General features: G+C 35.3%; 1 protein-coding gene across 2 annotated transcripts; it reads left to right on the top strand.

Annotated features, from left to right (window-relative positions):
* The first annotated feature begins 35499 nt into the window (after positions 1-35499).
* Positions 35500-66950, top strand: LOC113236531 (elongation of very long chain fatty acids protein AAEL008004-like). Of its 2 annotated transcripts, XM_026472647.1 has the most exons (9): positions 35500-35644; positions 45462-45532; positions 51498-51579; positions 54815-55005; positions 58406-58486; positions 60961-61123; positions 63119-63255; positions 63685-63879; positions 65785-66950. In XM_026472647.1, exons 3-9 carry the CDS (start codon positions 51531-51533, stop codon positions 65908-65910), a joined length of 942 nt encoding a protein of 313 aa, XP_026328432.1. In that variant the 5' UTR covers positions 35500-35644; positions 45462-45532; positions 51498-51530; the 3' UTR covers positions 65911-66950. The 2 variants fall into 2 exon arrangements, with proteins under 2 accessions (XP_026328432.1, XP_026328433.1); XM_026472648.1 differs by lacking the exons at positions 35500-35644; positions 45462-45532 and adding an exon at positions 46145-46298.
* The last annotated feature ends 5139 nt before the right edge of the window (positions 66951-72089 follow it).

Raw genomic sequence — 72089 nt, 5'->3', positions numbered from 1 at the left:
TCTATTTATACAACAACAACAATTCATAAATTTTAGTAATAAAAATTTACAAGCCTGGCAAATTATCACTGATTTTGTTCTATTACCATGCTGTTACCATATCTTCTATGTTTATATTCTCTAACCTTTCGAATAAGGACTTGAAACCAACATCACGAAATAAATTAAAAATAATAATAATTACCCTTACAGACTAGACGAACATTATATTCAAAAACCGTGCCTGCAACACCATTCAACGTTAAAAAGTCATGTGTCAAATGCTGTGTTGTCATTTAAAAAACAAAATATAATTCGATATGAAACTGCTAAATTAATGTAAAGTTTTCTAATGAATGATATTTTTTTAAATTAAAATCGCTGTGGTACCTTTGGTTGATTACTCCACATTTTAACTAATTAAGTACAAAATACTCAAATACTTCTTGAACTGAAAATTTTATGAGCATCCCACTTGGTTGCTGCTTTGGATCACGTTCAAGAGTCTGCGCAAACCGGCGAAGGGAGGGGGAGAGCATCGAAAAGGATTTTTTGCCCGCCAGCGGACGCTGACGAGAGATATCTCAAACGATATCGCGAGCATCTGCCAGCGTACCGCCGAGTCCGCTAGAATGCAGCGGCATCGGTCAGATTTGAATCCCTTCTACTAGCGATGATGCAGTCAAAAAGTCCATGGCGCATTCAGGAAGACTCCGGCACACACCTGTGGATTCCGACGCATACCGGTGGATTCCGGTGCATACCAGTGGATTCCAGCGCATATCGGTGGATTCTAGCGCATATCGGTGGATTCTGGTTCATACCAGCGAATTTCGGTGCATGCCAGCGGATTCCGTCGCTTACAGGTGGCGCCACCCGCCGCTATATCCTCTAGCGTACTCTTCAATACCGTAGAGAGAATACATTGTTCCGAGGTTGATCTCAGAGCATTGCAATTTATACCTTATCTTAATTGTGATAGCATAAAATATAAACTTATAAATTACCAATTCTAATATCCAATATGTGACATTAACTGACCGCGATTGGAGTTCAAAGGACGTAAACAACACACAATATATTTTTAGGAAAATCGACGATCATTATTAAAGTCAAATTTTTTTATTTCCTGGCACACTCGACATCAAAATGGGAAATTATATATATATATATATTAATACATATACTCACATATACATATATATCATATATCCGAATAGGATCGGATTTGAAATATAAGTCTGTTTTTGGGTCTTTGTTTCATTTAATAATACCGTTTAGATACCACTTGGTACACAATAGGTACGATATGTAATTTAGCGTAATTTAAATGGATGAAATAATGTAGAGTTCCATTCTATTTCTGAAACATTGTAACTGTCCAAGAGGAGAGAACGAGTTTGTAAGTTAACTGAATAATGATTTCGTATATATAGGTACAGCTAATTCCTCTAGACTAAATAAAATGATGACCTTAAGTTTGCAGGTGCTGGGTACAAACTTGCACTCTGCATAAATGTGAATCGGACTCATTTAAGTACTACTACATACGAACTTCCTACGCATGTCCACTCCAAAAGGACTAGTACCGCCGTGACTCATCATTTCGGATGCTGGTACTAGTGGGAAAAACACAGTGGTACTTGTCGGTGGTACTAGTGGGAACGAAGGAATACGTCTCCAAATAATTTCCAGCTCAATAGTGCCGAACATCGTTTCCAAACTGATAACATATATATAATTTCATAGCGGATACGAAACCCAATGAAAAATTACAATCAAAGCAAAAGCGATACAAGTTTTTATGCAGAACACAGGCGTACGATGACCACATTCCACTGCAACGGTGGAAAATACCCGAGGGAAGCGGCTATTTGTTATTTTTAGCCCGGCTTTTGCGTCAGCAGTGCCTTTTAAGTTCATAAACAAGACTACAGACTTTTTAACTGTGTTTCATAATGGTAGGTCTGTTTCATACTTAAGTGTGTACTTTAAATAAAGAATAAAAATTTGCAGAAATCTGCAAGTCGGCGACGAATTGTTTGAAGTCTTTCACCCCAACCCCCATTCGCACGGACAACTTTTGATGTGTAGGATATTACTAATATAAGTTGATAATTGAATAGATTAACCGCTTTGAAACAATGGAACATCGCATAACATAGAGTTAACATAGAGTCGCATAACATGCCTTAGGTACCTACCTAGATATTATACTTACCATGTCTGTTTATTTATATTAATTGGAAAACAATATTTTTAATGTATTTTGTTTTATTGTACAAGTATGTTCATAATTATTATATTACAAAGTTGATATGTAAGTTATAATAGACATTTAAGCACACGTGTAAGGCTTAGTGCCATTTGTTATTATAATATCTATGCTTAAAGCACTTAGATTCCAATTAGGCCCGGGACAATTATTCAATACATCTTTGTAATATGTTAATAATCTAACGAGGTCATTGCACTACCCCAAGGAATTATATATCTTCCTCTTTGATTTGATTTACTCAATTTGTTGTATTTACCGTACATTCGCGATGTTTATAAAACGTCCGTTAAAAATATTACATATCCAGTAACATTAAGCAAAATAAGGGAAGATTGAAGAAAAAAGAGGTAAGGGAAGGCCGGGGCGAAGTTATTTTTTTTATTATAATATCAAGTGACGGGACAGACACGTCTGTCCATAACAGTTGCAGTGTCACTCAGAGCTTTAAGTCGCAAAGATCTGAGGGGCACCACCACTGCGCCCGTCACCCTGAGGCATAAATTGACAAGTCCCATGTGCCTGTAATTTCACCAGTACCCTTACCCTTCAAAACCGGAACACAGTAATGCTGACACTATTCGCAACAAAAATAGGTAAGGTGGCAGTACTTCCTTGGACGAACTCTTTCACAAGGAGCTTTACTGCTATTAAAAATTAAAATCAGATGAGGGAAAACGTTAATATGGTGTCGTGTCAGGAACCCAAACAGAGGTGGTTGTTGATTACATTACTGACAAGAATCTAGCTCTTAAACAAGAAGAAAACCACATTAAGTGTACAAATGTATCAAGTGTTAATATAAATAGTCAAAGTCAAACAATCATTTATTCCATAAGTAAAATTTTTACATTTGAAACCGCCATTTTTTTAAGCTACTGCTCGTTCACTTCGCTGCCCTCCCTAAGAAGAACGAGTAAGAAACTATAGGGATTGCTATTTTCAAATAAACTTAAATGCTATGGAATACACTTTGAATCATAATTGTGAATGTGGGAATCTAGACTCTTGTTGTCTTTCAATACTTTCTTATCTAACACATACTCTTCAATTTTATAATATGACTTTTCAACTAAAATACTTTTATTGTAAGTTTTAAACTTAGGAAATTATAATCATAATATATTCTCCGCAATCTTATTGTAAAAACGTATACAGTACCCCATAAAAGAATCGTTTACTCTAGTTAAACGAAGGCGTGGTACCATGAGTTTGGACATAGTTCTAAGTTTAATATTATGGATATCTGGTTTTTTAATGAAATTTAATGACTGTGGCATCGCAGTACATTTAGTAAATGTACTGCGATGCCACAGTCATGATACCAGTCTCCTTAAACTTTTCCCTGAGAGAAACCCGAGAACCTAAACGGTACACAGAACGAATCGCTCGTTTTTGCAACACAAATTTGGTTTGTATATCTCCCGCTTTACCCCACATGACAATCCCATTGGACATTATACTAAGGAAGTAACTAAAGTAAACTAGTCTAGCAGTAGCAACATCGGTAAGCTCACGTATTCTACGGACTGCGTATGCAGCAGAGCTTAATCTGCTGGCTAAGGAAAATATAAGTGGAAACCATCGATTGATATTGTAATAACCTGTAATCTTTTGCTTTTTTCTGTTATAAATGGAGTTTCGTGACTACTATCTACCACAATGCAACCGAGCTCACCGAGAAAATAATAATAATAAAGTAATTTCTCTAGTCTCATACTCACTCACATCTCATCACAATACCACAATAGAACCAGAATACTTGGCTTAAGCCCGTACCTAGTTCCAAACATCCGACCTTCAGTCGAGTACAAGAAAAAATCATAATAATAATTTATAGTAATGTATAGTAATACCATAGGTGACAAAAAACATACAATTTAGGTTGTACCTAAACTGACAGAAAACCAGTGAACAGGCCATCAATCAATTCCCAAACTAGGGTAACCTTGTACTGTAGGAGATGATCACGATCCTCTTCGAGTCCTCGGAAAATGCCTTTATTACATGACAATACTCCAGCATTATTGAATAATATCAGTAGGCATAAAGTAAAACAAATTTTATTCATAAATAGTAAAAAAGACCAAACAATTTGTTTTATTGAATATCGTGATGTTTTTACGGCCATGATACTTATATTGGCAAAATACTCCACTAGTTTAATATTATTATTATGGGGAATTCTTCGGTGCACTTTACTGGGTGATACTATCTGTGTATTATTTGCTAAACTAGCTTATTATGTTCTTCTTCATTTTTCTAAGCCTATTGGCTGGTTTGAACCACATTTACGAACCGAATTCAAGTAAATGCAGTATAGAGTGTACCTATGTGGAGGATGTGTAATAAGAGCCTACTTCGTCATCTTCCATCTGCACAAACTTTCTGACAATGCGGCATGTGTTTAAAACTACAGCTTATTGCTAGGTTATGTAGAGGTTTTCTTTATTGTTATTATTATAATTATTATTATTATGGATATCTATTTTACACTCTTGCCTCGCCCAGGGCCTAAATGATAAATTTTGTATTTATAAATCAGAGAGGCGTTGTTCATTATTGATACAAAGGTCGAACCTATACAAAGATAAATTCCATTGATCTGACTGGGCTCGAACCAGCATCTGTTTGCCAAACCGGGGCTACGGCTCTTACTAACTGAGCGGCAGTCGAGTTTACTTAAGTTAATTTCCTTGCGACTGTTTATTTTTAACCTTACGAATGTCGCAATGCATTTAGGGCAGACCCGTGACTGTCAACCCTTTCTAATATATACCAATGCTTTGTGCCAATTACGGCTTGACAGTGGTCACATACTGGCCTTGCTGATGACACGGCCCTCGTTTTCCATGTATCCTCCTGGGACTCAGTACAGACAGCCGCAGAAAAGGGGCTCAAGACTGTTACGAGCTGGTTAGAAGATTTCTTACTCACCATTAACGTACCAAAACCTAAATACATTTGCTTTGGTATTACTAGCGCGTCTAAACCCGTGTAAGTTTTAGTATACCTATTCATACTTACCCGTGCAACAGGTAAAAGAAAACTGTGGCCTCATGTAACAGCAACGGCCAATAGAATCAGAAAACTAATTCCGGTCTTCAGAAATTTGCTTGGCGTACATACCCGAGACTGCTAATTAGTATATACACAGCCTTATGCGAGTCGGTACTATTATACTGCATTTCAATCTGGGGAGGAGCAGTAGCTACTCATATGATGATCCTCGAGAGAGCGTAACATGCGATCATAAAAGTAATGCTGCACAAAAACCGACGATACTGTACAGAGATGTTGTACAATGAGTCTAATTTGCTTTCCATAAGACAGTTATACATATATAACATTACCAAAAATACCACAAATCTGCTCTCGTAACCTTACCGCCCAGTTCTGAATACAAGAGAAGACCATGTATTCGTGTTCCACAATTTAGAACAAATTTCGCGCAAAGACTTTAGAGGACTTTAGCTTTAGAGGTCCCGTCCTATATAGGAACCGTAACAAGAATGTAGACATCTAACTTTGAATAGATTCTCATTGAAAAGAACTGTAAACTTATGTTGTCGAAACTAAACTATGATTAAACTAAAAAACTTTTACATCCAATACAATGACAAATGCACAGGTAAACCATAATATACACACATAAACACGCGCATTCACACACAATCACACAGATACACACACACATGCAGACACGCGTGCGCGAGCGAATTTTTAAAGTTCTTGCTCTTGTATCAATAAATATTTCATATTTCATTTCATTTCATAGTCAGGGCGCGTTCAAATTAGCCGCTGTTACAAGCACTACGGCCGCTCGATTATCGCGCTGCTGAAGTGAGACCAAATTTTCGTCCATGTGACCAAATTTTCATCCATCGTGGTTAATTTGAAAAATTAACATGTACACCTCACTAACCGTGACTGCAACCGAGCGTGACTGCAGCGTGACAGTCGCACGGCCGCCGCGCGGCCGCTGCGCGGTTGCAGCGCTTCTAGAAATTGTATGAAAAATGATAGTCGTGCTGGCGCCGCGCGTCTAACTAATTTGAACGCGCCCTAAGAGTGGTTACATACGGCGACTTTTAGCAGCGATGCAAATGCACGTTCGCGAAACGCGCGATTGCATCGCTACACTTGCGATTGTTAGCCGATTGCATTGATGCAATCGCGCGTTTGTGTCGGTGCAATCGCGCGTTTATAGCGATGCAATCGCGCGTTTGTATCGATGTAGTCGCGCGCTTGCATCGCTGCTTAAGTTGACGATTAGCGACTGCATCGCGTTTGCTTCGCTGCTAAAACTCGCCGTGTATACCCGCTCTAATCCGTAGCCGTTATGTGATTTGGCTAAAATACTAAGAATAAATGCATAAACGAGACAGTAATTGGTATAGATTTAGCATATTTATGTATCTTACAAACAGGAATGGAGGCAGACAGATGAAACTATTATAAAGGTCCTAGTTTAATACGAAACTCGAAAAACAAGAATGCTGACAAATAATAATTAACAGGAAAACAAAGTTATATTTATGCGACAATATCGATATTTCGGTGCCATACTTTCTCAAACTCGTATCTTATAAAGTTTAATTATTCAGGAGATGACAAAACTTTCTATTTATTTTAAATTTCCTATTAAGTGTGTTAATTTGGATCCTTTACTTTTAGAATAGGTAAAAGCCAGTGTGTGAATATGACGGAAATGTGATGTGAAATCAGCCTGCAAAATTTGTATATAGAGTTTGAGAAAGTAAGGTGACGATTTGTTAATATTAGCTTAAAACGTAGTATCATATTATTATTGTTATTTAATACAATTTTGTGTACATATTAGGATACTCAGGAAAAAATATAAGGAAAAAATATAACTGGCATCATCTCTTATACATCAAAGACAACATATACTCAATTTGCATATAATCTTGAAGGCCAAGTGCAGCTCCCGTTAGAAATTCCTCACTTGTTAGTCAAGACCTTATTGTAGACTGAAAATAGTAATTTCAGTAAAAGATAGTGTAAAACTTGTTTTATGAACGCACTACACTTACCAATAATCAGAATCAAACTTTTTGCTTAAAGTGTTTTGTTCACGTCGTGTGTAAAATAAGTGTAATTAAGTAAAAAAAGGTAATCCTAAAACCAGTATTGATGTGTACGAGTATATCTCAGCCTTTAACGAACATTGTTTCGTTCTGGAATATTTCCATGAATCATTGTTTACGTGTAAAGGCACCTAATTGTTATGTCTTCCGTTTTTTGCTCCGGAAGACAGTAATTGTAGTACTACCAATCTATTTTTTTCTTTCATATTTTTAACCATTTTATGACTAATTTTTTTTTATTTGTAAAAGCACAGGTTGTATAGAAACAAAATAAGTACAGTTTCACTGTGTCCGGTCAAACATTAGGTATTCAAACATATCTAATGTATATTGTACATTTACTCACATACACTTTTTGGAACTTTAATCCAAAATACAATTACATACGTGCGAAAATTGTAAATCATTCGTTATAAACATTTTAGAGGCGTACAATTTTACGACAAATGTACATAAATTTACTACAATAACTTTTCAATTTCATTACATACGTAGATATAGCCCATGTGTACGTAAGAAACATTAAGAAAATAACAACACTAAATTGACCAGATTGCTTAAGACGGAAATAACTGGAACATAATAAGTGTATCTACGTAAGTATTGAGTATTTTTCCTTAAACAACTATATAAAGTAATGACACAAAAAATCTTTTAAAAAATCGGTCTTTCGCAAGTGAAGATGACGTTATGTTTTTTTTTCTCAATTCCTATTTTTGTGAAGGTAGTATTCAACAAGAGAATTGATCATTTCGTAATGAAAAATTAAGTACTCATCAAAATGGACACGTCACCTCGTAAGAGTCCTTTTTGTGTGCTTAAAAAAAAAACCGCAGCCGTCTCAGTAGCGGCTAACAGCAGTTTGCATGTTCGTGTCAACCAATGGTGTTTAAATAATAAAAGATTTTCACAAAAAAAGATCAACAAAACAAGGGCCGGGGCTAGGTACAATCTCCGTTTGCAAACAAAACTGTTTTGGGATTGGTAAGGCTTCTTTGACTACTGCGTTTATTCAATTTCACGCATCAACTTCTGATTTTTGTCTGTTTTACTTTTTATAATATTTATTGTTGATAATCTGTGATATGCTCTGTACACTGTTTTTGATATCCGGGGTCTTACGATTACTGAATAATTTAAATACCACGCATCTAATTAACGTTGTCGTAAACGCGTACGCTTGATATTAAGTAGCAAACATAACAGTTTTACACAATAGCGAAGTTACATCAATTTTAATACAAATTGTAGTTACTGTATACCCTGGCAACATTTAATTACAAAACTCTTCAAGTCACAGCATCAATAAATCAAAACAGTACATAAATCCTATTATATGCAATGTTCTAAATATTGCTGTACCAACGTTCGATTTCAATTAAACGATCAACATTCAAATTAGTGTAACTAAAATTAATTAGAAATAACTGTAGCCAGGTGCGATTTGATACAGAAGAGAAATAAAGGCTGTAACAAACGATGAAGATATTATAATATAGTATAGGTACTAACATAGGGAATTAATTCAGTAACAATATGTCTAAGACGTACTGTCTTCATCGCCTAAGACAGCGTTTAGGTTGTAGAACGGAATACAATTGCATAATAGAGCAGAGAAATTAAAAAAAGAGAACATACTCACTTGCATCGAAAATCCAAAATGGCGTCTTTTTACCGTTTTCAGAAAAAGGAGGAGGAGGTTTTCAATCGAGTGTACGTTTTTTTGTATGTATGTTACGCGATAACTCCGGATTTGTGAACCGATTTTGGTGATTTTTTTGTTGGAAGTAGGGTACTTCAGAAGTGGCTCCATTTTAAATTTGAAGAAAATATTCCACCTCTAAGGGCGGCGAAGTAGGGGATTAATGACTTTTGAGATTATTCTTGGATTGATTTTGTGCACGATGATATCGGTGTTTTCAATAAGGATATAACAGTTTTGTATTTCAATAAAACACAGAATTATTGAGATATCGAGCTGAAATGTATTCCACGTGCAGTACACATGTTACATTTGAGACTGGAATTCGATCTCGATCATATGACATTTTCAGTTAGTCAAACAATCGATCTATTGAAGAGGAAGTATGATGAATCGTGTAATCTCGCGAAATGGTCCGGTCGAATCGAATGGCCACCTCGCTCATGCGATCTAACCCCGTTGGATTACTTTTTAAGGCCTTACGTTTAGTCGTGTGTTTATGCCAATAAGCCAACGATGTTAAATGAGCTCAGGAACAATATCAAACGAGAAATTGCCAATATTTCATCCGATATGTGAGGAAGAGAAGTGGAAAATTGGCTACAAAGAATTGAACGCTGTAAATGTGCTCGCGGCAGTCATATGAAAGAGATCGAATTCTATTCTTAAATGTAACATATGCACTGTGCCAGGAATAAATTTCAGCTCGATATACATATTATTTCAATTATTGTTTGTTTTATTAAAGTACAAAATTATTGTGCCCTTATTGAAAAAACCCCGTATAAAATTTTCTTAAGATAAAACGGTTTCCCACGAAATAACGTCACAAAATAAAATGATTGAAGAAAAATTTAAATGTAAGATCTGGCACTATGGCTAAATAGACGCCTTAACCTGTCCTAAAGGATGAAATAATCTACTACTATCTCCTTGCATCATTTAAGTGTAGGTACGTAGGCAATCATTGAAAAAAATTTTCGAAAACAGAGGTAACTACTAATGTAAACTACTAATAATGTACACGTACTATGTACTAATTACAGCATATGTTTGTTTTGTTTCGTATACCTATATATGTATGTGTGTTATGTTATATTATAGCTCGCACGAGCACCAGTGTGCCATGATATATTATAGCTAGTAGGTTTGAATTGATTGACTATCTGTTTACTTATATTTTGTTTAAAGTGTATTCAGGAGACTGTAAAATATGAATTTTTTACTTATGTATGTATAATTGTTTTCAATAAAATAAAAAAATAAACAGAATACATATTACAGCAAAATATCGGAATTTCTGTTTCTTTATGCTATTATTACTGAAATATTTGTTTGCGGAGTGCAAGTATGTTTTTAGAGTTTTTTTGATAATTAAAATACTGTTTTTTTTTTATTTTAACATCAATTTTATTTTTTTACAAAGATTTCTATTTCTGATGACGAGCTTTGCACCAAAATAAATTGTATTACTTACACAAATGTAATTTAATTATTCTACAAATTGCAATTTATTAAAATGTATATTTTGTAATTTTATTTACATAATATGTATTTTTTTCCAACGTTGTCTAACTACCACTACTGGTATTTTCATAATTGCATTCTACGACATAATTTTATTTAGATATTATTATTTACTTATTTCCAAACTTTATCTACTATTACAGGTTATCCACCCAATGTAATAGACCAGCAAAATTATGATAATATAACACAAAACACTACAAACACTATCTTTGTGAATTCTCTCAGAGAGCAATCGATCCTATTCGATATTTCGTTCACGATATGCAATGTGCGCGTTAGAGGACATTTCGTCATCAGATTGGTTCTTCCACGCGACACCGCCAGTAACGGTGGAAGGCGACGTCGCCACACGTACTTATCAGGAACACATAAGCCTAATACCCCTAGTAGCATCCGATTGCGTAACATACCTCTGATTACCTTCAACATTTACACTGCTAACGCTAAGTTCCTGCGCACGTGTAGCTCGTTGCATCCCACCAAACCCAAAATGAACAGATTAGGATACATCAGAGGGTAAAAGGGTGTAAACCCCATATTGCCTTCAGTACAGATATCTCAGGAATTTGTTTTGAATGCGCTCCAGCGTAAGACTATACTGCGTTTGATGTGGAGTCTAGACTACCGCATTACACTCGAGGAGGCTTCTGACAAGGGCACTATACAATGCAATAATAGCACTAATACTCGTAAACCCGTGAACCTTACTAAGGATGAACCCCAAATTTCTGTATGCTTTTTTACATATAATTTCAATACGCTCGCGAAACGTTAATTCTGCTGTAAATAATACTCCTAGATCCTTTACCTCCTTCACGTTTATAAAAATATCACATGATGTGAGTCTAAGTATGGTAAATGTTACTTAAATCTATATACTGTGCATTTGGCATTGAAACTTACGATGATTATGCAAATTTAAAAAAAATGTTTCACAGACTGATGATAATCATGATAATGCTGAATCAATGTTTTGTGCGTCGCATTTCTTATGTCACTCGTATCTAAGTATGTACTCGTATTTACACATTAATGTGTAGATTTACCAAAAACAGTTTTTTAGTTACTAGAATAATCGTAAAAAATATGAAATGGTAAAATTTTATCAACTTTTTGTGACAGGATCGTAGAAAGTGCAGGTTTGTGGTCTCTGCCTAAAAGGGAATGAAACGGGTATGAAGTGTATTGTAGTTATGTGAATGTTAACTATGTAAAGCCATTGATGTAAAGCCACTGACGTCTGCCACACTGGCAGACGTCAGTGTAACAGGGTTCACATGAACTCGTACATTACAAAAATTCCCGCGCCCGGAGCGCTACCGCGGCTGCCTCAGGGTGGCCTGAGCATTAAGTGTTCGGTCTTTGTACAAGTATAATATCATTGGATAGTAGTATTAAGTATTAATTATAACAAACTAATGGAGTAATTTCGTAAAAAATATGTAGTGGTGAAACATCCTGACATTCAATAAAAACTTAATTGACCGAGAATTTTATACTAACAACGCATTTTATAATATATTTTTTAATCAAAATGCATAAGTTCTTTCTGCGTTTTAAATAAATAAAACCTTGACAACAATAATATTTCTACCGGTCAAGCCTCAAAATTCACTTCCTTAATACGTTATACAATTAATAAATACAAATGTAGAGCTTTGACGTAAGTATTACGGAAATTAGTGGGTTTTATGGATGAATCCTTTTATTAAGAAAACGTGGGTGTCATTACGATATACTACCAATATAGATAGATAATAATATTAAATTTATGTTTTAAGCCATAGGAGAGGCAAGAGTCTAAAATAAATAAATAATAATAATAATTATCATAGGAAATGAAACTATTTTTCCGGATTTAAATCGCGTATATTTGTTTTTTCAAACAAACCGACGTTTCGGGCCCTTTACAGGTCCCATGGTCACGGTTGACTGAGGTGGTACAGTCTTCAACCAGTTGTGTCTAATATTAATGCAAACCACCCTATTTTTTCACTATAGTTACAATAGTTATTAATTAAATACCTTATATTGGACAAACAAAGCGAAGTATTTGTACCCGCGTCAAAGAACATATAGCTGATGTCAAACACCGTCGCGTAAACAAGTCTGCAGTCTGCGAGCATGTCATGGATAAACCTACACATTCAATGAAGTGTGACAAACCCCAGGTCCTTGCAAAAGAAGTCCGTCATCTACCCAGGATGCTGCGAGAGGCCATTGAAATTAAAAAACATCCTAATTTCAACAGGGAAGATGGTTTCTCCGTACCACCAGTTTGGGATCCAGTATTTCCTCTAATGAAAAATCCCAAACAGACATAAGACTGCAGTACTAATTAATATGTTTTAGTTTATTCTAATTTCTATTAATAATTAATAATAAATTAAACTTAATAAAAATTCATTCAATAAAATAATTTGTAAAACTTAATGTAGCGTAAATTGGAATGTTTTCTTTGTAAAATTAAAAATAAGGTATTTAATTAATAACTATTGTAACTATAGTGAAAAAATAGGGTGGTTTGCATTAATATTAGACATAACTGGTTGAAGACTGTACCACCTCAGTCAACCGTGACCATGGGACCTGTAAAGGGCCCGAAACGTCGGTTTGTTTGAAAAAACAAATATACGCGATTTAAATCCGGAAAAATAGTTTCATTTCCTATGTGTAACAATCGCGAAAACCTAAGAACTCGATAATAATAATTATCCTTTACTTTCTCTATAAAATGGTTTATTATATGTATATATTTCATAATTCAAACTAATACATACTATACATTTGAAATTAACTCTGTCCCGTTACGTTTTCACGCCTAAACCTCTGAACCACTACCGATGAATTTTTGTGGATATAGATGGGACCTAGGAGTGAAATAGGGGATGAAAGTTTGTATGGAGAACCAATAAAGCTATGTAAATTAGTGTAGTACAGAAGGCTAATCGAAGTACCTATTCTACGTAGACTAAGTCACGGGCACTAGCTATTTATGATATAAATGGTATAGGTAACAAAGTGACTAATGAACTAGGTTAATTCAGCAGGTCAGGCCGCCAGGTGTCTACCTCCGTAGATAAAACAAACTTTGGGTCAACGTGGCGGACTAAAACTGAAGACTAAAACTCTCGCCTGAAAGGAGACCCATTACCCAGCAATGGGATGTATCAATGCGTTGATTATGATGTGTGACATAATAAGCATTTATACCTATAGTATTGATCCACGGCTTACTAAGTTCTCGGTCGAATCATTATCGAAATCTAACAAACATACCTATAAACAGTTTATTTTTAGGTTCTTATTTTTGCGTTAATGGAGCTTGTTACCTATTTTTGTACAAATATTTGGTAATAATGACTTACAGATATTATTTGTGCAGTATACAATGGAATGGCGGCGTAAGATGATTTAAAGCACAAAGATCTGTTTCACAATAAGAACTTTGCAATCCCAATATCAATGGGTCCTAACTATAAGGGCCAAACTAACAATTTGACCATTTTCACTATTTGGGGGAAATGCTTCATTTCATTATATGTATTGCTATATCAATGGTTAATAAAGTATAAGGGCCAAACTAACAATTTGATCATATTCACTTTTTGTGGGAAATACTTCATTTCATTATAAAATTAAGCACTCCCGCAAAAAAGTGAAAATGAATAAATTTTTAGTTTGGCTCTTATTGTCAATATATCATATATATAACTGGGTTGTAGGGTATTTAGACGGTCTGGACTGCATAAAATTCGATACAGTCCTTTGGTCTCAAATTTCAATAAAATATTACAGATTTGCGTGCGTGTTCGTCTACGAGTGCAAGTGCTTGTATCACACCAGTGTGGATTAGTACCTACTTAGTATACTATATAATACTAGAATAGACATGCTAAAATTAGCAACCATAAGCTGTACATATATTTTTTAATATCAATGAAAACGAAACATTTAAGTAAAAAATTTTTAGCGATTTTGAATTTAGGAAGCATTGTTTATCTTACTGTAAAATAAATAAATTCAAATTTGGTTTTTGTTTCAATGTCCACCATTTTTTTAAAAACATTACAACTAGTATTACGCAATAATGAAATAAAACATGAGGTTAATTTTTATTAAAATAAATTAATTTTAACGATAACAGTAATTCATATTTTACTCTGGTTTTGTAAAACAGTTTGTAACAATAACCCACACACTCATAGCCCCGCAATAGGGAAACCTCGTAACGCGGGTGTCGTGGACACACAAAGTAGATAACCACAAATTACACCCAAATATATTATTATTGTGATCATAACATAAGTGCATTTGAGCGGATACTAAATTAGAGTAATATTCTATTATAAAGTTTAAATGCGTCACGATACACGACTCGTGACCGCAACGCGGTAGTCGCTAAAAGCTATTTTGTGTGTAAATCCCGAATTCAATCATTTGATAAGTATTGATCAGAACAGGATATGTAATAAAATTTTGTTGACTGGTCACATTTCGAGCTTCAAATAGTGTTAATATTGTCTTTTTCATCAAAATTTATGTCGCATTTTTAAAAATTCCGTAGCATAAGGACGCTTTGATTTTATGGTTCCAGTAATTTTTTTACAAAATATTTTCACAGTGATGTGTTAAAACCATCTTAAAACACTCATATAGTAACTAGTGACGATTATATAAATCGTTATCAATTACAAAATCAAATATTTGTAACTATTATCAAAGAAATCAGTACGTGGTAGTGATGCTTTTTTGTATCTCCAATGCCCACGTTCGATAAGATTGGACGTGATGTCTTTCTTGAATGCACAATCACCGGACATCCAATTGTAAATATTATGTACACACTATTAGCCAAACTATCTATGAAGAGATCAAAGACTACTATGATGATAGAAGAAGTCCATCCAGAAACGCTAACGCATCTAACTTGCTTTAGGAAAATATCACAGGAAAGCGATTTAAAGTAGGTACTTAAAAAAAAATCACAACTTTTATTTTATTTCTTATATGGAAAAGCTGAAACTTTCTAGTTTTCCATATAACAAATAAGCAGTTGATCCGCCAATTAGAGTAGCTCGAAATGTTATGAAAACTCAATTAGTTTTATTTCAAGCCATTCTAAAAGTTGTACATGCTGCATTTTGACACAAAATCGCGTCCTCTGTAAAATTATAAAAATAGTACTTACAGTGTAATACTTCCCAGGTACGGAATTCAGCCACTTAAATTTCGATATTCTCGACACAGAAAAGATTAATCTCGAGTTTTGAAAATGACGAAAAATTATCAACCGACATTCCCGTAATTAAAGCCCTAATTTACATGCTCTTTTCAATATGCTAAGAGTTACAAAATCCTAGAAATGTGTAAAACAGGTGGAGTTTAGATATAGAGAATAAATAAAATAGTTTGTTATTAGACATTAGTATTATAATTGCCTGTGTTTATACATAATACCTTATTCACACTAGCTCCACGTATCAAAGCTACGTAATTTCCATACGTGTGTTAGATTTGACGAGAAATTGTGGTGTAGACTTTATAGGACTTATATTTTAGAAAGTGTAAGATCTAAAGTTGACGTACCCACTTTTTTTACATTGTATATTGTTACAACAAAACATTGTAGTAAAAATTTAGCAATAAAGGTAAATAAAGTACAATACATTCCATGGAAAAATACCTACTTAATTTACAAACAGTACACCCGTTTGCTAAAGTACATTAAAATTTCCGGCGGTTATTTTTATACGTTAGTTATATTTTCTAATATTGTTTTTAAAACGAAGGAAGGACAAGTATCTAACGGAAAGAACATTTTTACTGCAGTGTGAATCATAATTAGACGTCCAAAATATAGGCAAAAAATGTCATATAATGTCATAGTCAAACTGTGAATGCAGGTGCTAAACCTTGTTTTTTAATAGAATTGAAAAAGGTGGAGGTTCTCGTTTTCTACAATTTTAATTATTATTTATTATAAAATATGAACACTAACCAAAAACTTTAACAACAACACACAATAATTTATAAAAACGCACTACGAAGACAATAAAACATTCGAGTTCTATGGCACCACAAAATTGAGGTACAAACAATGTTTTTGATCCCGATTGTGTTACTACTGTCATAAAATTATTTACGAACTTAAACATAGTTTTCTATTGTAATTATTGTATTGAACAAAATGAAATAAAAATATACTATATTGCAAAATGTGAATTGTTCTAAATTTTATCAAATTACAGCTTAAAAACTGCTCTAAAAGTTTATTATCGTCCAAAATAGGAAACTACCATTTAAAATGTATTTTTGTTCCGTAATCCCCTTTGTTTACATTTTGAACTTCTAGTTATAAATCATACTCTATTGACAATATTGATGTATTTTGCATTATTCAAAACATGACATTTTAGTGGTACTAACCTTTTGCCTGAGTGTAACTGGTCTAGACTAGATAAGTTTTCTCAATAGGTACTGTCGATATTATACGCCATAATTTAAATGTGAAGAGAAAATAAATGTATCTCCTATTGTCCTACAACATATTCAATAGTGTCGTAATAATAATAACATTCCACAACGTCTATTTGAAAATGGATTTTAATGATTACATTATTATTAATAAATAAACTTAGGAAATCCACTAGGAATATAATATGTTTACAAATCTCGAACGCATGCCTATAAAAATGCCGAACTTAATTATATAAAACTATTCCAAGGGCAAATTCAGTTACATGAAACCACAACATTTGAGTTATTTAGAACTTTTCTCACGACGCGAAAAAGCAGCTGTTCCATGAATGAACCTTAGTCAAGGAGGTGTATAAGTGTATTTTTGCGCATTTAGTATAATAAAGTCAAATATGCCAATTGTTATAATCTCCTAACATTGGACTGTAGTAGGTCTGGTCTTTATACAAACAATTTTAATGAGATAAACTACTAATTCCGCAGTGACAAAATTATAACGTTTTTACTGTTGAATATAAAATATTGTCTCTGTCCTCGGGCTTGAAAAATACGTTGTTCTTTTTGTTATCACGTGGAGAAGATGGCGTTATTTGGTAAAATTATTCAACTACTAAATAAACTACTTATTATACGAAAAGATTTATTTCCTTTAAAAGAGCACCAAACATTTTTACTTTCGAGGAAAATCAGCGAACACAGTGACAAAAAACCATAGATTATAATAAATACTTTCGTTTCACCCACAGAACACATAAATACTAGTAATAGACTGGTTAGTGGCCGGAGTCCGTGTTACCTAGCTCATGAATCTTAGAGGATGGAAAAAAATTAGTCTACGTTATGAATCTTAGAGGATGGAAAAAAATAAGTTATGAATAGACGTTCATATGAGTGTCAACAGCGCGTCAGTCGTCGTTCAAATGTGATTCATGATTATTCTGAGGACAGGACATTGGCGCAATCGCCATATTTTTTGTATAATTTTTATAATAATATTAAACTACCGTACATAGTTGTTTTTACTTGACATTGGCAAAATCATTGATTATTTCGATGGAGCCATAACATTTAAAAGAAGAAGAAGATTATTCTGAGGAAGAATAGTGCCATTATATCAAGTCGCGTACGGAGCCAAAGTTTAAAAAATACTCCGGGAGTGATATCATTTCATCGGTAAGTACTAAATGTTTGTATTTTCTAATATTTTGAACAATACAATACTATAATTTCGAAACACAACTATTTTCTTGCAATCCGGTAATAACAATATACATTAATTGCTAGCCATCGCCGCCGTCAAAAGAACAATTCGAATGACGCTCAATGAATTGCTTGCGCTAGCGTCGTATTACACTTGGGACTGGGTCCACGTGTTGTAATCAAATTATCGATATGTAGCAACTCTGTATTTAGAAATCCGGTTTTGGTTTAATTCAACATTTTTTTATTATAGCTGTACCAATGTGTAAACATAAATTGTTTACAGGTATTTAAAAGCTAACAATTTTGATTACTTAAATGTTTGGTCCCAACCATTGACTTAGCCAATGGTCCCAACACTTGCAATAGTTCTTTTAAATTTTCAATTTAAGTAAAAACGACATATTAACGGAAAAAAAAGGAAATATAGATAGAAGAGGTACAGTATTGATAATTTTGCACGTAAGCTCGTGGAGTATCAAATGAAGACTTTAAGTGATTGGAGATTTTCTTTCCTTTATCCGCATGATTCCTATCTCCCTACTTGCTTATTATACGTCACCTTCATCCGCTTGAGTTCTTAGTTTTATCATGGGCATGATTTACATTTGCAGTTTTTGTGTTGATTTTTTAGTTTCCCGCCGGATCCTTTTTAAAGGAGAAATGGGCTGAAACAACAGGCAGTAAAAGCTGGGTACCTACTAAATGTAGCACCATTTGCTATAGGCACTTTATGACATCACATGAAATTATATACATATGAATAACAACCGAAAAATTCATTAAGAAATAAATTATTTGAAATTTTTATTGAATTGATATACAATTATTTTTTGTGAAATTACTCCACTAGTTTGTTATAATTATTAATACAAAGATCGAACACTCACGAAAAATTTCAACGACTAAAAAGTCGTTGTAAAACCATATACAAAGACACGACGCAAGCACATAGAAAAATTCGTGAGGTCCGCTGGTTCGTTCCGTGGCTTAGTTGGTATAGCGTCTGGCACGGTAAGCTAGAAGACGTCGGTTCGAATCCGGCCGGATCGAAGGAGTTTTTTCTGAGTTATCGATCTTTGTATTAATAATAATAAATTATTTGGTTAATCAGGTGGACATGAAACTCAGAGTCGCCTTCACAAATTATAAACCTTATTAGATCCAAATAACGAGTTCTTAGGTTTTCGCGATTGTTATACATAGGAATGAAACTATTTTTCCGGATTTAAATCGCGTATATTTGTTTTTTCAAACAAACCGACGTTTCGGGCCCTTTACAGGTCCCATGGTCACGGTTGACCACGGTTGGTCGGTTTGTTTGAAAAAACAAATATACGCGATTTAAATCCGGAAAAATAGTTTCATTCCTATAGATCCAAATAAGTTTAAATTTTTTTTAAAGTTTTTTGTTATTGTCTATTTTCGTTTGATAATTTTTAACCAATCAAAATGATGTTAGCTTAGTACTAATGTAAGATTACGTTTTCAAATGTGTGCGTGTGGGGCACCGGTTTTGATACAAATGTTGCTTGATGCCACTTCCATTCTTTTCTTTCTTCCGTGGTTTAACCATAAACATTTAAAGGTCAAAAGCAATTTTATCATATTAAAAGCATGAAAGTTATAAAAATACTACGAACTACATCTAAGAAATTATATATATGTGACATTTGATACCTTTCCTATTTATCCATCAAAAACTGATCGACTAATTTCGTTCATAGAATCTTCTCTCTTAAAAAGTTGTCATTTTGCAGATGTGGCCTTATTATATCAAGCATCAACTCATCATTACTCATCATCATCATTTCAGCCAAAAGACGTTCGCTGCTGAACATAGGCCTTCCCCAAAGAATGCCACAGATCTGTCCTACGCAGCTTGCATCCAGCGGATTCCCGCAGCCTTCACCAGATCATCAGTCCACCTTCTGGATGGTCTGTCCACGCCGCGTCTACACGGTCGCCATTCGAGAACTCTTCGACCCCATCGGCCATCTGTTCTGCGAGCAATGTGCCCTGTCCTTTGCCACTGTTTTGCAATTCTTAGCGCTATGTCGGTTACTCTGGTTCCCTTGCGGATATCCTCATTGCTGATTCGATCTCGCAACGAAACTACGAGCATAGCCCTTTCCAAGCATCAAGTATTGATGACACCAAGCTAATTTTAGCCAGTTTTGTTTGACCTTTTTTATTCGTTTGCTGTTTAGACAGACGACAATGAAGAAAACATATTAACAGCATTCACCATCATGGTAGCATGTACCTATTTCGAATGTTAGCAATTTATGAAAATTGAATTTATATTAAGCACAATAGTAATATTTTTATGAAAAATAGTGATAAGCATAGCATTAATAGAAAGAATAAAAATAAAATTCATTTATACAATGTAGTCTTCCATAATTAGATTCCTTCCACATTTTCATGGCGAACGTGGAATTTTCTGCCTCCAGACTTGTTCCCTAAACGGTATAACTTGAGCCTTTTCAAGGGGAGAGTTATTTAGGTGTGCATGATCCATCGTCGCCTTCATTGTCACTTTCCATCAGATGAGATGGAAGTCAAATGCGCTCTTAGTTTTTAAATAAAATAAAAATATCCTGTTGAAATTTGCCATTTACGAGGTTTAAAATTGTAGTGAAAACCATATAGCTTGCAGGTTGTTTTGGTCTATCATATTTGAAATAAACATTGTAAATGATAAATGTGTACAAATGTTTATTTACAGAGAGCTACCCCTAGAGTTTCTAATTCATTATACTCCAGGAAATCTGTGACGATTTAAGTGTAATTTGCTTACTCTGTAGGTCTTAGTTGATAACAAGAGGGTATTGACCCCTGCTCTTTACTGGGGCCGTATAATGACAATGGTAATTAGTACTTTTTTGCACCGTCCTTTGTGTAATACCAGCCCGACCACTGCCTATGCAGAATATAACATTGCATAAATCTAAACTGCCCTCGGAACGAAAAAGGGCACAACTAACATTTTTATTTTAGCCAATGGCCGTCAGTCTACTGGGGGCCCAAAATAGAGGTCTTCGCACAGAAGTTTGGAAGACTCTTCACACTGAGGAAGATGCGAACGGATAGATAGTCGTGTTCTCTTGATGACTCTTGATGACCCATCTGTGGAGAGTCTTCGGCCTTCAAATTGCCGGGCGCACCTCGGTCTTAGACAGGTTACGTTTAAGATCAAGGGGTGTCCGGAAGGTACGGTAAGTCAGCGGCGGCTCCGCGCGGGGTGTTTCGACTTCGAAACCAGAGTCGGTAACAAGTCCGCTCGAGGAATCGGGGCCTCAGCGCAGGAGTCTGCACCTGGTCCGTCTTCTACAGACTAGGGGAGAGGTGTTGGGGCCACCCCGACAGCGGTTCTGGGTCCGTTGGCCCAGAATCGTGGACGGGAGATTAGTTGCATCCGGACAGGACCCGCTGTCCTGGATGTGATCAAAACGGCGCAATCGGGAACGAGTGCCCAGACTGCGGCGGTTCGAGCAAAGCCTGCCACAGTCATGGCACTTAATGACGGCCTTGGGGGTCCAGGCCATGGTTTTCCGCACCCAACCCGCGTGGCGAGGTAAGGCACGTGCAAGTGTGCAGCAAGGGCGTGGTACTGCTAACCCGCGTAACGCACGAGGACGGCCACGTCCTCCTCGTAGCGGTCGGGGGCAGAATCGCGGCCGGGGCTTTAATCCCCGCTAAATGGCACCCAAGGGGGAAAGGGTGAGGGTTCTCAAAACAAACCTCCACCATGTCGTGGCTGCCACGGCTGTGGTGGAGTGTTGCTTTGCGAAAGGCACCGTGGATTTCACCCTCACCCAGAAACCCTGGGTTAAGCACACAAACATAACAGGACTCAATACCGCTGGTAAATTGATTTACAACACCTGTGGGAGTAGACCCAGAGCTTGCATTGTTTATAACAAAAACATTAACCTTATGCCTGTTCCAGAGTACTATACTGATAACTTTGTAGCGGCATATTTATTTCCCCGGGGTAGCACTCAAGCCAAGATAATAGTATGCTCAGCCTATCTACCTGGCGAAAAGAACAACCCCACGGAAGATCTGGCACGACAGACGGAATACGCTCGGCAACACAAGGCGGATCTTCTGGTGGGATGCGATGCCAACGCTCACCATACCGCCTGGGGGAGCTCCAACATCAACAATAGAGGTGACTTATTATATGATTTTACCCTATCGAATTGCCTGTATCTTAATAACGAAGGATGTACACCAACTTTTGTTACTAGGTCAAGACGATAAATTCTGAACAATACTTTCTCCACACCTAGACTAGCGGAATTTATAACCGGCTGGCATGTTAGTGAGGAAACTTCAATGTCATATCATAAACATATAAGATTTGATCTGGGGGCAGAAGGTGCCTGCCACCCCATCACATTTAGGAATCCGAAGGATACTGCCTGTGATGTCTACAGAGAAAGACTAGGGCAGTATCTGCAGGGGTGTCCTAAATCGATCAAAACCACTCAGAGTCTAGAGCTAGCTGTTGAGGTCACCTCCAGAGGCATTATCAGCGCTTTAGAGGAAAGCAGTTCGCCAAAAATTCGGAGCTCCAATAGGAAGGTTCCGTGGTGGAAGACCAAACTCAGGAAGCTAAGAGAAAAAACTCGAAAACTCTTTAATAGGGCCAAGCTAAAGAAGGAACGGGAGACTTACAGGAAGGCCCTAACCAATTATAATAAGGAGATAAGGAAAGCCAAGGCAGCGAGAGTCGTGGAGGCAGTTTTGTGAGGAAATCGCTGGTGCTTCTCAAGGAGCACGTCTCCATAGAGTGCTCGCCAAAGTCAATTTTCATCAACCAGGACTGTTAAAAAAGCCTGATGGGACCTACTCGACTTCTACGACAGAAACCCTTGAGCGTTTAATGTCAGCCCACTTTCCGGGGGCCTTGTATGATTTACCCACTAGCCCATCAATGACCGCTCTACATACACCTCGCAACAAGGATTGGAATAGAGCTGCTAACATAATAAGACCTCTAAATCGTATAAATCCCCAGGTGAGGACAGTATTACTCCCATTTTACTGCAGCAGGGCATACTCTTGCCTTACCTTGTTAAGATATACAGAGCCAATCTCGCTTGAGGTCACATACCGATACAATGGACAACAAGTAAAGTTGTATTCATACCGAAGGTAGACAGAAAGGACTACTCTCTAACAAAGTCTTTTAGACCCATCTGCCTTACCTCATTTAAGCTAAAAGCAATGGAGAAGGTACTTGATAATCACATTAGGGCTTCGTCCCTAATACGTAATTCTTTCTATCCATCACACTCAACACGCCTATCAAAGTGGGAAATCCACAGAGCCTGTCCTGCTCCACCTTGTGGACAGAGTTGAAAGAGCGTTTGAGGTCAAACAAATAGCATTGTGTGCCTTTCTAGATATTGAGGATGCTTTTGACAATACACCCATTCGTACTTTGGTCCAGGGACTAACCTGCAAAGGTGTAGACTATTCTACCACGCGATGGGTGCAAAACATGCTTTTAAGCCGCAGGACCAGTATCTCGTTACACGGGGACCGGCTTGTGGCTTCCACGGTCAGGGGCTGGCCGCAAGGTGGGGTAATTTCTCCTCTCCTGTGGACCCTTGCTGTGGATCAGCTCCTGTATTGGTTGGCCGAACTGAATATTGACGCTCAGGGATATGCGGATGACCTAGTGATCACAGGTCACACACTTATTCAAGGAGCTCTTGACACCATTTCCGCATGGTAAAGAATTATCTATTAACGCGGAAAAGACAACCATAGTCCTCTTCACTAGGAAGCGGAAACTAGATAAACTAGTTTAACGTATCCTTGGTGGCAGGATTGTAAGTTTTTCCACAGAAGTTAAATATCTTGGGATAACCCTAGATCAAACCCTAAGGTGGAACAGTACAGGACTCAATTCTGGAACATTCTTTTCTGGGAATGACTTCTGATGTCATGCTTCCCAAGCAAAATTTCAAAAAACTCTACCATGTGGAAATTCCACCCATTTCATATATCATTCATATTCCAGTTTTTTGAACTGGAAAACCAATAGTCTTATCTGGAATGACGGTAGCCTTCTTTGGTATACCGATGGGTCTAAGATGGGATCCAACGTAGGCTGTGGTATACACGGCGTGAGACCCAGGCTCAACTATAAGACGAATTTGGGACGACACTCCTCTATCTTTCAGGCCGAAATGTACGCCATAATTGCTTGTGCGGATTTGAACCTGAAAAGAGGCTTCGATAACAAGTATATTTACATAAACTCAGATAGTCAAGCCGCTCTACCTCTACCTCTGTCACCGAAACTTCGAGGATTGTAGAGAATTGTGTGACTATACTAAATTCTCTCGGGGAAAGGAATAAAGTGGTCCTGCGCTAGGTTCCAGGTCACTCTGACGTCGAGGGAAATGAGGTAGCAGACGAACTGGCAAAGGCTGGTGCTAGGGAAACCTTAATTGGACCCGAACTCTATATAGGGATAGCATACAGCCTAGCAAAGCTCACTGTAATGAATGAGAGCACACACGTCTCCCGAGAAGTGTGGCTACAGAGTAAGGGTGTTGAGCATTCAAAAGCCCTGATAGCTGCCTACAGTGCCAAACACTGTAGATAAGCTCTATCATTAGACAGGAATGGCATCGAAATGCTCACTAGAGTCGTAACAGGACATTATGGCTTGAACAAGCACATGTCAAATATTGAGCAGAGAGAGAACAGAGAGTGTAGATTCTGCCACAAGGCGGATTAAACTCCTGCTCATCTTCTCACCCAATGTTACCCCCTGATGGGGGCCTTCCCAGTATGGAGCTTCGAAGGCACATGCCACAACCAGAGGACATTAAATTTGTCGGAGACAGGAAAGTCCTTCAGTTCTTTAATGCTGTCGGCCTTGGCTCCGAACTGTAATTAGTGGTGATCACAATAGATCAACTGATGGTCGCAGTGATGAGGGGCTACATATGCCCCGAATGAAGCCACCCTAATAAGAATAATAATAACATTTTTATCAGAATCGATTTAAGTACATACATATCCGAGATTAGGAAATAAAAGCCAATCTAGCCATTATTTTGTGGAAATATATCACAATAATTGTTGAATATATAGCAAACTATATATATCAAAGGGCATAACTGACTTCAATAATCAGGTTTTTTACAATAAAAGGTCATAATTTGACGTTGATTATGTTTAAAACACCAAAATATCAAAAGATTTAAAATAATAAAGGATTTTACTAAGTAATGTATGGAACTGTGCCCTTATTATGTAGTTTAATTACATTACAGTATAATAGCACAAGAAAGTCACAACGGAAAACAATTGTAATAATAATAAATCTTTATTGAGTCAAGATAATTCAAAGATAATTGCATGGTATCTTAAAATTACGTGACATTATTAAATGAGGAACATTTTAAGATATGGTTGAACTTTAGAGCCCATGCTAGTTTTAAATAAAATTGTATGACTTCCATCGGATTTAATTTACAAATATTACAATAAATAATAAAGTATGACTGCGAAATAAGGAAAACAATTTGTACCCTTTAGTTCTATTCATTAGTCAAGTATTAAAAGTCAAATTTTGTAATACAGTTATGCCCTTTATATGCAGTTATAATATTTTCTACATTTTTTTCTACTAAGTTAAAAGTGAAAATTGAGGTATTTTTTAAAAACGAAACATTAAAATACAATTACAGTTTCTGTATAAAATATGTGGCATGTATTTATAATATAAATAAGCTACTTAATATCAAATGTATATTTAAACTATTATTTTTATTAGAAAAATCTGATAAATATTTTTATCTCCGAATCACATTTTATCTACGAATCTAGAATTTGCTGCTTGTGCCTTTCTTTCTTCCGAAGACAGTGCAATTTGCATTCTTTTTTTCAACTCAACATCCCTCAATACAGGTTTACGTTGTAGTACTTTAATATTATATAAGTACCTACTGAAACTAGACCGCTTAATCTAAATTCACGTTCTATTTTTTATTTTTAAGCCCGGAGCAAAATTAACCAGGCTCCTTATTAATTCACGGCAGACGCTGTTGCCCATGTACTTCCACTATACTCTTGGAGTGACGTGTGGCAGTGATGATGAAAATCATTTCGTAAACGAAAACTCCACGTATACACTTACAAAATAAGAAGTGATGAGACATAAATATGTTAATTAACGTCAAAAATCCACGTTGACTTTGGTACAAGTACTTTACACAAAACAGGAATTAACACATTTTGATTTTGAAGGCATCTCCGACTTTTATTGATATTAATGTTAACGAGAATCATTCTCAGATGCAAGAAGTCAACGTTCGCTAAATTCAATCGTTTCATATAAATATTTGTCCGGTTACTAAAATGATTAGGAATCCCTTTAAAATTTCTTAAATGACGATGATTATTTACAAATTAATTAAGCGGTTATGTTAGGTTAATATATAAGTATTAATTCCTTAAGAAAGGTTCATTTAATTGAACCATATTTCATATAACGTAACAGGCAATTCGTGAAATTCAGAAATTCTGCATTTTACAAAAAAAATATTGAGAATACGAGTCATGTTAGGTAATGTGTCATTCGTTGACTCTCTAATCTCTAATATACTTACCGATTGCCCAGAAAACCACCAAGTAAGACAAATCGTGAAATTAAAGACTAACTGATGTTCGATGGATCAAGTGAACGCTACCGGTAAGTTACTGTCCTTTGTTACTGTGGGTTTATGATAGTTTTTATTCGTTAGGTTTCTGATTAATATTACATGACGTAAAAGTACCTTGGCTCTGACATGACCCAGCTCACTTGACTTATGAAAATCTTTCTTGTAAGAATACATACATTACACATTTTATATTATACATTACAGAAGTAACTGATTTGACACATTATCTTCATTTGGAATCTACATTTGGAATCTTAAAGAGCCCAGGCGAAGTGCGAAAATTATCATCTTGGAGTGTTGTTACAGGTGAAAAGAATTAAGTTGCTAATTCTTTTCAATTTAATTATAAATTTCACAATAATGTATGCGTTGCAGCTATAATTTCAGTCGCCAATTTGAAGGATTGACTTTTGAAAATGCCTTCAAACAATAATGAATTATTAAAAATTGATGCATCATCGCAAATCGCAGTACGATGAAAATAGAACACAACATTTGAAAATAGAACTCTTTGGCAATAGAATACAGTTTGTTTCATCTGACTGCTACTTGTTTTTACATTGTGGCGTCATTTTAGAAATTGGTTCTCTATATCACCATGGATTTAACTCGTGAAAATTTGCGTAGTATGATTAACTATTACTTTAAGTATAATTTAACTGTTCAGCGGAACTTCGCTCGGCTTTAAACTGCTTTTGGCGATGAAGCACCATGCAAGACGACCATTTATAGCTGGTTTGCAGAATTCAAACGCGGTTGTGTGAATCTTAGTGACGAATTTCGTGATTTGGGTGTGAAAAAGCTGTGTTCTCGGTGGATCCCACACAATTTGACTAAGGCTCAAAAAACAGATCGCGTCACTTGGTGCAATGCCATGCTTACCAGATTCAACGAAGCCACGTCAAATATGGTGTGGAACATAGTAACAGGTGACGAAAGATGGATTTATAGTTACGATCCCAAAACAAATAAGCAGTCGAGCGTATGGGTCTTTCGAGATTAGCCGAAACCAACCTAAGTGGCGCGCGTGCAAAGTGCCTCTAAGCGGATGATTGCTTATTTTTTGAATAAAACTGGACACGTGGATACTGTTACTTTGGAGAATCGTTGTACCGTGAATAATGATTGGTACACGACCATTTGTTTGCCGGAAGTTTTTGACAAACTCCGTAAAAATAACCGTAAAAACCGTATCGTCTTGCACCACGATAATGCCAGTTCTCACACGGCCAGACAAACAAATTAATTTTTGACGGTGAACAACGTTGACGTTATGAGCCATCCCGCGTACAGTCCCGACCTGGCACCTGGTGACTTTTATTTATTTCCAAAAATTAAGAACCAGTTATGCGGCCAACGATTTTCATCACCTGAAGAGGCTGCCGAAGAGTACGAAAAAAATGTTTCAGAGATTGTCACGAAGGAGTGGCATAAATGTTTTCAAAATTAGTTCATTCGTATGAAAAAGTGCATTAACGCTAATAATAATATTTTGAGAAACAATAAATTCATTTCTGATCATTTGTTAACGCACGCGACAAAAAAGCGCAGCCCGCCCGCCTCTCGCACTTCTCCTCACATCGGAGCTGTAATTTTTTTTCTTACTCTGCGAGAATTAGCGCATCAGACGCATTGTTTTAAATATTCTTCTTTTTTGTATTCATTTCTAAGTACATTACATTCAGCATATTGAAAACGAACAGAAGATCTTTCTTTCACACCCTGCATTCCTGCAAAAACACCGTTCATAGTACACACATCAAAAGTGTCTAGGGATCAAGTACGTTTAAGAGTATTGCTGCAATTAGGGTTAATTATATTAACTTTTTTGTATCGCTATTGATACTTTTTAGTGAGTTTTAACATTTAAATAAGGAATATTGTTTAAAATTCGATAATAAGAAGAAAATCGATTGTCAATGTGGTTTTGTATAAAAATGAGTTATAGCGTATTGACAAAATCATTACAATATCTGCATCGGAACCGAAACAATTTACATTATTATGGAGAGACGACATCATTTAACCCGAGAAGTGATGATGCGAGCCGTCGGAATGTTGGAAGCTGGTTCCAGGCAACGTGCTGTGGCTTTCACTCTTAACACTACACAGAGCGTCATAAGTCGCCTCTGGACGCGCTATCGCATGACGGGCAGCGTGGCCGAGCGACATGGAGGACGATCTCGCATCACGACTCGCAGACAGGACCGGTATATCCAAAATACTGCTCGACGGAATCGTACCATGACCGCCATGATGTTGATTACGAGGCTCCACAGCTCCTCAGGCTTGCTAATAAGCGATCAAACAATCCGAAATCGTTTACGTGAAGTGGGTCTGCGATCCCGAAGGCCGCTCAGAGTTCCACCTATAGCACCCTGCAATCGCAGGACCCGTTTACGATGGGCTCGCGAACACAGAAACTGGGAGGAAGAAGACTGGCGCTATGTGTGCTTTTCGGATGAATCCCGCTTCGGTATGAGACCGGATACAAGACGTAGTCGAGTTTGGAGAACATCTGGACGTCATGAACGTTTGAGATATTGTCAGGAAGTTCATCCATATGGTGGGGGAACAATAATGATATGGGCCGGTATTTGGATCGGCGGAAGAACCGATCTCATTTGGATCAGGGGTAACCTCAATGTTCAAGTTTACGCAGAGAGGATTGTTTCAGATGTTATCATCCCTTTGCGAGGCCAGTTGGGTGATTCATTTCAACTAATGCATGACAACGCACGTCCACACACGGCTAGAGTCGTAACACGCATTCTTGCCGAAGCTCGTATCAACGTTCTGCCGTGGCCTGCTCAATCGCCAGACCTCAATCCAATTGTGCACGCATGGGATATGCTTCAAAGAAGAGCTGTGCCGAGTATGCATACCGTACATACTCTACAACAATATTTTGACTTGTTACAAAACACATGGGCGGCCATTCCACAAAGTGATTTTGATGAACTCATCTTAAGCATGCCAAATCGCTGTAATTGTGTGATTCGTGTTAATGGTGGAAATACAGATTATTAATTTTCTTATCTTTACAATAAAAATGAGCAAAATCATCATTTTCGTTTTTTTTCGTTTTTTTTTTTCACATTCATTTTTTTGTCATTTAATTGACGCCGTTAATTTGAGTTTTTTCCCACAATTTGCAAAAACATCAATTCTAGTTTATTTTAATTAAATATAGGGGTAAGCGGTTAAATAAAACATAAGCATTAAAGTAAGAAGTCGTCCTGGAAGACTGGATTTGGTAAATATTGCTTAAATAATTTTTATTTCAAAAATATTCACTTGATCCCTAGACACTTTTGATGTGTGTATTTTTTTTCTTATTCATTCCAGAAACTTATAGTGCCCCACTATGTATAGGCCCTCCGTAATAATATACAACATACCAGCTTCCCTTGCTATGAATATAGCTCAGGTCATCCGTCCAGCTATAAATGAGTGCAATGACCTGCACTGCTTCCTGAATATTGAGACATATCAAATATATATGCTGTTTACATTGAGAGTTCAAAAGTTGTTCACCTTTTTTCCCGTAGTAACACCGTATCACTACGTGACAACGGCGCAGATAAGCAATTTAAAAAAAAATTAACCCTATCACTATGACGACAATGACGTTTTTTCTAAGCGTTTTTTAAAATTGTTTATGCTTTAATGTTGTTTTGTTTCTATGTGAGATATCATTGAAATACTTCATGTCGGATAGAAACTAAAATCTATGTCATGTACTAGTCTTCAAAGTTAATTAATAATAATGATTTGGTACGCATGCTTGCAATCATTGAGCTACCACTTGCAATGGTTAATGAGATATTTTAATCATTTTATTCAAAGTTTCTTTTATAGATTTCTTGTGACTAGATGACAATTTTGCTAACAGTGAACTCTACACATGGGAGTTAAACGTTCTGCTTAATTTAAGTGACTCAAAAATTAATTAAAATTTAAATAATCCAATCCAAAGTAAAAATGAGAAATATGTGGTGTGCGGCTTTGGGACAGAGTGAAGAATGCTGTGATCCATAAAAAATATGGTATAATATTATATGGTAATATGGTATATAATATGTATGTATATAGTATAATATAATATGGTATGGTATAATATAGTATGCTGAGGTGGTGGGAGGAGTTTATAATTAACGAAAGAAATATATGGAGCTAACGTAGAAGGAATCTTTGGAAGACGACGACCACAAACAACATTCTCTGATCAAATTGAGAGTGCTCTTAAAAAGTCCGGAGTGGAGTGAGAAGAATAACAGGGCATGTATGAAAAGATTGATGAATGTAAGTGAAGCAAGAGAGGTTTGTAAGGATCGTGCTAAGTGGCGATCGAGAGTCTCTGCCTACCCCTATGGGAATTTAAGGGCGTAAGTATACAAATAAATTAAAAATAAAATGATAAATTTAAATATTGTATGCAATTTTAGTTTTATTCATTACAAAAGATAACAAATATTCAATTATTTTATGTAAAATTACTCCACTAGTTTGTTATAATATTAATAATTATAAGATGACAAATAATTTGGAAATTCGAAATATAATTTTGAGTTCAATATTGAGATCAAATGTAATTTAATTTTGAGTACAGTTAAACATTGTATCTTCGGTTTAACATTTCTGTATTTTATAAGATTCTTGAGGGTAGTATTTTTCATTTTGAGAAAAACAACTTATTGAAATAATAATGTTTTATGAGTGTAGATCTTGAATTGTGTCATTATGAGCATCGCATACATTTAGAACAGAACGTCGTCTCAGGTAAGTGTACATTGTTGTTATGTATATTGCAATATTTAGATTAGAATTTGTTTTCAGTAAATATCTCAATTTAGTACTTACCATTGCATAAAATCATATTTAGTGTAGAATTCAAATGTAAATATAAATATTAGAGAAAATATGTTCTTGCAAATAATTCTGTACTCGTCCGAGTACAGCGGGAACTAACATGCGCATTTTTTTTTTCTTTCCCTTTACTAACAATGACTTCAAAACGTTTTCAGGCTATTACCAACTATAAGGGATTAGAAGACGCCATTGAAGCCGTTTTAGATGAAAGCGATGATTAGGTTAAATATGATTTTGCAATTTTACGGATGAAGAAGAAAGAGACGATGAGAACATGGTTATTTCGTCATTGCCACGACACGTTCCCGGAAATATTGAAGTTTTTGTACATTCACTTGATAGTGATGAAGATAGTAGTGACGAAGTATCATTAGCTGCAAAGCGACATCGATGATATCAGCAGGAAAGAATACCAAATTGGTGTAAATGTGACCATATTTATTCGTCAAGGCTTAAAGAAGTTTGTGAGGCAAGTCAAAGAAAAGCGGCTGTCAAGGAGGCTGTCAAAGACCTGAATCCTACTCATATTTAAATACAGATTTATATGCAAGAGAGAACAACAGGCGCTCATTTCAGTTAGATTTAGATTACAAGATGACTTGGATACTACCCTCCAAAAATGGAGAAACAATTACGCTGTGCAGTTTGTCACGCACAAATTTTGCGTTGCCAGCGAACTGCTGGCAATGCAAAATTTGTTTATAAACACTGTGTATAGAAAGGGAGTGTCTTGAACTTTATTACCGCTAAGTAGCCGCTGTACTCGGACGAGTACACCCCTCTAAAATCATCCAAATAATAAAAAAGTTTCTTTTTTCTTTCTATTGTGCTTCTTTATGTTCCTAATGATTAGAAATTAAATTATTAATCGTTAAAATACTAGTAGTTTTATTTTGGCGCTTAATGGGTTAAGTTGAACGAAACCGTGTAACTAAGCGTGATCACAAAAACCCGCTATTTTTCCCTTTTCCAAGTTTTTACTTTAAAAATTCGATTATGTGTGAAAATACGTTCGAATTCTGTTCAATCAATCGAGAGAAGTCAAAATTACATGACATGAAGTTTTGCACTTCGACAAAGTATTGAAAAACATTGTGCCCCTTTCCGTATATTATCGGTAAACACTTATGGAACGATCTTAGGGTGTATTTAGCTTTACCACGTAAGCTAAATTGCGTGGAAACCTTCCATTAAAACGTCTAGAAAACCCATTAAATACCAGATTTAAGCTATATAAAATTGAGTAGTGTCATCGGCAGATAATCCGGCCAGGTGTACAAGAAAACTTTATTACACGTGTCACATTTACGTATTTATGGCTGATAGTAGAATGCCACGCAGTTGACCAAGGAGACAGTCGTAACCGTTATTATGGTTGCTTAATTGATTCGACGATCGCTATATCGCAACTTTACCAGATTATATATTCTATATTTGTTACTCATGGTAACAAGGTTTAAGATTTCTTTTCAATAATTTATAGGGAGTAACAAATTATGGAATTTAAGGTTAGATTTAGGTAGTAACACGTTTTTTTGTTGCAAAAACTTGACATTTTCTATTAGAAATTTCCTACAATACCGTACCTTGTCCCAGTGAACATTAGCATCAGTAAATTTTCCCTTAACAATCCTACATCTACTACCTATTTAGGTATTTATTTATATTACTTGAAGATTGGAATTGAATAGTGAATAGTCATGATTATCGCATTTTTTGCGGCAGTGGACTTTATACACTGATTTAAGTTTTGTTAAATAGTTTTATACATATCTGTAAGTTGTAGGTAGAGGCACTTGATAACACTATAACTTGATTGCATGTTTCCCAGTTCACCAGATGGGTTCATTGTAATGCTGGTACTACTTCCTTTGGCTAATACAATAATATTTTAGTATCTAGCTTTTGAAGTACCAATTCTAAAAATATCATAGTTAATAAATATGAAATAGAAAAATATTTGTGTTTTATTGTTTTTAGTTGCGAGGTGCTTTTTCACTCGGAATTACTGACGTACATGAGTAATGCCCAAGATACCATTAAATAATCTAGACGCTAGCTAAATCACATTCATCATAAAGTGTATCGCTCACACGTTTAATAATCGTGAAGCCATTGAGGCGCGCGTGCACAAGCGGCAAGCCGAATCTAGGTTTGCTTTAACCGGTTGCTTCTTTATAATATAGTTTGAAATAGTTTAATATATTTATGTTGACATTTTTGCCAAATTTGTTGTACCTAAACTTAATTGCAATACGTTCGCGTTTGGGAGCCTGGAAGCCTTATGACACTGATTCTTGATGACGAGTTTAGACTTTAGTCTCCAACAGACTTTCTCACTTAAACTCAAGTGAATGTAAGATCTGTTTTTGTTACAAATATTTTGTAACCAAAATTTGGCGAGAGAAATGAATGTACGATTATTATTAATTTAAGCTGCGAGTTCATGATTACATCTTTTCGCGTGATTCCGATCGTCTGCGGTAAAATGGACAGGTACCTATAATTTAGACCACTTACGGCTTCTCTCTAATGGCATTCAGTTCTCAATCACACATCCTACGTACAAAACATGGATATGAATTCGCAAATACCGCGGCGCAAGGATTTCACATTTATGGACAAATGGTATGACGTTAAATGGCGCGAGACTGTAGATTACGACGAGCACGGAAAATCCATGAGTTGTCATCGCGCCAAAATTGGTTGCAAGATTCAAGACTTACAATCTTACACATTTTGGCTGTTTACCACGCCGTCAAGGGTGCGGCGGGGTCGCAGCGGGAACATGAAGTGAGCCCCGCCATCATTATGTTATTGGGTTTTGGACGTGGATCTGCCACAAACATATTAATTAAACATTTATGTGACGACATTGATCCAATGTGAATTTCATTAAATTTGCCCGATTAAACATAATAGCAGGAAGAAACAAGAATGCAGAAAATTACACCACCTTTGAAGTTTAGCGCAATTTCAGAAATATTAAGGGTCTACCCAAAATCACCTTCTATTGAAACTAACTGGGTACTTTTCTCATCCTCTGACGATGACACGTTAATTGCACTTTAATGAGTGTAAAAAAGACATTCATTAGCACAATTGCCTCCACTTTGCGGTGGGCGCTAGGACTTGATCGTTCTCTGATGGCGCAGAAAGCCAAACTGTTAAAAGTCCTCCACAAAACAAACGATTTGTTTATTGAGACATTATTTTTGTATTTTTTGTGCATGTAGTGACATCTATCGTGAATTTTGTTTAATTTAAGAACTTACATATGGCTTCTTTTCTACTTGACACTAGATGGCGGAATTAACATAAAATTACGTTACTTCTTGAATTTAATAGATGGCGTTAATAAAGTATATGCTCGTTTCATTAACTTTAGATCTTGTACAGAATGGAAGTTGTTCACTCAAACAAACCATTCAGTCGTATTCCTATTCCTTCTGTCTTTTTTTATCTGTGACACCTGGTGTCACTTTCTTTTTTTCAAATGGGAGTGGATTGTATTTTATTTTATTTAGCAAATTGTTAAAATTACGTTTAGAATTAGTTAGTGTAAGGGTAAATTTAGTTCCTTCGGTTCAAAGTAATAATGCTACCAAAATATCAAGCTTTAAGAAGGTGATCCAATGAAGATTGACTCCGTAACAGCTATTTTTATAACCTAAATTAGTCACCTATCGTAGTTAAATGAAAAAGTAACCAGAGTTTGTTGGAAACTATTACAAAATTTGTTTTATGCAGACGTCCTTGAGAGTCTTTGCTACAGTCCAGTATTTGAGATAAGGTGAGTTGTATATTTGAGCCTGTTTTCACCAACTGTTCTAGTTAAAGAGTCGATTTACAATTCGTACACGCCCACTACATAAATAGATGCTTACTAACTTTCTTAGATAAAACGAAAGTAATAGTAAAAAATTTGTAGAATTCGATATTTCACTAAATTATTTATCGCGAGACAGTCAAGGCTGAATGGTAATAAAAATGTAGATAGCAAATAGGCTGAAAAAAGAAACAGGTTTTGGCATAGTGAGTAACTTATGCCTCTGGCAAAAAACATATTGTTTATTGAAACTCCCTGTTGTTACTCTATACACAACCAAAAAAATTCATGCAAGCAACATGACAACAGGGACTATTAATTCGGAAATAATTGATGTGGTATTTTACTCTCCTAAATAATAGGAGACTTTGGGCTATTTTGTAATCTTTTTAAATTTTTCTTATTTCAGTTACATACAATTTAGACCAAAAAGTATTACTCATGATCTGGGCCTGTGACATGATATTAATGTCTCAAAACTACTAAAGTTATGTAAAATATTTTTTATTATTTTACGTAATTTTAGTAACCTTTTCTTTATTTCTTACCATAAAAATGAATTTAAATCAATTAGATAATCGCTAATATTGTATTACGATAAAATAAAAGGTTGTGAAATACTGGTATAAAAAAAATATCTCTTTTTACCTAAGCTAAAAAATTTTATTGGAAATTGTCTGTGGTGTCATGTCATCTTTTTTCATGCCACGCCATGTTCAGTGATAAGCAATCAAGTGAAGTTTACATCAAAAACTTGAAGTACAATGAAGTACCATAATTATTGCTTTGTGTTGTTGCATCACTTACCTTGGATGCAAATGTCAGAGCTGCCATAAAAGACTGTTCACTGATGACTACTTATTTTTGGTACTTATATTTATAAATTTAATATAATTTTTTTTATTAACTCAGGTTTGGTTTTAACATATGTACCAACCAAATAAACTAATAAGAATTTATCCATCACACAAAGTATATAAAAAGTTAAGCTATATAATGCAATAAAATAAATAACTAACTCTAGCCCATAGGTTCCCAAACTTTTTAGCTCACCAGTTTTTTAGGGTACCTCGGCAAGATGGAAAATTTCAATGCCCACCATCACAAAAAGTAATTGAAAACACATTTTTTTTGTATTAACGTAACACAAAAAAAAAAAACAAGAAAAAAAATTATATACATATCGACGCCGGAAAGCAATCTTGTCGTATCTTGAAAAATAGGCCTTTACAACAGAGTCGAAAAAGGCCTCAAGCCAAATTCAATGTAGAATGTTTAATAACAAAACATTGCAAGGCAACCAATGGTGGCATAAAGTAATGAAATTTTTTAATTCTATTATATTATTGCTACTACTATTTAAGTAGGCAACAGTAGATGAAAAGAAACAAAGTTATAATATTTTGTGTTTTATTGATTTGCTACATATCTCATGAAGCATCAATTTCTGATTATGTTCTAGAATTACTACTCAAACTTGAATGTTTGCAATCTCTCCATTCAAATAAGAAAAATCTTTAAGGATGACACAGTTTTGCACATAATTAATTACTGGCAATTTGTATGTTATTTTTAGGTGATTTGAAACTTCTATTGAACAAAATTCATCACAGACATGACTTTAAATGTTAGTATTATCAATAGCTTAATCTAATTTCAGACAAAAATATTGAAATTGTGGCAACTAAAACAGTTGCAGGTGAAAACCCAACAAATCACAATTTTTCGTGGATTGACATTTTTTCTACATTGAATTTGGCTAGAATATAGATGTACAATGTTAAATAATTGAATCAAAGTAATAGATATTTCAATATTTATTTATTTCCTCCAGTATAAGTGGCGACAAAATATTAGGACTTCTTATCTCTACCACTTTGTTGTACAAGTTCTTTATGTAAGATTGTTAAAACGTGAGTAAGGAATATGAAAAAAGGTAGTATATTCAATGTTTTGCAAGTATTTGCATATGCATTATTTAGACACCTGTGTGTAGTGTACATCTTCTGTGTCTGTGCGTACAAATTCAAATTCAAATTCAAAATAATCTTTATTTCATAGGTAAGCATTATTACACTTGAAATCGTCACAATAGTTAAACTCTACCGCTCATTCGTAAGGCAGATTCCCCTGAGAAGAATGAGCAAGAAACTCTAGGGGTTGCTCTTTGTAAATAACATTTACAATATTTTTTTTTATTTGAAACATCAGAGATCGAGACTACCTCCATGAGCTAAACGGCTTACTACCACGGATTTTTGTCATCCAAGTACGCAGAAGTTGTATAATAACCTTTAGTATAAAGTTTTTGTTTCACTATAGTTTTAAACCTCGTGAAAGGCAAATTTTGTATATCAACCGGAATCTTGTTATAGAAGCGTATACATTGCCCCTTAAATGATTTTTTGACTTTGTGAAGACGACTATCAAGAAAAGCTAGTTTATTTCTATTCCTCGTATTAATGTTATGTCTGTCACTATTTCTCATAAATAAATTACTATTCCTTTTAACATAAATTACATTTTCATAAATGTACTGTGAGGCTAGTGTAAGAATGTTAATTTCCTTAAACTTATCTCTCAAAGATACTTTGGGGCCCAGATTGTAAATTGCCCTAACTGCACGTTTCTGCAGGACAAATATTCTATTGATAACGGCGGCATTACCCCAAAGCAAAATGCCGTATGTCATTAGACTGTGAAAGTAGCTGAAGTAAACCAATCTAGCGGTTTCGACGTCTGAAAGTTTCCTTATTTTTTTAATCGCGTACACTGCAGAGCCGAGCCGTTTTGATAACTTACTTATATGGGGACCCCATTGCAATTTAGCATCTAACGTTATACCTAGAAATACAACTGTATCCACAAGATTCAATTTTTCGTTTCTAACTACAATGTTTGTAACCGTCTCTCTAACATTGGGTAATGTAAATTTCACACAATTTGTTTTTTTCTCATTAAGAAGTAGGTTATTAACAGCAAACCAATCAACTACTTTAGATATAGCATTGTTCACATCGTCGTAGGAACATTGGTGCCTTTTAACTTTAAATAATAAGGAAGTATCATCAGCAAACAATAGTATCTCATGTTTTATACCCTCCATAAGGCTAGGTAAGTCATTAATATAAACTAAAAATAAAAATGGGCCTAGAATTGAACCTTGAGGGACACCCATGCTAATTGCAGATCCTGACGATCTCGTACCGTTAACATCGACCCTCTGTACCCTACCACGCAAATACGATTTTAGAAGGTCGAGATCACGTCCCGCCACACCATAATGGCGAAGTTTGCTGACCAGTGTATCATGGTGCACACAATCAAAAGCTTCGGAAAGGTCACAGAATACACCAATAGCGTCATGTGAGACTTCCCATGCATCAAATATATGATTAATCAACTCGACACCAGCATCGGTTGTAGAGCGACCCCAAGTGAAACCAAATTGTTTAGGAGACATTAAGTTATTACTATAAAAATGTGCACGCATCTGATTTAGAATAATTTTTTCAAATATTTTACTGAGAGTTGGTAGTATTGATATAGGTCTGAAATTGGTGGGATCAGAAATACTACCAGATTTGAAAAGTGGAATAACTTTACTTTGCTTCATGAGGTCAGGAAAGACACCATCATCAACACGTTTATTAAAGACACAGGCTAAATAAGGCGCAATACAATCAACTATAGAACTAATTACTCTGACTGAAAGACCATCAAGATCAGCAGATTTTTTATGTTTATAGACTTAAAGGCTTTAACAATATTGTTTGGAAATACATGACGGAACCTTAAATTAGTGATACTAACTGCATTATTTTCTTTTAATAAGGATTCAGCGGCGGTGGGAGATGAATTTAACGACTTAGTAGTCAAAATTGGAATGTCAGTAAAAAAATTTTCAAATATTTTAGCAACTTCTGCGTCTGTGTTTACAATTTTGTCATTAAATCTTAGTTGAAAATCTAAGTTACGAGGTTTGACCTTTCCAGTTTCGCTGTTTATAATATTCCAAGTCGCTTTTACTACATTCGCGCTGCTTTTTATTTTATTATTTATAAACATTGCTTTGGCTGCAACACAAACACGTTTAAACATTTTCGAATATTTCCTAACAAAATCATTAAAACTGTTACTAGTGTTATAAGTCCTTTCATCGTAAAGATCATATAGTCTTTGTCTACTTTTGTGAATTCCCACAGTCGCCCAATCACTAAATTTCAATGAATTATTAATAGTTATGATCTTGGACCTAAAAACGTTATCACGTTCACTTTTGACTATGTTGAAAACTGAATTATACAATTTATTGGGATCGTTAACGTACGGAAGTTCAGTTAGTTTAAGCATTACATTATTTCTATGAAGCTTTAAGTCGACCATTATTTATCGGAACACATGTGATATCCTTTTTTGGCATTTTGTCAACAGTTATGTTAAAAGTGGCCAATTGACCGCAGTGATCAGAAGTTAATTTATTTATAATAGATTTATTACTAGGTACGGCGTTAGTATAAATATTGTCTAAACAAGTGGCAGTAGTAGAAGTTATTCTAGTAGGCACCAAGAAAAGATTCACAAGATTATAACATTGGAAAAATGATATGAGCCTACTACTAGCACTGGAATCTTCTAATAAGTTAACATTGAAGTCACCACAAACAGCAATATATTTATTTGGATTATTTAATTTGCCTAAAACTTCATCTAATCTTTTTTCAAATAGTTCGTAAGATTAATGAGGGGGTCTGTACACGCTTAATATAACAAGCCGTTCAAGCTCTATGCAGGATATCTCTATAGTCCGCTCAATAGATAGGCTCACAATATCTGTACGTTCTTTAAATTTTAAATTATTTTTAATAAGAATTAAAGAGCCGCCATGAATAGCTTTTTCTCTGCTGAACGAACTAGCCACCTGGTGATTGTTGAAGCTAAACATGAACTGATGTTTTGATAGAAAGTGGTGTTCAGTAATACACAGAATATCAATATTATTACAGTTAATAAATAATTCTATTTCTAACTCTTTGCCTTTCATGCCTTGAATATTTTGATGCACCAGGTTTAATATACAATTTATTTTATTTCTGTGTGTTTTAGGTTGGTTTTTTATTGTCATTGTGTTGCAAGAGTATCTCTCCGTTGTCTTATTAATTAATTTAAATAATTAGAAGTTGAATTATTTTCAACAGAATGATTATTGTCAGTAAACTGACCAATGTCAACGGACTGCTCAATAGAAGCAGCCGGTCTGGTAGCCAATGATTTGGCTGAATTATTAATATAATATGATAGCAACTCTGCTATCTGTCTCCTAAAATAACTAGAAAGATAATACCTATCTTTAGTCAAATAAAAATATTTACTAATAAAATTATTAGTATCCATAAAATGAAATTTACTACAATGAAATGTCAAGCTGTGTAAAGTTCTATTTAAGTTATGTCTCAAATTATTTTCACTTGTTGTGAGGCTATTGCTGAAGGGAAAAGCTAACAAAATAATTTCTTTTATATTAATTAAATTATTTAATTGTGAAAAATATTGTATTAAATCTTTTTTGTTACATTTTCCTCTTCTGCCAATTAAAATTATTAATGAAGTGTCTTTGTCAAATTTAGTTGACAAAATACTATCTAATATTTTACAGTATGTTGCACCTGGCATGCAAATATTTGTTAATTTTATTCCTAGGTGGTTAAGTTGCAAACCTATATTTTTACCCATTTCATCACTATACATAACAATATTTTTTTGAATTTCATTTGACCTAGTTATTGACAAAGAGGTATTTTTTGATTCTAAAACAAAGAGGTATTTTTTGATTCTAAAACGTACGCATGTGCGTGTATACGCAGCTGTGCATAAATTTTGGCTCATTAAATTGTTTTCAATGAGAACACGATGTACAGATGGGCATTACAATCAAATAATGAAGCTGAACAGTGCTTACAGGGTATTGTTAATTTTCTTAGTAAAGTTTATTTTTGTCGTTGTTTCGCTAAGAGCAAAGGATATTGTTCTCTTTTGATCGTTAACAGTTAGTAGTTTAAGGTGTACAACCCGTGACACTCTATATATAGAAAGATCCAGTTATTTAAACATTTACAATTTGTCTATTTGATCGTCAACAAACCAACGGCTATAGGTGTATGAACTGTAACATACTGTTAGAAAAAAAATTCAACTTAAAAAACTATCAACATTAAATTAAATCACGCCAATAATGTATGTATGCACAATTTTATGTAACTGCTTATTTCCAGTATATATGAAATCCATTGTTTAGCCAATCCCTTATCAGATCAGTTATAAAAGGCCATTATCTAGACTTCAGTTTTCGCTGAATACAGTGTAAACCTATGGTCGTGTTGGTCTGACTATCTCATTATCATTATCTGACTTGATACCTAACGAGAAAATCTATAAAATAAAAATAACGAAATCGAGTTAAAGTTATGATATATTACAAGATGTTGCGGCATTGTACACTACCATTGTCCTCTAGCATTAGGTACAGACCTCAGAAATATACATAAGTCTAAAAAGACACCATTCATTAAGGGTTTAAGCAATTAAATGTATTATTTATAGCTATGTAACATGTGTTCCATTGACATGAAGTTTTTTTAAGACGCTGCCGTTAACTACAATACTATATATGTATTTAAATTCTGTGCAACCTTTTAGCAACATTCACTCTACTAATAAGAACTGTTCAATTTTATGAATATTTTTTTAATTTTTTTTCTAGGGGATCACATAAATAAAGTTGACATATGTGTTAAAAGAATGAAAATTATAAACTGTTATATACTCTACATTATTATATACTATGTCTATATAGGAGAAAAAAAGAAAGGTTAGTTGGAAGAAATCTCTTTATGGGATAAGCTCGCCTTTGTGCATAAATATTTAAATTGTTTCTGAAAATTTGTAAGTTACTTTGTGGTACAATAAAGTGTTTAAATAAATAAATAAAGCCGATATTCGAGCCGCATTGGAAAACATTTCAAGAAAACGATGTTTGTAACAGTAGAAATAGCAAGTTGCGTGCTTTTATGTTCCGGTACACTGTGTAATGTGACATATGAAACATACCTATTTGTCTGTCTTAATTCCAATCATTATTCTTAACCCGTCTTAGGTGTAATATATAATATTTTCGGAATCCTAAGTACAACTAAAATAACTCTACAGATAACACTGACTTGTTTTAGTAAACAATGTACACTTTCACCAATTTTGACAAATTAGACTGATTGCATGTTGGCGAAATAATTGAATATTATAAAAAAAAACTTGTTAAACCACCTGCGTAACAACAGCGAAAAAAATTCAAATGTAAAAAAATCAAGAACTGACCCAAACCTTTCGAACTTTACAAGGACAATTGTTATACGTAGTTGCAAGTAAGCTATCCAAAAATTTTAATTATAGCGATACGACCGAATAAAAAAATTCAAAGGATCAAGTTTAATTTGACATACGTTTCGTGGCATTACGAAGTTTATTTTGTACTTACTATATGATTGATATCCAGACACATTTTTTAAACAATTTTGTGGAACCGGAGATAGTTTGGTAACCAATAGAACTAAAGTTTTTTTCCTTGTATATTATGTAATGTGAGTATTTTAACTAACATTGTCGGCTATTAAATTAGATTTCTAATAATATACTAAAAAAGTATATGGAATTGCATGTAGTTCTAATTTGAAGAAAATAAAAATCGTTCGCATAAAAATCGCATGTTGTTCGTTGTTGTATGTTGCTTTTGTGACTTCCTGATTCTCAACTTTTTTCCACCCAGCTCATTGTTAGCTCTGGTAATCGACACCTTTGTACCGACTCAAAAAACGTATAATAATGTAACTTCAAAGAGTCTCGGAATCTTCGAAGTCATATGGGCGTCACAGTCATCATCATCATGGCTGCCGTTTTGTTATCCAATCTTGGGTGTAGGCCTCTTCCCTCTTCTTCCACTCTTGGCGATCTCCCCCACCAGTCCCAACCTCCGTGTCGTCGAATGACGTCCATCCAGCGCTGCGGTGGTCTGTGGCGCTCTGGGTCTCCACTCAAGTACTCGCCTTGTCGCTTCTCGTCCATACTCGCAATGTGCCCCGCCCACGCCCACCTTTTCTTCGCCACGACAATTACGACATCTTTAACTTTGGTCTTATTTCGGATCCAAGCATTGCTTTTTCGGTCTCGCAGGGTAACTCCGAGCATTGCTCCCTTCATGGCCCTCTGCGTGACTCGGAACCTCTTGGCAGACTTCTATGTAAGAGTAACGGAAACCATGCCGTACCATAGACGAGCACGGGCATGACACACGGTCGAAGACTTTTTGATGCAGGGGTATTGTGCTACGTAGCGTTTGTTTGTTTGCACCGAATACAGCCCATGCCTGAGCGATCCGTCGTTCTAGTTCCGCTGTTTGTTGTCACAATGGCGTCAGAATATGTAATAATAACGTGAAATATCCAATGTCTCTTCACAAACGGAAACCATATCGAATCCCTACTACCATATATAATTAATTTTTCATGTTACAGCTTGTTTGCGGAGTCAAGCCAGTTAAAGTCGCACTTGCAGACCTGCTTCTGTTGTTCATATTGACTGCCCTGTTTACCTCATCGCGGAAGGTAGAGAGATCCGAAGCACGGCTGGCCGACCTCAGGTAGTGAGGAGCCCAAGTAGTAGACCAAGTTGTGCTTCCTTATATACTCCTACCCTGACCCCGACTGTGTAGCGTCATGGTCCGTACCAACTCTCTCCCAAGTCGCTCTTTTTAAATGAAGACAAGAATAGACAACTATAAACAACAGATTCGTTTTGTCGTACTTAATTTTCTGACGGACATACACTTGATTATTTCATCAATAAGGCTCGTCCATAGATTAAAATGTATTGATACTTGGTTCCGCACTGCTCCCATTGTTCAGTAAAGTCATCACTTTATGAAAACGTTTGCGTTAGGTCCACATTAACTCCCTTTTCTGACTGTTGTGTCACATCTAGCGGGGGCAAAGTTTCTGGTCTTACACATGTGATTTTATAGTTGATCGTCATTAACGCCACTGTTATAGTGTGTTTAATCACTCACTTACACCGCCGTTAAAAAGAAAACTAATTTGTTTGTTTCTTTTTTTTGGAGAACCAACATTTGGATTCTGAGATGTAACCTCATATTTTAATTCCTAAACTTGAATCCGTCCCAAAAATATACTCAAAATACTAAGCAATCTTGACGTGTACTGATAAGGTTCCATTATAACCTTTTGATTCAAGGAACTGTGCATATCAATCCTTAAACTCGTAACCTTTTTCTATTCCCGTTCAAGAGACAAATAAAGCTTTGTGTAAATATTTTTTCTTTTAATCACATTTAACAAAACAATATTAAACTTTACATTCCAAAGATTAAGACTGCAGTACTCTCTTATACAGAACACCGTCCATAATAATATGTGTAATGATTTAACACTAGTCGTACAACTCGAGAAATAATAATCTAGCTGATTCTGAAACCCAATAATTGATTTTTAATTAACGAACGTCAACAAAATACGTAATCTACAAAGTAATTAACGCTCCCCAAACAAAAGCCCATCTAATTAAGTAAATTTTTTCTTTGTGGTATTTTTAAACCAGGTTTAACGAAATTTGTCGACAAAACAAATTATTCATTGCTCCAGTATATGTTTTGACGTTGTTGAATGACGTTTTAGATTATCGAGTGTATTATTTATTCGTTCGTGGTCGGTTTCAGGTATCATTGACCGTTAAGACTTTGCGACATTCGGACCCCAGCAATTGGAGCTTTACCTTCCTATCACTACAGTAAGTTTTTTTATTGTATGTCTGTTATAACATAAATTCAAACAAATGTAAACAGAACTTAAAGATAACTGTTTATTATTTTATTATAATTAACTATTTATATATTAGAATTAGATATTTGCTCTATGCTGCTATATTCAACCAGTAGCGCGCAATATCTGCGGTATTGTATGTATGTATTATGTAAATACGTGGAATCTTTTATGAAGAAATAAACGGCATTTCTATTTTTTTTTTAACCTAGTCAACCTAAGTGGTTCATGAAACTCTACTGGTTTTAGAACATGGCAGAAAATTTAAGTCTTGTATCCCAATTTGTTACCAGTTATAAACAATTAATTGCGGATTTGGTTAACTTTACTACAAGAAGAGGTGAATTAATAATCACTTCGAGTTCCTTTACCGCCAATTGCCATTATAAGAAAAAGGGCAATATGTTATGCACCTTGAATAGTTTTGCACATGTCAGTGCATTTGCAATGCAAAGGATGAGGTTTTTTAAAGCTTCCTTGTGACGTCGGTGTGACGTAGGTACCTACAGGGTCGGTCGGTACTCGGTGTAGAAGTGTACAGCGCGCGCGCGCGCGCATGTCAGTTTCCGTTCGCGGCGCCGGTGGACGCCGACACCTGCGCTAACGCCATACGCGCGAAAGTCGACCTGCTTGCGTTTTATTTGTATTCCATTGACACCATAGCCTGTAGAAAGGACGCCTTTAACACTTCATCCTTTAACCACCGCTCCACGTTCCTCTTCCCTGTTAAACTCGTAAGTAGATATCACATTTTTTTCGTAAGAATTATAATTTCTCGATCCGATGTTAAGTTGACAAATATTCTTTATTAGTTTTACAAATAATATAGTGTTTTCTTTTTACTTAAAGTCGTTCGATAAGGCTTAGTGACTATTTTCAATTTGCTTTAATTTAGTAGCAGTGCGGTTTAAAACAAAATTCTGAATAATTGAAAGCAACTTTTGCTCAATCTACCTACTTCACGTGAAAGACTATTAAACATGCTATGGGTATTATTAATAAAAAAATAATTTTACACATAGTATATTTAAATTACTTACATGTTCATAATATCTTCTAGTCAATCGAATCTTGGGAAAATCCTTAAATCTGGAAGAACGAGTAGAAAATTGAAAACAAATTTGCAGTTCTATATTTGAATACTCGCCCCTTATTTTTAAAGGAAAATAAATTTATTTCGTGTAATTATGAATGAAATGGTCATTTTGATGGCAATGACGTCAAGACATTGAATTTGAAAGTAATTAGCAAGGTTGATTTTCTAAAGGTTAACATTTATTAATAGACTTACTTACTAGTTGATAATGTGCAAGTTTGAATAATTTGTTAACAATCGAAGACTGTTTTAATTCGACTCTCGTTTCGCCTTGGCACCGGGGCAATTTTATGCTAAGAGGGCTTATGGATTTGATTCCCTTTAACCTTGAATTAGTTCATCGTAATTATTACAAAAGTATTAATTTTTAATAATGCTATTAACATTATCTCAAATTCAGTTCGATGTTATTCATCTTTTGTAAACATTATTCCTGGAATAAACTATTCTTAAAGTATATAGTATTGATAAGATTAGAACAATGAATCATAATCATAGATATCTTTCGGTATCGCGTTCGTGTTAAGCCAGTATTATGGCAAGAATTGGTCACCCATATTAGTTTGTAAATGACATGTGTGGTGTGTATTATAGAAATCGTTACAATATGCCGTACTTATATAAATTTCAAATTATAATTAAATTCAAAGGATATTGTGCAACCGTGTAAAATTTCTATTTAATTTATTTTATAATATAATACGTATTTTACGTTTCACAACGTGGCAAAAGTCTTTTTACTTTAATAAAATACACAGTTTACATAATTACCCTGTGATAACAACGTAAGTCCCAATCTACCGCTTTTTGTATCGTTCAACGCGTTCCATAAGATCGTCTCTCACAGAAATACTATACAATACTCTTACTTTACCACGAAACGTATTTGCACATAAACAATGAATTCTACTAATTAATTTTTTGCTAGTGAAAAGTGAGGCGCAGTGACTAAGTGAGGACGTCATAAATCAATTGTCATTTGTCCATCTTCCGTTACATAAGAAGCAGAGGAAGGTTTCGCTAGTGTCCAATTGATCATCGCTGCATATCGATAATGTTGTGTAATCCCCATCGTCCGTCATAGATTCCCATGTTATTAGGGTCACTAGCTGATCGTAGTGGCCAGCGGCAATCGGATAAAGTATAACATTGTATTCAACTTACAATGTAACACTATAAAGGTTTAAAACAACATAGCTTAAAATCGGTATAGAAAGTATAATCAGCCCGTACCTTTTGCCGCAGAAGTTAGTTTAACATAGATGTATGAAAACGTAAGTGCAAAATTAAGATATACAGAACTACTGGAAGGAATGATAACTAAAATAGAGGAACGTATAAACTACTAAATTATTAAGCAATCAATCATTTTATAATCATTTTATTATGAAATTAGCTTTGCAGTTCATCAATTAGTTAACGTATTAAAAAACATTAATATTACTTAGTACCATTAAGGATAATTTTAATCGCAAGATATCTATCTTAATATATTGCTGACCATTCAATTAATTCGTCAGTGACGATTTCGTATAAGTGGAATCCGCAACAGTTGATTTTAAGTGTTAAAATTTTTAAATAACGCCCCCTATTTTTTGCACAATGTATGTAAATGCGCATGTAGATTCTGCTGACTTTCAATTGACCACAAACATGTGGACTTCGTATTTGCACTTCGTTAAGATTATCTTGGACCACCCACAAAATGAAATAAAGAACATCAAATCTGAATACTGACTCTTGAGCCAAGGTAAATTCACAAATTGACTTATAATCTCTTGTTTTGAGGAAGTAATTATGGTGTTTATATCCATTTAATTAATAGTCTTGCCTGTCCGATTTATTAAGTACTAGAAAAGAACATGTTGTGACATAATAAATGTGATAAACGGCGGTATTTACTTAAGCCATTGTCAGTTTCACCTCCATTTTTTTAAGTTTCTTGTAATTTTTTCTTATAAGTATTAAATCGCGCATACCTACTTACTGCGACGCATCGTTTGACTGCAAGCCAAGTACTTGTTGTTGTACCGTCATGAAATTAAGACACAAATGTTGCGCACTGTTTAGAAGGAACAATGTCAATGCCGTTGGGAAAAAAATTTGGTCCATATATTTACGTAATACTTAACTATACATTCGAGATTCCCTGACCTAGAGATTCTCATTTTAGCGTTAATTTATCAAATATTTGTTGCTGTGTCGTGAATATTACAATTATAATAATGTACATAACATATTGGTAATATTAACTGCAATATCGGGGTTAACTTGAATTGGAAATATAAGTGCAGTGTAAAAATTAGGAACAAAACTGGTTAATTTCATAATTATTGCGATAGTAGGAGCTTACGCGGTTTTTGTGCTAACGCAATGTTTGAGAACATTCTGTCAGATGGATATGAGGGCCCGAGAGCGAGGAACGGAGTGGGGTGGAGTACGCACGCGTCTGTGGCAGTGGGTCAGTGGTTCCGCAGGGCGCGAGCGCAGGCGCGTTGCCATTCTGGCGCAACACCCTTACGTAAATCGTGCGGACCACGAACCGCTCGCTGCAGTGAAAGTTGTGACTGCTTTACTAGTAACGTTCCATTCCGAAATATTGTCATTTACAGGTTTCATTTTTTATCTATATATTTATTCTTCTAGATCTTTCTTTTCTAGACAATTTTTTTTTCTTGTAAGAACAACTGCGGACTTGGGCCGGTGTTTCGAGTATAAATGTTGACCACACAAAATTCAACCAAAAGCTCACGAATGCAAACAATTGCACTGTATAAATTTTGGAACAAAATGTATAATATACTATTTAGTTTTGTATATGTATATTTTTTAATATTTATATTTATACTTAATAAATACCTATAATTTGTGTTACACGAAAAATTCAAAAGTACTCAATGTTACAAAAGTAGCTTTAAACTACGTAATCATCGTCTCGAATAATAAAATTGTAAATTTTATCTGATGACTATGTATTGAGCGCAGTGTAACACATATTACAATATAATGTTATGTAAAAGTAACGCAAGTTATACTTTTAAAATAGCTATAATTAATTTGTGGCGGAGGAGCAAGTGTGTTTCGACCGAAGCGAAGATCAGGTCAAGGCCGCGGCAGATAGCATACTCAATAGTCGATTGTGCAAGATCAGCCGCGTCGGCACCCACCGTCGCATGCGCACCACGCCCTTCTCAAATCATTGCTGAACTCGTTTATCCAAACTGTTGGACATTTAAACACCTCTTATACACTCAAACGAGATTACCATTGTTTACTCCAATCACTCTCGGTAATGACCGTCACCTAACCTTGTTTTAACGCCAAGCTGTTATTATTTTAATACACATCATTAACGACGCGTTTTCCATAGCTCGTGGCCCCTGACTATTTGCTTATTAAGAATCATTGACGGCGGCCTGACCCTACCTTGGCTAGAGTTTATTCCCTTACAATGTTAAACAAATAATGATCGCAGATAAACATTGTCGTATTCATTCAAGGAACGTGACAATAACGTGAAAGTTTACTCCGACGTGAGTTTTAGGAACAGACGTGTCACCGTCACTTCTCATTATCATTGGCGATTCGTTTTGCTGACTACGCCTGTGCATACCTCAGTGCATACATCGAAAAACCCTTTTCGCATGAGCTGGGTTTGTCCCATCAGTAGGGCTAGCACAGTAGGGCGCAATTTGCGCGAGAGCGACATAAAGCGCGAGATATTGCTATTCTCGCATAGCGATCCCTGTCGTACTAGTCCTACAGGACGCCTGTTTCCTACACATAATACGACATTACATTATTGTTTTCATGAAATGATCATTGCGTTTGGCATTCAATGAATATGTAAATTTGACGCGATCGTCCCCCCTTTTGCTAGATAGGCGGTTGCGAAGTGCTTTCGTGGCGCAACTATAGGAAATTCCCTTAATCGTATGCGAAATCTATAAATGGTCAAGTTTTTAAAGACAAAGCGCTAACGCAATGTGCTAACGTGGTCGTGCTTCCACTATGGTTGTATCCATTCGGCCATAGGATTACGTTACTCGCACTATTTGTGATACAAACATAGAGTAATATTCATCATACCATAGCAAGATCAACAAGCTATATACTATTTCCCTGTTCCGCGTCCGCGAAATATTTTATGCATATTTGTGTTCTATTTTTATATTCTTTTAACATAATGGACGTACAGAACAAGTCAAGTAACAAGTCATCTCTAGCATATGGCATATTGTTTCTTATTATCTAATTGACTTTGTTGCTCAATTTGTATAGCAAAGGTATTATTGTCATCGAAAAACATTATACTGTGGTCAACTGCCAACTAGCACGTATCATTAATTAAGCAAAAATTGCATATTCACGATAACACTCATGTGATGATAGCTTACACGCGCCGCTATTGACGTGGTTCATTCCTGAGCAAGTTACGAGCATAATCAAGTGCATTCACCTCAATGTTCCATGAAATAGAATAATGCAGAGTACTGGACATATAATGAAATCGTTCAAGTGGTGTGGTGTATTAGCTCGTTGAATAATAGAATAACTGAAAAGTTGATACAACGTATGGTGAATAACAGCGGCAAAGGCTTGAAAAATTCCGACTACCGTGCCACCAATACCGCCACCAAATTTATTGCAAATGTTATCGCCCCACACCTAGCCGTCGACAACGACTACTGCCCTAATTATGAATATTGTAGTTTTCATAATTAGGGCAGTGGTCGATTTTCTGTAATAAAACTACTACATTACCTGTTTATACACCTACATTGTTCTCCAGAGACTTGACGTTGATAATGGATATATTGTTATCGTTTTGTTACAGGTTCAGTTACTTAGCTACGAAACTCTACCAAAGATGGCGAGCATAATCAACTGGTATAGAGATCTTATGGACAATAGAAGCGGTAAGGACATTGCGTTTTAATTTATCCATCCATTATATACGGGATACATGTTAAAGCGCCAAATCAAATTCACTTTAGTTAGAGATATCTAAAAACAATCTATTTAATTTTTAAGTTATTGAATGTCAAGATGTTTGACCACTATGATATGCAATTATTTTTGTGAAATTACTCCACAAGTTTGTTATAATTATTAATACTAAAGAAGAAATAGATTTCTCACAGATGGCGCTACGGCAAAAAGTCGTTAAAAACCAAAAACCAAGATCTGCAACCAGCACATTGAAAAATTCTTATTCGTTCGTTACGTGTCTTAGTTGGCATAGCGTCCAGCCGGATCGAAGGATTTTTTACTGAATGTTCGATCTTTGTATTAATAATTATAACAAACTAGTGGAATAATTTCATAAAAGTAATTGAATATCATGATGGTCAAACTGGTAACATTTAGTAACTTATAATACAATTATTAAAGCGACATCTCTAGCAACTACTGGTAGATGTAAAGGTACCTGGCTGAGTGAAGAAATAAGTTCTCACAGATGGCACAACGACAAAAAACTCGTCAAAAACCAAAAACAAAAATCTGCAACCAGCACATAGAAAAATATGGTTGGCATGGCGTCGGTTTGCTGGAAGACGTTGGTTTGAATCTAGCTAGACCGAAGAATTTTTTTCTAAGTGCTCTATTTAATTATACATTTAAATATGTATACATTTAAATTTCCATATGTATTGTACATATCCTAGTCGAGTATAAATTCTAAAGCTACATTATACATACATTGCAAATATTCTAAACGTCAAATATATGACCAGATTCACACGAAGCGTTACACTTTCACGTTTCCATGGCGAATGGCTATGGAGTGGAATTCTTTGACTGCAGATTTATTCCCTGAACACTATAACTTGGGCCTTTTCAAGGCGAGAATGAATAGGCATTATTTAGGTGTGCATGCTCCATAGTCACATAACAGATGTGCTCTTATTTTATCATAAAAACAATTAAAAAATTATGGAACGAACAAGTCTTACGCCTGGTGGTAATCGACACGCCTGTCCATAACAGTTGCAGTGCCACTCAGTGCTTTAAATAAGGATATTCCGCTGCTCCGAGCTGTCCCGATTTTTTCATCCAATACAATAAATTGATCCTTACATGAAACTGAGCATCAGCACAAAACAACAATAATTTTCTTCATTTTTATGTACAACTCGCGCTTGACTAAAATTGTTTTCACAAAGAAATGGCTGTTCCTAAGACAGATTCCCTGTATCTCCGACAGTTTCGGGTTTCCCTATACCATCCTGGTTAAAAAAGAACACATCGTGTATATATATATATATATATATATATATATATATATAGGTTATTTTCAATGCATTTGTTGTATACAAACTGTTAGTCGTTAACGCGTTTTTGAATGTCGTTTCTTCCCTGTAAAATGCAACTGCGGCGGCGTGTGTCTGAGTTTTTGCTCAACATATTGCATAAACTTGTGGAACGTTCCATAGTGGTAGACGTGCTTCGATCAGCCGTTCGAACCACTGTCGTTCGCGCAGCTATGTCAGTTGCAACAACTCATACCAGCCTGCTACCGCGCAACCTCATGACGCACTCGACACTTTAACTATTTACCAACTACAAAGCCACTACTTCGAATAATTATTAGAACAAACTAGAAAAAGTGGCAAGCGATGCTTGACGTCGTCACTACTACAGGATGTTTGTCAACTTGTTTAACAAGTTACCCTCAATAAGGTAAATTGCGATGGCGATAATTTGTTTGCTTTTCACGACCAATGATTGACATTTACTTTGTAGGGTACTATAGAATGTAATAATGATTTAAACAAACAACTGTAAACCTGATTTTCACGTAACTCGTGTCGTACTGAGAACCTTTGAATTTGTTTTATGTAGGTGCGAGGTAGATAACAAGAATTATATAAATTTAAAAATCCACAATAGCCTTTGAATAATACGAGTTTACAATTTTATCGCCCATGTGCAAATTGTTATTTCATCATGTTATTTTATATCTTACTTAGAAGATATTTCATCGAATTTCTGTCTGTGTGTAATTTGTTTGTCTTTGAAACATTTATATATATTCGATTATTTTTGTGAAATAACTCCACTAGTTTGTTATATTTATTAATAGAAAGATTGAACACTTAGAAAAAATCCTTCGATCCGGCCGGATTCGAACCGACGTCTTCTAGCTTACCGTGACAGACGCTGTACCAACTAAGCCACGGAACGTTTTGTTTGGTAAAACCCAATACAAAGATACGACGCATGCACATAGAAAAATTCGTGAGATCCGCAGGTTGGTTCCGTGGCTTAGTTGGTATAGCGTGGTAAGCTAGATGACGTCGGTTCGAATCCGGCCGGATCGAAGGATTTTTTCTATGTGCGATTTCACAAAAATAATTGAATATCAATTCAATAAAAATTTAAAATACATTTATATTACATTTGCTTGTATTATACGAAATTATATAGGACTACGTAAACAGCCATCTTACTTGAAGTAGCTTCCTCATACATCAAATGTTTTTAACAAACGTGCGCTTCCGGGCATTCAGAACTAGTCGTGGCCTTGAGGACTGTTAACTATTAAAGGTAACAGTATGAATTTGCAAATAAGGTATTTTTAATCCTTCAAAACAGCTCATCTGTACTCATATGTTATACCCGAATAACTGAAATAAGTAATACCCGACCAAATAGATAGATAGATAGAACGTTTATTTGGATCTACAGACACACATACATAACAGAAAAATATGTAATATAGTAAAAAGAAAAAAAAACAACAGAGTCGCAGCACTGCCGAACATCCAGTTATATGTGTGCTGTAGCAGTGCAAAAAGGCAATTGCTCAGCGTCGGTGTTTACTCAGGAGCAAACCGCTGATTTTCAGCTATAACCAAAAAAATTCAAAAAACAATGTCAAATATTCATCATTCATTCGCATCACGCGACTTTTAATTTGGTCGAGTATTACTTATTGGCAGTAATTGTTTCGGACGGATGTCGGAAGGAGAACAAGAGTAGGACCGTTGTAAAGAGGCAGTTTGAAAAAAAAATACACGATTTATACCCGTAAAAATATTGTCGTAATCCAATGTGTAGCAATCGCAAAAATCAAAAGTTTCAATATTATTATGTTCCTTCTATAAAAATCGCTGCGTTTAATCAATTATATTATCTGCTCTTTTGTAGACCCGCGAGTAAAAGATTGGCCCATGATGTCTTCGCCATGGCCGACGTTGGCAATCTGCATCGGATACGCTATATGTGCAAGAAAGATTGGCCCGAGCCTCATGGCCAACCGCAAACCGTTTGAGCTGCGACGAGTTCTCATCTTCTATAATTTGGCTCAGACCATTTTCAGCGCATGGATATGCTACGAGGTAAGTTCTACACATCACTAAGAGCGCATCTTTACTAATCACATCTTTCTGAAATATCATAATGTCGGATCTGTAATAGTGGAGAACTATTCTAAGATGCGTGTGAGCTACACACAACTGTATACATTCACACACTACCTAATACCTTCATTTAACTTGTCGTGCAAATCTCTCTATTCCCTCCAGTTGGCTCAAATAATACTGAAAATTTTAAAAAATGTAGTTGATGATGTGGGCGAACACTAGATTTGCAAGTGAACACTACTTTAGTAGGAAAATATTTGCATGTTAAGTGCAAAGTATTCCAAAATATTAAAAAATATTTTATCAACTTAATTAAGACAGAGTTATACTATTTTTATGAGCATTAATAAAGGAAACTCTATTTTAAAATGGGACATCAAAAAATCCAGGACGTGAACTTCAGAGTTATTCTGTGACGCATCCTAAGACGTACGGTGTCTTAACGATTTTGGTAAAAAAAGTATTTAATTGGGGAATGTAACAGCTGTGCGTTAGAGATATCATGTGGCTCTAGGACAAATGACGGGTTAACTATCACTTATGTTTAGCTTCAAGGATCCCCATGCGTTTAGTTCAGCAGTAACATGGCGGCTGCTTAATACTTATTACACAATAAGTTTTTGAAACTTATAGAACATATAGATATTGTGAACCATTTTGTTGTACATACTGTAGAAATTGCCCGCGTAGTACTTGAATGGCTTAATATACTAAACATGTCCACACTCCCACGTTTATCATATGAATTATTTGAAAATGGTTAGACGAAGTGTAAGACAGAGAAGCAACGCGAATAATATTTCACATACAAGTTGAGTACCTTTGAATTTTGAATAAAACTGGTTTTATCATTTCTGCCCTGTTTGTCATAATATATAATTTTCATCTGTCATAGGTAACTTTCGAGATATTGTCACCTAAAGTTTATTTATTTGATAAATTTGTTTTATACTGATTTTACTTAACAATAAAACTGTAACTAAATAAGACATAAAAAACCGCTTATTATGAGCGGTCCCCATTTCGCTGATATGTGACAATGTCTTATATATGACTAGAGATATGTGACTATCTCAATTTTGCTAAAAATGACGGTTATGTTGTTTATACTGCCTCAGTAGTCGAACGGTGACAATGCCAGACTGCCACGCAGAGGTCCCAGTTTCGATTCCCGGTCCGGGAAAAATATTTATTTCTCTCGTAAGTTTGGCTGGAATTTGTGGTTGTCTATATGTGTGTCCATGGCGCCCGCGGCCCAGGGTTTGCCCAGTGCGGGGCTATGTTGAGTGTGTGTGTGTGTGCGTGCGTGTGTGCGTGTGTGTGTGCCATCCTTATCATAACGCATCCTTAACATAAGGATGGCAGATTTCTTTTCTCAAAAAACTTGTAGTCATATATCACAAATAATTCAATATAACTGTATGAAACGGAAAGACCAAATATTGTAAATATCTCATGTGACATTACAGTTATCAAAGAAGTTTTGAAAGTTGCGCGGCATTTTCCCGCCATTTTCTATTCCTGGCGTTCAACGAGTGACAAGTGTGTACTTCAGTTACTTTTTATGCCCGTTGCTAGGTAGCTGCTAATCGGGAAATGGTATTCCCAAGTGAATGGTCAGTTGTTCGCTTTAACAAGGTTTGATCAAATCAGTTACATTGTCAAAGAAGGATTTTCACTGTTGAAAAAAGTTCTGCTTAACGATACCCAAAACTCAGGCTGAATTTGAAGGGCCTCTTGAGATCAATTCTCTAGTTTTTTTTTTATTCGTCATTTCAATTAAATTATTCCCAATTTGAGTTTTTCATGAACATATTACGTTAACTACGAAAAATGCTGCTCATCTTTATGGTCTTTCTGTCAAAATAACTAATTGTTTTAATTGATTGTTTTGGTGGTCTTTATTTAGCTTGAGTTTTTTTTTTACAAATAATGATGGTGAAACTCAATAAAATTGTTTTTTATCAGCTATGTTTACCTACTGTTCACATTTTTACCGTAATAGCTTAAGTCTCTTAAATTCTTCAATATGTCTCGAGGCTTCTGCATAATTAAGCTGATATTGAGTTGACGAACCGTGCATCTGATACGCGAGGGATGTTATAAGTTTCAACTGTGAAGATTCCAAGGCAAGACACCATGATACTTGGGTCAGGAAATTCCGCCATAACGGGGAAGCGGGGCGTGACCTCGATCTTGTTAAATTATATTTAAGTGGAGTATAAAAGGCCATTGTCAATGGCACGAAGTCAACTGAGGTTGCAATTCCCATGGGCGTCCCGCAAAGTTCAATTTTAGGTCTGTTTCTGTTTTTAGTTTATATTAATAAAGTACCTAGCCCTGCGAGAGATAAGTCGATTGGTTTGCTGTTAATTACCTGCATCTTTAATGAAAAAGCAATGAGTTGTGTAAAATTTACGTTACTTAATTTTAAATAAATAAATATTAAACATCACATACGTTGCTCTGATCCCAAAATAAGTAACTAAGACACTTTGTTATAGAAATAGGAAACAACGACATTACCACAAACACCCAGACCCAGAGACAATATAGGAAATTTCGCTTTTCTACATTGACCCAGCCGGGAATCGAACCTAGGACCTCAGAGATGGCGACACCATAAAAACCGGTGTGCAAACACTACCAAGGAGGTCGTCGTTTGCCACTGCGCCTGTCAACCTGAGACAAAAGTTGACAAGTCCCATGTGCCCATAATTTCATCAGCACATTTACCCCTCAGAACCGGAACGCAGTAATGCTCACATTACTGCTGGCGTCAGAAATAGATAAGGTGACAGTACTTCCCTGGACAAACTCTTTCACATGGATCTCTATCGTTACTAAATATAAAACTCCAATTATAAGTATAAATACGCAAAAAACTTGCAAGAAAAATGTTCATTGCAGTCTATAAAATAACAAATAAATAAATAAATAAATAAATAACGCACACACTCAACATAGCCCCGCACTAGGGAAACCCTGTGTCGCGGGTGCCATGGACACACACTTAGACAACCACAAATTACACCCAAACTCACGAGAGAAACAATTGTAGGCCATACAAATATTTCTCCCGGCCCGGGAATCGAACCTGGGACCTCTGCGTGGCAGTCCGGTATGGTAACCGTTCGGCCACGGAGGCAGTTTAAAAAGTAACAGAGACGATGATGTACGATAATCACGCCATTCATGCCCGGATGTAAACTTTGATAAAACTTTTTTTTCCGTAAGACATTATTTTTATCGACAATCTTATCTCGTGACGACAATAAGCTAAAAATACGTAAACCACATAATACAAGTAATTGACTTCTTAATTCGGTGATTTCGTACGTTTAATCGATGCTAACCGATTATGTTTTATCCACAGTACCTAATGAGCGGCTGGTGGGGCCACTACAACTACACGTGTCAACCTGTCGATTATTCACGCAGCCCTATGGCTATGAGGGTAAGATTGATGATGACATTATATAGGCATTAACATGCCATTGTTTAACACAAATTCCTCCTTGTCAACCTTTAATTTACAGTACTTATCCTGAAGTTAACGACATTCTAAGCCATTATTATACAAACATATTCGGGAAACCATACACAGACCAGAAGCTGTCATATAATATATATCGCCGGTGCAAGGGAAGAACCACTGAAGTGACATTTTGGATAAAATTAATTTATATATATCCTTGAAATTGCGTTTTTTTTTTAACTGGATTTCACGACTACCTTGATGTCGGTTATAGCATCCTAGAAATTAGCGTCAGTTTTAAAATGTATAAACTTATGCACAATTTTTAATAGTTTAGTAAAATATAATCGATGTCACTTAACATGGCACTTCTCCTTAAATTAGGGCGCGTTCACATTATGTCGTAACGTTTTATTTATCGTTGGACGTCTGTAGCATCTAGCCTGTTCCCATATCACGACTATCTGTCTGTCCATCTGTGTGTGTTTTGTCGTTGAACAACTGTCGTGTCTAACTGTTCCCACTAAATCGTGACAAAAATTGATCGGTTCACGGCTGGCGCTTTGGCGTTAACAAAGTTCTACCTCTTCCATTATCACGACAAAAGTACGTGGAATTACTTCTATTTGCTAAGTTTTATTGAAATATCCCCTAGTTCGCCACTACACAGGACTTGACACTGGAGATAATAAAAATCGGTTCTCACTACTCAAAGTATATAGAGAGATAAACGCCTTGAATTAGAGAAATAGCAAAATCAACCATTAAAATAATTGCTACTAAATTAAAGTTAGGCGCTATTTATAAAAATGAATCTTCATGCGTGAACAGTCATCCTTAGAGTTGGATGATTTTATTCAAAATGAAATGGGACCACTATGGAAGTGCCCCCTTTCCAACAAAAAAAGAATCATGAAAATCGGTTCACAAATACCGGAGTTATCGCGTAACATACATTCAAAATAAAAAAAGAACATACAGTCGAATTGAAAGCCTCCTCCTTTTTGAAGTCGGTTAAAAAAGTCGTGAACGACATTTAATCGTCTTGCGCTATATGTGAACAATTTCATTTTGACGACTATGTCGTCACGACGTAATGAACGGAAAGGAACGCGCCCTTACCCGGTATAAAGTGTTTTTAAAAACCTCTTGTTTTAAATGTAATGTCACTGAAGTGTTTTTTCTAAGCACATATTTTATGAGATAAGTTACTTAAACGTTTCTTCCGGCAAGCTTAATAACAACTGTTTGTCGATTAAATGAGCGTAAAAAAAAACAACCAAATATATTCATTCCTTTAAACGGCAGTTATAAGTTACAGGAAGCTTTAAAGTCATGAAAACTATTTTTGAACTTTGGCATCAAAAAATAATATAGAAATAAACAACATTTTATATGTTATATTATACAACAATAATAACGTAAGAAATAGACTGAAACATAATGCAGCTAAAAATCTTTATCACCTAAAATGCAATGATTATAAATTTATTACGTTTAAATAAAAATTCAGCAACATAACTGAATAATACGGATAAAAAGCGACTAACAGCGATGTAGGTGTAGCTGTCCCCAAAGATAGCATTTCTTCATATAAAAAAATTCTGAAAAACGTCTTTGATTTCAAAATGAAGTTCATTAAAAAGAAGTCATACTAAAACGCCTCTTGGCTAAATTCAAAAGCTAAACATACCTATTAAAAACATTTTTTAATTCATTATGAAATTTGAGCTGACTGTAATTGCTTCAATCAACATTCCCGGAATGGATCGGCCATAGGATGTCGTTTCATTGCTCTCTCCGAGACAATTCACGTTATGGCGTCGCATCAAGGTTTCTCCCGGGAACTATTTTTGGACTATTTTGATTAAGCGACATTTATTTAAGAAGTATTTTTTAATTTTGTAATGTAGTTAATGCTATTCAAATTTTAAATAACATGTCAAAAGAGCTCATACCTCGAAATCTCTAGAAAAAAACTTTAGAACGCTCCACTGTAAAAATTCACAAAATGTCGCTTTAGTGATTCTTCCTTTCCACCGTCGATATATATACATTTATGCCTGTTTTCTAATAACTAAATAAAAGTAATAATAGCCAATATATTTTGAATCATTTTATTGCGAAGTAGAAGTGAGGGTTTGCGTATATTTTCTTTTATATGGATCCTAAGTCAACGATTAGAGCGAGAGTGACGTAAATCTTCAGGCATTATTTAAATTATGAGACTATTAATACGAAAAGTTTATCGAAGAATGGCCTTTACGCTCATTATGCTCTAACAATTACATTCACACGAGTTTTTCTAACATTATTTAACGCACATGAGCAAAAAATTGTTATTTTCATATAGACAATATTTCTATTTTTGGAAACCCAAGGGTCGGTTACTTGGTCAGTTACATGAAAAATCGGAGACTTTTTATAAAACTAACATCTAATTTTGTATACAGATGGCTCATACGTGTTGGTGGTACTACTTTAGCAAGTTCACGGAGTTCGCGGACACGCTGTTCTTTGTGCTGCGCAAAAAGAACGAACACGTGTCCACGTTGCACGTCATCCATCATGGTATCATGCCCATGTCTGTCTGGTTCGGCATGAAATTTGCTCCAGGTTCGTATAATCATAGTATCGCTAATAGTGGCACTTCACTGGGAATGTCACGTGGCTATTGATTTGGCAAATATTTGTGCCATTTGTCTCTTGACTTTAGTAGGTCATATTTACCAATTAAAGCAAATACCACACATTAAGTGAATTGTAACCAAAGAATATATTATAGGTACTGTAATTGGTCAACATATACTTAACAAATATCTGCGTAACAAGGCTTCAAAGGGCAAAGGAGATTTTTCGCCTCACTTGTGCTTCGCATATCTACAAGCGGCATTAAAGGAAGACGATACAAGGACGTAGAAATTGGATATAAGATTGATATGATTGATTGATGATATTGCATAGAAGCAAAATTCGCTCGACAATTCGAAAACTATAAGCCGAAATTTTCGGACTTATAGCAAACGCTGGTTCCCGCGACTTCGTCTGCGTAGAATAAGTACTTCAAGTAGCTTAGAACTTTATATTTGAGAAATTATTGGTTCACCATACAACCTTTCATCCCCTATGTCACCCCCTTTAAGATTTATATTTGCGACAAAAACTAGCCTACGTTCATCTCCAAGATCCCATCTATGTTACCACCAAAATTCATCAAATTTGGTTCAACGGATTAGGCGTGAAGACGTAACAGAATTACTTTCGCATTTATAATATTAGTTTGGAGTTTTAACTCCTGTAGTTACTATATAATTTGCCGGTGCCTTCACGCCACACACTGACAAGTCATAATAACGTCCTTATTAGCGTTCGTTAATATGTAAAGATATGAAAAGTCATTTTATACATCAAAATATTCCATTCACTAGTTCAACCATTAATCACATTTTTATTACGCAAAGGGAAAACTCACTCCATTGTGTTTCTAAAGGTTATTGCTGACGTAAACATTTCGAGTTTAGCAGGATGCATTGATTATTCTTACAAACCAGCTAATCAGTTTCCGTGATCGACCTTATAGTTTTGAAATCCGTTATGAAATCTGCGGTAAAATATTAAACCTTGTGATACCATAAGGTTAATGTTTAAAGCGATAGTTGTCCTTATCCGTATTTCATGCCAGAAGACAAACATTTATAATCTTCAAAGTTGTGTCAGAGGATTTTCATTAAAAATATGCATCTAAATACATCTACTGTAAAAAAGAAGCTTCCCATGAGAATAAGAGAAGAAGTATTTAACTTTTCATTCTTCCACCCTTTTTTAAAACAATCTTGAGATATAATTATGATGAGTTTTACCGTTACCAAGTTCACAAATATTATAATAAACCTCTTCGAATTAGTTAACATCCTTTTGTCCACTAAAAAATTACTCGCCGACCTTCAAGTTTGCTTTTGTGATTCCTTCATGTAAACAGCACGCGGTGTCAGGGTAACTTTCCGTCTGTTTAAAGGTAAAACCACATTAGTGACTTTTCCATAAAAAGTCTTTAATTTATATATAGCTATGGTAAGAAAATCACTATCTTTCTGCACGTGTAACTCAAAAACAAACAAGCTATAAACTTATTCAGAATTTTATCTGCAAAAAGGTGGTGAATTTCTTACAATGTCACTTATGTGATTTTACCTTCAATCAGACGAATTGTGTAATCTCTCTTACCATTACGATCCCGGCCACTTAATTATCAGCTTCAAGGATAAGACTCGGCACCTTGCCACTTATTATAACTTATAATTAGTACCTGTAATATGATATTATACTACACATATCAAAAATAACCAGGGATGAAGTGCGTTTTTGCAAATTACTGAAAATCAGTTTTCTTTTTTTTTAACATTATTGATTTTTTGTCAATTTAAAAAATAAATAAATAATGTGTTAAATTTATATGGATATTTTTATAATTTTTTTATTATCATATTAAAACATTTATTTAAAAAAATACCTTGATCCCTAAACACTTTTGATGAGTGTATATATATATATATATTATGTACATATACTGTAAATAAAATGTCTATGTTACGTATGGAATTATTGTCGTAGGTGGTCACAGCACATTCTTCGCACTGCTGAATACGTTCGTGCACGTGGTTATGTACTTCTACTACATGGTCGCCGCGATGGGCCCGGAGTATCAGAAATACATTTGGTGGAAAAAGTACCTTACCGCCTTCCAAATGGTAAGTAAATTAGTATTTACTATAGCAGGCATAATTAATATATAACATATATAACACTTTCCACTTCACATCAGGTGGAGTGGAGTCATTTGCCTGTCAAGTATAAAAAAAAATATATATATATATATATAATTTTGATTGCGGGTTTATTCTGTTTTTGTAATAAAACCAGGCAACCAGTACTCAACATTACGACGGAAATGCGCGTAATTTGGAGGATCGTATTATACATCAAGGAATTACATTGAGGAATTTTGTGGATGTATATTAAAATGGACTTAATACAATATCGGGCCATATTATTAATCATTGAGTTTCACAGCAGGGCCAGTGGCGCACAGTGCTCTTTAATCTTCTTGACGTTAAGCGCCATCTGTTAAATGTTGCACTGCACCGCTCAGTGCTAACCAAAATTGTGTGTTCCAACAGATTCAGTTCGTGATAATCTTCACCCACCAGCTGCAAGTATTATTCAGGCCGTCGTGCACGTACCCTCACGTGTTCGTCTACTGGATTGCTATGCACGGGTTCTTATTCCTCTTCCTCTTCAGCGACTTTTACAAGGCGCGGTACAACAAGCAGCAAGCAGCTGGGAAACGACCATTTCCCAATGGACTTTGCATGGTAAGTTAGTCTTTTGAAACAGGCCGCATTAGTCGTTGGCTGCACTAGCGCCATCTTTTGGTTAAAACTTGGCAAAAATGTTATTTTGTTGTCATGTTTATGTAATAATTATCTTTATTTTCTCGGTCTACCGGGAAGTGGCTAGAGAGTTTAATAATGATTAATTTCATTAAATAACGCCAAAAACAACCGGGCAGCAATGGGCCGCCGCGAGCGCTCCCCCTTACTACCCACTCACCGACAAAATACATCTGATAAATACTCATACACATGTAGCTTAGCATATTGTGGAATTTAGAAAAAGACCAATTAGAGTAACGGATTTTTAAGGCATTTGAACTCGCAATACTTTTCTTTTAATTTAATAGAGAAAAGAAGTATCAAATTCTTAGTATAATCGAACAAGCAAGTGCAACAGGTAAAATTATGTAAAGTAATATCTCTATATTGTCATATATAAAAATATGACAATACTGATGTTATGATAATGAGTATTGGAAGTAATGATTAATAAGCTTAATTTATATAATAACATTGATTGAAAATGATTTATTGAAAGAGTCCATAAAAAGGATACTTGAAATGATAAAAAAAACCATATTTGCCAATGTGACGCTAGTAGTGACGCAGTATACGTTTTTATATCAAGAGAATCAAGGGTAATGTACGAATTCTTGTAAGAGCAATGAACTTTGGTATGTTTGCTTCTTACAGTGCAAGCTATATTATTAAGTAAAAAATTAAAATGTATGTAATTTGTATTGTATTGTACATTCGGTTTTCGTAAAAGTATAGCCAGCTCCCAGAACGTAATAATAGGTAGTAATGTTTAGTAAGGGTTAATGCTGTAGTTATAAAACAACCAATTTGTAATTATTGATTTCAATCGTCTATGAATCCGTAGAGCACTTACATCGATTGTTTATAACTTAATTAAACAAAAGACAAAACCTCTATTATTCCCCAAAAAAATATAAAAATGAAAAGCAGTTGTTTTAAAGTTTAGTGGCTGAAAATGTAGAGGATTAGTAATTCTTTTTGTCTGATACGAAGTATTTTAATTAATATTTCTACTATCCGGTTTATAAGTATTAAATAATGGCGATGGGCAGGTTTGAAATATGTATGTTAAAATAATGTAAACAAGCCAATGTCGCGTTTTCCTTATGCACCAAAAATATAACAACGAACAACATTGCGGACCTTGAATATTTAACATTATTCAATACGCTAAACGTTATTGTTTATTTAATAAATATTCACAACCAGAGATGGGCAAGGTTTAAATCGGGTTAAAACCCATTAACTCTTGAAATCGAAGGAAAAACTGTTAAGAACTAAATATTTGTTGTAAATCGAATTTTGTTCTAATTTAATGGTATTATTACCAAACGTTTATTGCTTTGATATAATAGACGATTGGGTTTGCTTTTCGATTGAATCGATTCACTTGAAAATCGCATTTAAATAACGCACTCAAATCGATTTTCATGTCATCACATCGAAATGTGCATACTTACTGAGTAAGAATCCACAGCACTGAAAAGGGCAGCCCCCTTGCGTGGAGTTGCCTCTTTTTTGTCTAAAACTTATTTTTACATGGAAATTTGTAATACGTATGGAATTATATTGTCGTTACCCCGATGTTTTTTGGCAGAAATTGGTTAAAACCGCACTTTGGGTAAAAACCCGATTAAAACTGAGCCGTTTGATTGGGTTTTAACTTAACCCACTGTCCATCTCTGTTCATAAGTATAAAATTGGTTCGTCGATGAATTTGGTTTAGTTATCCTGCAATATAGTCCTTATCTTCAATTTTGTATATGTCATGTGGATATGCCAGCCTAGTCCGTTCAGCTCTTATGATTTGGATCTACAGATTGAATGTTTTTTCTTCCTTCACAGGTGGTGCCAGACGAAACTAGTTCACTTAACGGCAAGAACGGTTATAAGCAAGAAGGTTCCGAAGTGCCGAATTCATACGCGTCATCATCGGCGGACGCGTTCGTGCGCCGGCGACCTATCTCATAGTGCCCAAGTGACCTGTAGTTTTAGCATTTTAGAAACCGTCGCGAGCCTTCCACAGAGGCTTCCAACTGCCTCTCTGAGACTGACGTTCCTGATGGGACATCCTTGCGCGTAGTGCATTTTGACAATTGACCTTGGTTATTACAGTCGTAGCATTTTGGAAGGGGTCTTCTGTTTAATGCGAATTAAAGTGCCGATTCTGGAAGTGGCTTAAGTATCATACAGGCACTCCAGCGGAGTCTTGTAAAGAGTATATAGAAGACGCCAGAATATTGCTGCGACTGCGCTACGCCCGACCACTCCCAAAAGATCTGAGCGTCCTTCTCAATTCAACCAACTGAATCAAAGAGCTATTTACGTCTTTATTTGTATTGTAATAAAACACAATATTTACTTGAATAATAATGAATATTGTGTTGGATCTACTTAAGTATGATTTAATTGTCTTCAATATAAAGTGGTTAAATGCACAAAGTAAAGTCACCTTCTTGAATGCCTTCTAATGTTAGAAGCATAAGTGAGTATTTGTTCTAATGAGCGTTTGTTATCGAGTAAATGGTATTTGATTTTAGTATGGCGTGGTATATTGCGTTTGGCAATAATTAAGCGTATTTTGAGTTAAATGTGTGTTATGTGCTAATCATACTAATTTTACTATTTAGGCGAAAGTAAGAAGGGCATTTTGTATTGTGTTGTATATATAATCTACAATACTTATTGAATAGCTTAATCATTTATTTAGATATACTGAAGAATAATGGCGTTATGTAAATATAATTTTATTACGAAGTCGTAGAACGCAAATCAATGAATTATGTTACCAAACAGTTGCTTGTGTCCAGTGTCGGTCGAGTACAGTATTTTACTATTTTTACATTCGCATTTGCATACTTTGTGCTCAAAATATTTGTTTCCTTTCTACAATTATTCTTAGTCTTGTTGTTATTTTTCTTAGTTACATTTTTTATTATTATTTTTACCTCGCTGTAAAAATAATAAAAATGAAAATTTTCTTACATTCTTATTCATTCAAATCTACTATTTTTGTAAATACTATGCACACACAAAAAAATATTATCTTTTTACAAAGTTTTTTTTCTACGAACATGAATTGTATTACGATATCAAAAATAGTTACGTTTTCTTCACGTGTTGGTTTTAAGTAGCTAGTATATCGGTATGTGTATACTAGTTACTTTAAGCTTCCAGGCACAAACTAAGAAAAAAGTATCGGTCGGTTTCACATATGGTTTGATGCTTTAAATCTTGTGCAAATGTGTTGCGAACTGCGGCTAGCTTTGATTATTCGCCGCTAGTCTCTACACACCACAAATCTGCTCAAGTATCGCTGCGAACTCACTATTTTGCAACTTTATTTATTATTTTAATAAAGGATTTTATAAAATAATGTCATTTTTTACTCTGTACCCATTACCTGTTTTGCGTGTTACAAGAACTTTTCGACCTTGAAATATTATATTTATGGTTGTAAAACTAGTCTGGTTTAAAAAAAAACACCATTTACCGGTGATTTAGTAATTTAGGGAGGTAATTATTATTTGGTCGAATTGCACAGATTAAAAAAAAAAAAAAATTAAAAATATCCGACTTGTCGCTACTGTAAACGATTTTTAAATCGGCTTTTTTAAGGCCTGTCGTAAACTCTTCAGAAGTGAATAATTGAATATTGGCTTCGTGTGTGTATTGTGAGATAAAAAGACCGAGAATGGTGTATATTGAACAAATAAAAAAGAAAAGTGAGCAGCTGTAAGAAGGTCAAAGCGCTGTCTATGAACCGTGAGATGTGGAGGTGGCTACATCGACAAGAGATTGGCTCTTAAATAAGATAATTGATGCGTGTATTTACAATACACGCCGTACCGCATTTACAATACAGCTGTATTGTCGATATATTTACATATCGACAATACAGCTGCTTATATAATATAACATTTTATTTATTCACTCTCGCGAAAGGAAGATTGTATGTACATTGTAGTTATACATTGAACATGGCTTAATAAGATCTAAAGTTAACAACCTTAAGTGAGAGACTGGAGTCCGTACTAGGTAACTAGAACTGTTACAGATTTCCAGGATCCCACCCTGAGTGCGTGCGTGCGAATGAGCACATGAAATAGAGAGAGATAGAATAAGAGTCACTACTAAGTTGTGTGGCGTTAGTCATAATAAGGGCGATATACTTGGTGTTGTCAACATTTAAGGTAAGTATATTACTATTTAGCCAGTCAAGTACAGTAAATATTTGTATATTACAACAATGAAGCCATTTTGAGTATATCGAAATACTTCGTCTCATGAACCACCGTAGAGCATCAGGGCGGTGTCATCTGCGTATATAAAGATCCTTCCATAAGCTAAACAGAGTCGACGCACGTCATTGATGTATTTGAGGAAGAGTGTGGGGCCAAGAATGCTACCTTGTGGAACACAATATTCCACCAGGTGCTCCTCACTAGTCTAGCAATCAATTTTAACACATTGTCTACGTTCCGTTAAATAACTTTTTGAAAATTGCCAATTGCAACCTTCAAGTTTGGACATAAGCAAGGGCACAGAGACTGTATCGAAGGCTTTAGCTAAGTCCAAAAACAGGCTGAGAACTTTTTTGTTTTTATCCTTTCACACGCTTCCGTTACTACGCGCATATATTTTTCCACCAGGCTTTCCAACTCTAGCTTATTACTAACTTGTTTAAGGGCTGCCATGCTTATGTTGTTTTCTATCTTGAGCCGGTCCAGGGTTATATGGAACTGGTTCCAGTTCGCTTTTTTGGTGCTGTAACGCCTGGTGGTTCTGGAGATGTTTATGCCCTTGGATTTTTCCAGCCTGATGTTGAACATAATACTGTTGTGGTCCGAGCTCGTTACTCCACTGTCAACTCTCCAGTTTTCAATAAAGTCGAGCATATTTATACTACATGTGGTTATGTCGACATGGCTGGCATACACTTTTCCCCCCTAACTGTTTCAAATGTTGGCACGTGCCCCTCATTCAGTAGTTGTAGTCCCATCTCTTTAAGAACTCCAGAGACCTTACTTCCCCTCTGATCGATCTTGTTACTACCCCACCAGGTGCTTTTTGCGTTGGCGTCTCCTCCGATCACAATCTTTTCGGTACCTAGACTCTTATTTAGTCAGCTGCTCCAAATATGGCTCTATGGGCTGGTATGGCGAAAACCGTGACGAAAACCGTATTGTGCTGCCGATAATAATTTGTTTTTTTTTTCTGAATAATTCATGAGCCTACACTTTAAAATCCTCTTCTATTTTTGACAAAGCCGGTAGCAATGAAATGGGCCTATATATAAATTTACAAGGAAATACCTACATATTTAGTATAGAAGTAGGCCTGTTTTATATAAAGTATATACATACTACCTACTAGGTTGTATATAAAGTAAATAAAATACATAGGTACATACTAACAGAATAACATTTTAAAATTGTCATGAAAATATTTTCTCTTTATTGCGGTGGCTTACTTCACGCCAGAGCCCCAAATCTGCCAATTTTCTTTAAACTACTGGTCATTATAATTCCATTGAGACTTCACTGATATTATACCGATTACAATAAATTACTAGAAATGGCAGTTGAGTCTCAATAGTGTCAGTGGAATGGCAACGATGGCATTAACTCATTTAATCACTAAAGATCGATGTTGCCTTGCTAAAACTACCATGGAAATTACACGCATATCTTAATTAAGTCTAATCAGCAATTTAGCAATTTAACTTAATTTAATCAAAATAATTAAAGTAGACTATACCATCGACTTGCCATTGAAGAGCAGATTACCAAAAAATTGCAATGGCATTTTGAAGAGTAGCTCAATGGCTAGCCACTGAAAAACCACTACTCTTAACTTTTAGCAGAATACCAAACGTACAAAATCCTGCCTCCTAAGCCTGCCACTCTATCGACACTTGAAATGATTTACTTTGGGACCGAAATGGTTGTAATGATTCTATGCAAATAGTTAAAATTAAATATCTGTAGTTATTATACGAGACCAATAGATTAAACAGAAAAAATCCAGATTTCTATTGTTTATTGTTACATTGTAAGTACTTAATGGAACATAAGTATAATTGTAGGAAATAACGAGAAAGTGTCAACTACAAAGCGCAATTCATTCATTCTACTACGCCGTAGTTTAATGGTCTTATTCTAGTTTTAAATGCTACTGTTATGTAAAGACAAATTGAAAACGAAATTGCGTAGAAAAAAAAGAGCTGTTGATCATTTCCTTGTATTTAGTTTAACGTGTTTGTAAACTGAAAGACCGCTGAATACGTATCCACAATAGATTGTCATAGTAACTTTTTTCCTGAGCAAGGGTCTACTCCCGTTCTATGTCCGACATCCGTCTGAAACAATTAAATACTGTTAAATAAGTACGGTAAACAGTGTTAAGTAAGGTACGCGAGCAAATCAAAAGACCATGTCAAGTATGAAGCTTCATTCGCATCATACATCTTTTGGATGGTCGAGTATTAGATACTTTTATTTACTTATTTGGCAGCAATTATTCCGGACAGAATGGGAGTAGACCCCCAGATCGGAGGACGCCTCCCTCAAGGTATGAAACCCTAGATATACCTCGTTCCTCTACCTAAGTGTAGCAGTCTACCAGTGTGTCTAGAAAGGTCGACAAATACGATTTGATATTGAAGGTTTTCTTCCCTGGGTTGACAGTTCTATTAGCCAAGTAACTAAAATAGCCGCAACTAATACTTAAAAACTTCTCGATAAATCTAAAGTCCTTGTCACTCCACTTCTAAAATAATTAGCTACACAAATACTCATACAAGTTTGTATTGGGAAATGAATGATAATTAAGTTTTACCAATCATGGTGAGAAGCGGTTCTGACGTATTTAAAATCGTGCAAGATTACATGCATTATGGCCTATTGGGAAATACATAACTGCAGCTAAAATGTACTGCAGGCCAATAACGTTCTTAGGGCACACATTACCTATAGTATGAGACCGTGTTGTCACGAATTGTTACTTTATTATACTAAATATAAATAGGGTAGGTACGGTTCACATATATTATTAAATCCGTGTAGTATTAAGTAATATCTATATCACAAAAATATTTATCTCGCAAACCGTAAGTAAAGGCAATAGAAAAATTGTTATTTAAATTGGTACGTATGTTCCATTGACTTACAATTATAGTATGTTCATACAGAATGGAAGTAAAACTAAGTTTAATTTTTTTTTTTTTAAACTGCCCTCTATAGTTCGTGGAATTACATCTATTTGCCCAGTTTTATTCAAATCGATTACCGGAAAGTGCGCGAAACCGGATTCATCCCCTAGTTTGCCGACTTTCGAGGTGGAATATTTTCTTCAAATTTGAATGAGAGCTACTGTGGTACCCCTTTCCAACAAAAAAGAATCATCAAAATCTGTTCACAAATGCCATGCAAAAGTAATGCGTGACATACACACAAAAAAAATACAGTCCAATTAAGAACTTTCTCCTTCTTTTGAAGGCAATTAGGAAAAACCATTTTGCTTAATATTGATTAATAGCGCACACACTCAACATAGCCCCGCACTGGGGAAACCCTGTGTCGCGGGTACCATGGACACACACATAGGCAACCACAAATTACACCCAAACTCGCAAGAGAAATAAATGTAGGCCAGATAAATATTTCTCCCGGCCTAGGAATCGAACCTGGGACCTCGGTTCAGCACAGAGGCAGTTAATTAATACTAAGGTTTCTACACAACCTGCATAGCACTGCTACAGCGTTTCAGTTTTGGTGTTATTACAAATTCTGTTTTTTTTAATTCTCTTTGAAAATTTGATCTTTGACTTTTCATAGATAGATTCGTCACAAATTAAATAGTAGAGTGTCAAAAGCACGTTAAGCTTGGCACATAAGATTTAAATCCAACTCTATGCCACTTACGACAAGAAGAGTTCAAAGTTCAATACGTCAAGCTTGACGTGCTCTTGACTGTAACCAATATTAAGCAGGCATTTACGTGTAATGTAAAAGGGTTCGAAGTGATGACAATGATTAAGATAATTGCCACGATAATTATCTTATTATTTATAAAATTAATTGGAACAACAAAATGCTACCGCTAGCAATGTTGTGGCATGTTTGTATTCAGTGACGACTACCACTACA

This window comes from Hyposmocoma kahamanoa, unplaced genomic scaffold (assembly GCF_003589595.1).
Source record: "Hyposmocoma kahamanoa isolate Upper Pololo Valley unplaced genomic scaffold, ASM358959v1 92, whole genome shotgun sequence".
Classification (NCBI taxonomy): domain Eukaryota; kingdom Metazoa; phylum Arthropoda; class Insecta; order Lepidoptera; family Cosmopterigidae; genus Hyposmocoma; species Hyposmocoma kahamanoa.
Note: the sequence above shows the minus strand (reverse complement) of the source record. Positions and strands in the feature narration are given on the sequence as shown.

Bases quoted from the DNA above. Each gene is read 5' to 3' on its own strand.
- LOC113236531 (XM_026472647.1), top strand. From the start codon at position 51,531: ATGGCGAGCATAATCAACTGGTATAGAGATCTTATGGACAATAGAAGC. The intron at 63,256-63,684 runs GTAAGTAAATTA...GTGTTCCAACAG, and splicing joins ACCTTACCGCCTTCCAAATG to ATTCAGTTCGTGATAATCTT. The intron at 63,880-65,784 runs GTAAGTTAGTCT...CTTCCTTCACAG, and splicing joins TTCCCAATGGACTTTGCATG to GTGGTGCCAGACGAAACTAG.